A 72089-nucleotide genomic window follows, 5' to 3' on the forward strand; every position below is an offset into this window, starting at 1 on the left:
GTTTTTCATATAATTCAGATATAAATTAATCTTTTTTTTTAATACACGCGCCCTCAGCCACACACACCACAATAGGTACTGGAACTCATGATCTGTGTGTTGAAACTCTAGCTAGTCTTCCACCTAGGCATGATTAGAAACCATAAAATATAGTAATATAATAATTCACAATAATAAAGTGAAGAAAACTTTATAAATTCTTTGGAAATTTTATGAATTCAATACGAGACTAAACTTTTACACTAAGGGCTTGTTTGTTAATGATGAAAATTTTTACTTAATGTGAAATATCCGCGTTTAGTGTTGTTTGTTAACATCGAATGTGGAAAGTGCTCCGTGATTTTTGCTGCATTTTTTCAGTGACAGAGGTATGGTGAATTAAGAATTCACTCGGTTGTCTATTTTGAAAAAAATCTAAGATTGCCGTGAGTGACAATATTTTCTCCTTTGCGTAATACATGACCCCACTTTTAGTGTGTGACACTTCTTTGGGCTCACTATAATTTATGTGTTAGATCCACACCATGCATCAAAATATGAGGCACATCCAAAAGTTCAAGTTGACCACACCATAGAAAGCAATGGGAATAGAATGGCTACCTTTAAAACCTTCTTGGGGTCCACTATGAAGTTTATTCATCATCTAACCTCTTTGTAAGGTCACACAAACCCAGATCAAGAGAAAATACAAAAATTAGCTAATCAGAGCCTTTTGTGGCCCCAAGAAGTTTTCAATGTTATGCACCTAATTCCCACTGTTTATTGTAGTGCGGCCTACTTGAGCCTTATATCTTCTTAGTTTTTTGTCTTGTTCTCTAAAATGATATGGAAAAATAGATGGACAGTGTGGATAAAACATATACATTAAGGCATGTCCCAAAGAGCCCTCTGACAGGACCATCCATTTCTAACTAATCCCACACAATCCCCACAAGGATTTAGTGGAGCAGATTTGGTGAGACCCTAGATCCACTGAGGTCGGTGAGACTTCATTTGTACGATAAGGCCTTAAAATGAACATTCAAAATGGTTGGACGGTATGGATTTAAGGTGCACACATTACTTTGAGGCCCACCATCAGGGTTCCGCCCAAGTCGATGGATCTGAGGTCTCAGCTAATCCACTCCTAGATTTGGGGGTAGCGAATTGCGTGGTGAGCCATGCCGGGCCGCGAACTCAGCTAAGATGATGTAACCCTTACTATGGGCCCACCTTGATGTATGTATTTTATATCCACTTTATTCATCCATTTTTTCAAATCATTTTAAGGCATTACATAAAAAACTGAAGCAAATCCAAATATCATGTGGCCCGTGTCATAGGAAACAGTAGTGATTGACCATTAATGGGCCTCAAAAGTTATGGGTCATATGAGATTTGGATCATCCTCATTCTTGAGATCATTCCCTAAAATGATTTGAAAAAATAGATGGACGGCATGGATAAAATACATACATTATGATGGGGGCCACACAACTCTATCCAATAGCTAGGCACTACTGACATAGTCGGTACGCAATCCAAATCCATTGAGGTGTGTGGGACACCTGTAGGGCCCTCTGTGGTGTATGTCACTACACATGTTTTTCATTCATATTGAAAGCACGTTCTTAAGCATGATAAATAAATAAATGAAACAGATCCAAATCTTAGATGGACCATAGTATACAAAACTGTAGTAAATGACTATTAAAAAGTTCTCGTGAGCTACGAAAGTTTTATATTAAGATGATATTTGTGTGGTCTCTTAATCTAGGTTTTTTTGACTTCATCAACAGATTAGGTGTCACATAAACATTCTAATGAAAACCAAGAAGATTCTAATGGTATGGATTCAATCACGACTATTTTGGATGGGTAAATATGTGAAATTAGCACATTTCATACATTAGTTAACAAACATGTTATTCCAAATATTGATTATTAGTTTTTTGGCTTTAAATTCAGACATTAGATTTAGATTTTAAATTCAGACTTCATGTTTAGCAAACGGGCCTTAAAAAATAATTTTAAAAACCACTTTTAAAAAGAGAAAAAGAAAAAGAAAAAACCTTTTGATTCCTTTACTTCTGGAAATACCCAACATATGATTACATGGCCCGAATAACCAATAAATGCATAGATATGTAGAAGCTTGGCTGATAAAGTTAATGGGACCAAGTGGCCTACTATCTACTGGCGAAAGAAAAGGCAAGACGACAGCCTGACCTGACTAGACCTAATCTTTAGAAGGTCCAAAAACTGTACTGGACCAATTAAAAGTGGATTGGGTCCACCGGTACTCTGATGACCTGGCACTATAAAGGGCTGCAACCCTACCACCATCATGATTTCATCGTGAAGCGTGAGCTGATGATGATGGATTGTCGTGGTCGGGCCAGACGTATTTTCCCTGGCCATCTATGATGGGGTAGTGAGCTGCATGTTGAAATGATCCCCACCTTCCACCTGGTGGTCCCTACAATGAAAGGATGATTGTGCAGAACATACACCAAGGGAAACAATCCTAACCACCTGATTTTCCAGATGAGCATGGACCGACGATTTCAATGACGCCGATAAGATTCTTGGTGATTATGATACTCGCAGAGTTGATGGTACTCTGAATGACCTATTAGATGGACGGCTATGATTTTCAGTACATTCAGTCAGATGGGCCATCATGGATGAGCCATGCGGCGCGACTGATCTGACTCTGAATGCAGGGGAGCGGATTAGGTGTTACCCGGATAACACCTTAGTGGGTGTTACCTTACCGTGTGGGACCCACCTTGATTAATGTATTGTATATCCATGCCGCCCATCCATTTCTTCAGTTCATTTTAGGATGTTATTCTAAAAATTAAGCAGATCCAATTCTCCTGTGGACCACACCACTGAAAAAAGTGGTAAATGACCCTTTGAAATCTTTTTGTACGTTACAAAAGTTTTGTATCAAGTTAATCTTTGTATTTATCTTTAATCGTCTGATTGATCGACTTTATCAACAGGTTGGGGTTGGATAGAAAAATAAACATTACGAATCTTTTTACAATGGGCCCTGGGTAGTTTTTAATGGTGGGCATTCAATCACCACCGTTTACTGTGGTGTGGTCCACCTGAGAGTTGGATATTCTTTTGGGACCACCTCCTAACATAGGCTTGAAAAAGGGATAAACGGCATAGGTACACCTTCCAAGGCGGGTCGTTTCTGAGGTGTCCTAAAAGTACTCACCAGCTAGCGGCCTATTTTTTATAATGTACTTGGCCCACCAAATAAAATCCTGGTTTTTGCACGACCGTGGATTTCACGTCATTAGCCAACCAAAAATACTGAGGCTCTCGCAGTACTTCAGGGATAGTGTTGTCGTATTATCCTTCTGTTGTGGGACCTTTTTTAGATGAACGAGCTCGATCATCACGTGGTGGGCCACAAGGAGTGAGCTTCTACTTTTAGCATTTAGCTCCTTCTGGTGCAGACACACACCTTGTCTTTCTACTTCTGTGTGGGGCCTTCCATGAGGTGTATACAACATCCAATCCGTCCATCGAGTACGGCCCCTCATGTTCTACTCAGAACCCAAAAGTTAGTAGGATACAGAGCTCAGGTGGGTCACATCATGTAATATCGTGCCATTGACATTTAAAATCACGTGCGTTGGCCCACCTTAGATTCCGAATTACCTTATTTTGGAGGGTGCAGGCACCCTCATGGGGCTCATTTTTACGAATGGATTGGACAATTATATTCAAAACGCAGTGGCCCCCACATAATCCTGAAGGTTTTGATGATACCCGCCAAAATCCGATCTGTTGTGTAACCCACTTGTTTTTTGAATGAGGCTGATTTCTGGGACAAGATTTGAAATTAAAGAGGCGCACCTTATGGATGGATTGGATGTGGACCCTACATTGCAGTAGGCACCGTTCCGGGTACACCATGCCTTTATTCAGATCCGGACTGCTGATCAGGTGGGCCAACAGGTGGATCGGATATAAGTTGGAAGTTACAGCTGTTGTACGTCTCTGACCATCCAGATTTTGTTGAGTTTTGATGGTGGAATATGGACCATTGCTCTGACCGTTCCTGAAATTTTCAGGCCGCCTTTCTTCGTTCTGGCATATTGAATACTCATGCAATGGTCCACAATAACAACAGTCCCAAATATCTAACGTCTCTGCCACATGTACTATGAGACGGTGCTATAGGTTTAAAAAAGGTAGTTGTGGCCGGGGCTGTGTGGGGTCCACATAGATGTACGTTACAAATCCATTCCGTCCATTTGTTTTGAAAGAACACAATAGTCCAGGAATCTAAAAATCAGGAAGATTCAAAACTCAGGTGGGCTACACCAACGAAACAGAACCGAAACATCCACCGCTGAAACCTTCACGGGGCTGATCGTGACGTTTATATCCCAGCCAAACCATTCATAGGGTTTCCTGTGATATGATCCACTAGGTCTTTGGATATGCTTCAATTTTAGACTCAATTTCTTAAATTATATGGAAAACGGATGGACAGCGTGGATAGACCACATACATTCAAGGTGGGCCCAACTGAGTTTACTCAGTACGATAAAAGCCTACTGAGTAACACAGTACGCAATTAGATTTCCTGTTTCACGAGGACGCGGATTGCGCACTGAGTAACTAGCTTACTGAGTAAACTTTGTGAGATCCACCGTAGTTTACCTATTTGTTCTACACCGTTCATCCATTTTAAAAGTTAATTTAAGATCCATGTACCAAAACTAAATTATATCCAAAAATCAAAAAAACCAGACCACAGGAAATAGTGTGAATTGACTGACTATGATTGAAAATTTCTGAGGGGCTACCAAAGTTTTGGATAAGCTGATATTTTTTATTTTCCTTCATCCCAGTCTTTTTGTTCTTACGAACATGTTTGGTGACAAATAAATATCACTGTAGGCATTAGAAATATTTCAACGGTTTATTCCCGCTGTTTCCAGTGGTATGGTTCACTTGAGCTTCCTATATGCTTCAACTGTAGGCTCAACGTATAAAATTAGCTGAAATAAGGACGGATTTGGATAAACGGCATGCATTTAATACATTTAAGGTGGACCCGACTGAGTTTACTCAATACTATAAAAGCATGCGAAGTGACTCAGTACGCAATCCTATTTCGTTTTACATACCGAGTAAAGCAGTCGCGGATTCGCGGAGGCCCAACTTCGCTCTGGCGATTTTATCGAGGAAGAAGCCGCTGTCAAAGATTGAAAAGCCACTGGACCTAACATCCTTCTACCGGACGGGGATTGCCTATTTACGGTGCTATCAGCTTCCTGCACGGTGCTGTGGAACCTACCCTGATGCATCTTATATTATCCTATCCGTCATCTATTTTCCACTATCAGTTTTGGGCACGGGCTAAAAAAATTGAAAAGATTTAAAGCTAATATGTACCACACCATACAAAACAGTGATGATTAAATGGCCACCATTAAAAGCTTTCTAAGCAAATATACGTGCGCGTTCACTCCAACTGTTTTCTCATGGTTTGGTCTTACTTTAAAAATAAATGAATTGAGGAGATAAAACAGATATGTTATGTGGGGCCCACATAATAATGTCCAGTACGCAATAAGCAATTCTTGTCCCTTTGCACCATGTTTTAAGTGACAGCGGTGAGTAGCGCAATCAAATTCTACCAAGAATGTCGGTGGCAGTAAGATCACCGCATAATCCACATCTGTATTTATACTGGTAAAATTTCCCATCAGCTACACCAACTGTGGCTATATAAAAATTCCTCCAAAAACGTATATTCAGTCAGTGTGGTCATCGTACGTTATGGACTATACATATTTTTACCTATTCATTTCACCATGATTACTTCCACCCGCGTTACGGGTTTGATGAAAGAAAAATACTGTAATGGCCCTACATACAAACCTATAACAGGCCACACGAGTCCTATATCTTGCTGATTTTTTTTATTTTCAGCCCATAGATTTGTGGATGGAACGTGATTGGACGGAGTGGATTTTACATATTCAACCCGTGGGCGGAACACAGCTTGTGTGTTTTGCACGGATGCATGATTAGTGTGTTGATGTGTTGGACACTAATGTGATATACGCGGGTTATACCGATATTGCCCCTCTGAGTAGTGCATGGCCTTCAAAATGAAACAAATCTAAAGCTCTAAGTCAACTAACTACACATGATTGACCGCCCCAAAAGTTATGGATCAAACTGATTTTTGTGTTTTACTTCCATCGAGGTTCGAGTGACCTTATCAACAGCTCGGATGACAAATAAAAACTACAATGGTCTTAGACCTGTCGTGTGGTCCACTTGTGCTTCAGATTTCACTTCATATTTGAAGGCATGCCCTAAAATGAGGAGTAAAAACAGATGGACGGCATGGATATAAAGCACATATATTATGTTGGCCCATATACTGCCCAACATATCGAGATACCATTGACGGCTGGGGATGCTGTTGGCAACACCACCTAATCTTTGCGCGCTAACTAAAACAGGTGTTGGGCAGGATTCCGGTCCGGAGTTTTTCTCTGATAAAGTGTGACGGTGATACACAGGAAATAAGAAATTATGCACATGATGTAAAAGTAAATCAATTTCGACCACCCAAACAGCGTGCCCCATTTTGGATTGACAATTAAACAAACTTTACACTAGTTTAATTTATTAATTAGTAGATTGCTGACATTTACTGAGCAGTTGAGATGAAAAAGCCCAAAGTTCAAATTCAGCAAACAAGTGACCAAGGGGCGCGGATTGGATACCGCTCCTACCTGGACTTAGCCATAGAAGGACGGTGTGCCATCCCCTGTATATATATTTATTTTATCCAAGCTGTTCATTCATTTTGAAAGATTATTTTATTATATAAGCACAAAAAATAAGATCTAAGACTTAAGTGGACTACACTATACGCAAGCATGGGTGATAATGACCCCATTATTGTTGAAATCTTTCTGGGGTGCACAGCAATACTTTTTTTTCCATCCAACTAGTTCACAAGGTCAGCCAGACCTTGCCGAAGGAAAAATATAAATATGGGCTTCATCCAAAACTTCTGAGCCCCAGGTGTTTTTTGGTAGCTGAGATTCAATCCTCGTCGCTTCCGGTGGTGTGGTACACTTCACTCTTTGATCTGTCTTATTTTTAGAATCATCCCTTAAAATGATTTTCAAAATGAACGAAGGATGCAATGACAAAACATACATCACGGTGGGCCCAACGTAGCCCCTGACAGGACCGCTGTCTGTGGCCAGTTCCTGTTGGGGTTAGTACCCAATCCCCGCCCGTGTTCAAGAAACATAGGATGCATGTACAATTTCACATAGCTTCCCACAAATTAGGCAATTTCATTTTAAGTTAATTTATGCCATGTAAGTTGTAAACCATTTAGGAGCGCCTGCGTATCAACTACTACACCTTGCAGGAGTATCAAATGGTCGTACTCTTTTATTGTCAATGCTGATGCAGTTGGTGGCAATCATTTCAAGGAGTGGAAAAAAGTTAATATCATGATTGCTGACTGGTGGATGTGAAGCCTGCCATTATTCGTACCAGCCCATACATCTTTTATGAAATTTAAGATAGACTTTGATACTCTGGGAGCGGGTGATTCTCCATACACACGCACTTGGTAATTTTACACGTATCATATCAAAATCATACCGACAAGATCACGGGTCTCTGTATAGAGAGGTCATAAGTAGGAATCCCTGAAAATGAGAATAATGGCCTGTCTGGACAGTGATATTAAGTTGTATTAAGTGGGATTGCAATACTAATTCCACATTGAAATTCGAAATGACATGCTTGTAAGGAGTGTGAGATGGGATTAAAATTAACTTTGCTGGCTGGGAAAATATGTCTCGTATATGATGAATTTTTGCTTTATTGGGCTCAATCTAAATGCAATTTGAAAGTAAATCCTATAATTTACTTTTTAATATATATATATTTCAAATATAGTGTTAGAAAACATGAAATACCGCGTGAATTGAGAAGTCTTAGGCTGATTTTAAGCCTGTTCCGATTACCAAATACCAGCCTAGCATAGGGCCTGTTTGGCCGGGCGAATTCCATGGGATTAGGAGGGATGGGATGGATTTTAAGGTAATGATGGTGGTGTCAGTGGATTAGTTTAAGATCCATGAGATTCTTATATTCGGAACAAGTTCACTAGGTCTGTTTGGCACGCCTGACATATCCCGAGATTTTACCTTTCAATTTGTCCAACCAAGGGATGGGATCAATTTTAAAGTAACAGTGATGATGTCAGTGGATTGTTTTAAAATCCATGGGATTGCTTATATCCTGGGACAAGTTCACCGGGTCAGTTTGGCTTGTCATGCATATTCTGAGATATTGCGATCCTATCCCTCTTAATACCGTGGGATCGGTCTGGCCAAAGAGGCTCTAAAAATCACAGACTTGAGGGGTTTTTGGAGCATGGGATTAGATGAGTTTAAGTGGGATAGAATTACCAAAATATAATGATTACACTATGTCAGAGGGACTGTTGCCTTATCTTGCTACTGTGGATCGGCTACTCATCTTGCTGCTGTGGATCGATGTTGTGGGCCCCACCATGATGTATGTGTTTCATCCAAACTATCTACCCATTCTTTCACGTCATTTTTTGGTATGAGCCCAAAAATGAATTTGATTCAAATATCAAGTGGACCGCACAGCTGGCCCTAGGAGGTTTTTAATGGTGTAATTCAATCACTAACATTTCTCCGTGATGTGGTCCACCTAAGATTTATATCTACCTCATTTTTGGAATCAAGCCCTAAAATTATATTTTAAAATGGATGGATGGCATGGATGGAACACATACATGATAGTGGGGTTCACATAACACCAACTTCTAGCTACACGAAACCCAAGTAAGATTTAAAAAACCCCTGCCTGCTGCTTATTCCAAGAAAGGACTTCACAGCCCATACCCTTTGTGATTCCCAGGTAGACTTTAGAATGGTCCATTAAAACCTGCCCCAACCAAATTCCATTTAAACCCGTGCGCCAAACGTCCCCTCGCGGAAGTCTACTTTCCGTTCAAGCTGAGAAAACAAGTTAAATGGTCCGAATGTGACAAAGATGCATGCTAGTCCGGAATCAGAACAGTAAAAATAATCTAATTATGGGTCGATGACTCTTATACAGTGGGACCCACCATTTGAGCTGTTTGGTTTCTCTTAAAAAGCATGCACGTGTAGGTAGCCGTTCTTCCTTTTCATCCTCTTTATATATATATATATATATATATATATATATATATATATAAAATTTGAATTTTCAATTGACAAATACTTTGATACTCTAGCAGAGAGTGATGGATGATACACGGGCACTTATAAATTACTTAGAAATGGCATGAACCAAAAACCACGCTTGTTTGGTCAGCAGACTATCCGATTGGTGGACAAACGGTTAAAAACGAAAATATCCAACGGTCCTGTTTCAATGAACAATTGTTCAAGTATCATAGGTTAGGATTGTTCGACCAATCTCGTTTTGGGACCGTGACTTAGGGAGAGCAAGTACAACAATGCACAGTTTCTGTGTGCCTGCGTATCAAGTGTCATCCGTAGCCAGAGTATTAAACGACTCCCCATTTCAAGGGGAACTTAAAAGGCATGTACTCGTCTGTCCAGGCTCAACAGCTACGAAACAACTGGACGACTGACAACATTGAGCATTTGCACCTTTGGTTACCAAAAGCATAGACGCGGCTTCGGTGGATCCGAGACTGTGGGGCCCACCTTGATGTATGTGTTTTCTATCCACACCACCCATCCGTTGATCCAGCTAATTTTAGGGTACTATCCTAAAAATGATGCAGAACCATATCTCAGATGGAGCACACCGCAGGAAACAGTGATGACTGAAAACTTCTCGAGGGCCATAAAAATTATAGGTCAAGCTGATATTTGTGTTTTCCTTTCATCCATGTCTGTGTGCCCTTATTAACGGGTTGGATGGTAAATAGACATTACGGCGGATCCTAGGGAATTTTTAACGGTGAGCATTCATGCACCACTATTTGCTGTGGTGTGGTTTCATTTTTTGGGATAAATCTCCTAAAATGAGCTGGCAAAAATGGATGAAGGGCATGGATAGACCACGGTCTCCCCAGATCCACCGAAACCTGGTCCCAAAAGCATGTACAACTCCAATGTTAGTGGTCCCCAACCCATGTCTAAATCACAGCCGTACACTCACCCTGCGGTGATGATTTCGTGTGGCAATTCATGGCACAGCTGCCAACGTGGTTCTTGTTTCGTACTCAGGATACTCATTAGGTGGGGCCCACCCCGGACATAAACCTGGTCAAGAAACAATGACGTGCACTCGTCAAGTGAGCCACTTGAGATGTTGATTGTCTGTCCTCTGTCCGTTTCTGCGATTAGCCTATTACATACGTGCCGCCCACCTGATTAGTTTGCTCGCCTAATTTTTGTGATCGGCCATATATACATTGTCCCACACGGCAGCGTCGAAGCTTGTTATTTAAATCACCGCTCCCATCTATCTAAAATGTACTTTCGGTAAAATCAACGGCTCACATTATTTGCACGATGAAATCTACCGTGTCCCACTTGAAAGAATGACCACGAAAAGGAATTGAACAATCTTTCATGCATATTTTAGATCTCATTAATTTGTATGTTATTGATTTCTACGGTCATTAAGTGGCCAATTCATTGAAAGGACCGGACAATTCCAGGAGGTCGTTTCAGGGTCCCAGTCAATCGCATTAAAGACCTGAGCGCGGCTTGCGTCTTACCCCCGCCCGTCTCCGGCCGGGAACGGGTATTAGCTTTGAGTGGCCGCCGTTATGTATGAATGTTTCTTATCCACACCGTTCATCCATTTTTTTCGTATCATTTTAGGGTGCACGCGGAAAAATGGGGCAGATCTAAGGGCCCAGAAGTTTTGAATGGAGCTGATATTCGTGTTTTCTCCTCACGCAGGTCTATGTAACTTTATTAATAGGTTGGATGGGAAATAAACATCACGGTGGGCCTTAGAAAAGCATCAACGGTGAGATTCATTATCACCGCTGCTTCCTATGGTGTGGTCCACTTGAGTGCTGTATATACCTATTTTTTATTTTTTTTTTGCTTTTCCCCACATCAGCTGTATAGCTGGTGTATTGACTTCCACATGTTCTGTGGGTCTGATCACAAGGTATGTGTTATATCCAAACTCTCCATCCATTTGGCGAGCCCATCTTAAGGCTTCAGACAGAAAATAAGCAAATATAACTATCAAGTGGACCACACTGCAAAAAGCAATGGGAGATTGAATGTCTACCATTGAAACCCCTTTTAGGGTCACATAAGTTTTCGATCAATATGAAATTTGTTTTTCTCTTCGTTTAGGTCTTTGTGACCTTATCAATCGATTGGATGGAAAATAAACGTTATAGTAGGCCCCACGAATTTTAACAGTGAAAATCATTATCTTCGTTGCTACTTGTTATGTGGTCTAGATGATCTTTAGATATGATTCATTTTTTGCACACTGCTATAAAATGATCTCTAAAAATAGATGAATGGTATAGATATAATAAATACATCACTGTGGGGCTATGTACCTTTGATCTCCTTTGAACCGTTCGTACAACTAAGACTTCGAGGAGTGTCAGTGCTTGTCTTCGTACGACATGTACTTACAACAACTATATGGCTGGTGTGTGGTACAGTAGCCAATTCGCTTCCAAAGATGTGGATAAAAACTGTACATAACCAGGCCACTCAAAGCTCCTGCCTATTCCCAGCTGCAGACGCGAGGGGTAGGAGTAGAGTTGGGCATCAGACCGAGTTGGATCGGATTAAGCCCGACTCGATACAAACCAATATCTCAATGGCCTGACCCGAACTCAATCCAATCCGGACCAAGTCCGGGTCAACTGACTTGAACCAATCTGAAATGGACATGGCCTGATCAGATCCGAGTCTGACTCGGTCAGAAAAACCGAGTCGGATTGGATTGGGCACAGTTTGGATCGGTACTGGGCCCACCATTGGAAGGGATTAAACTGAGGTGCACCCATGCATGTTTACCACGAGGCACTGGATGAGTCACCACAACTTAGACATCGTGATTGACTATCACCTCATTCGCGGGGATAGATGCAATTGGTAAACGAACCGTACCCACCCGGCACACAATAGACTCCAAAAGGATAATCACACTAACCTGCGCACATTCGTTTCCACGCCCTGGATTCCTAACTCCCCTACCAAAAACGCCTTTCGGCCTCGATTATCGGAGGAAAATAAAACAATATTTGAAAAAAAAATATCCAAAGAAAGCGGCTCTCACCAATCTTCCAAATGTTGCTGTTGGTGAAGAGATACATGAGCATACAGTCCTGATGCTGAAGCTCTAATTGTAAGAAGAGAGGGCCCTCTGCAGCTCCTTGTCATCGATGAATCCACCATATGGAAGTAGGCTATGAGGCATGAATAAATTTGAGCAGACTCTTCCTAACTAGCAGAACAAGATCCAAAGGAACAGAAGCCCCGATTGGGGATTTAGGGTTCGGCGCGACGAGCGTTCGGGTGCGGATAGGGGAGGGTAAAAACATAAAAGACTATATATATATATATATATATATATATATATATATATATATATATATATATATATATATATATATATATATATATATAAGGGTAAAATAGTAAATACATACTTACTAATAGATCCGATCCGGATCGGATCGGATCAGATCGGGTCCAATCCGAACTCGATTGGAAAATTTGTCGGATTTGAATGGCCCTAACCGATCCGCACCGATCCAGGCCGTCGGATCAGGTTGGATCCACCGGATCGGGTCAGAAATGCACAGCTTTAGGTAGGGCGCAATCCGCGTAAGGAGGTGTGTGTCGCAGAGTATTAGATGGGATTAGGTGGGATAGAATTGAACTTGGTCCCACGCGGGGTTCAGGTAGATTTTAAAATCCACTACACATGTGGGCCCCACATTGATGAATGCGTTTATCCATGCCGTCCATCCACACACACACACACTTGACATTCTTGTTATATACAACATCCTTTGTGAATTTGGTTCTACCAAGTGGGATTTTGCTTAATCCGGTGTTTTTCCATTTCTGTAGAAAGAATTTTATCCCAAACATAAAATCAAATGGCTAAAATACCATGGTATTTCCTTACATGTAATCATTGTGCAATAACAATGTTAATCCCATCTAATACAATTCAATACCATTTTATTCCATGTACCAAACACGCCCTAAAGAACATGATAAAAACATGTACATTTGTTGATGCAAGCCAAGCACCTGCACATGAGACCCTGACTAGAGAAGGGGACCATTCGATACCAAAGTCAGGCTAGGAATCTGGGTTTGATAGTGTCGAGGGTTTTGGGTGAGATATTTTGCATACTTTTTTGTGTAGATGAGTCCTCTATTTATAGTATGTGTAGGACAGGGTAATTTGTGATCTTAGGCATGATCTCAGCCGTTACATGAGATGTGCGCGAGTAGTGAATGTTGACAATTACCCTAGAATCATGCGGCAGACGGTTTTACGCAAGTGATGGGTGTTGACGGTTACCCTAGAATCATGCGTATGAGAGGAAGGTTGGCCACCCGACTAACAAGGTAGGTCGACATGACTTAAATTGGTGCATCATAAGTCGGGACGACCCAGACCTCTGATTTTGCTCAGAGTTGGAAGCCCGACGTAAACCTATATATGAGTAATTCGAAGAGTCTATCGGGACTCAAGAATAAGTTAAAGGCTACAGAAATTGGGCATCATATGAACCTTCTTTATAAAGGGAAGGCCATCGCTTTGTTCAACATATGTGGACGAGCTTCCTTATATTCTTGAACGTCGTCCCACACGTCTCTAACATGCTGACATCTCATTAGCTCGACCACCATGGACGGTTGGGACCGACCCGAACTAAGTCCTCTATTGTTTATGCTGAAGTCGAGCTGAGCTAGTCGGTCGGTTGGTCAGTGATTGCTACGAGCAACTCAGAGCTTTTATACTGGTCGGCACTAGTTGAGCTCTCGTTTGCCTGGGTTGTTGACTTCTCTGAGCAAAGGGGATGTATCTGTCTTCCTGACAGTTCCTTCCGTTTTCGATGAGCTCTTCTTCGACTTCGCCGAGCTGATCAATCCCCTAAGTCTATTTTGACCAGGCGCTCTAGGGCAATCCTTGTGAGATACGTAGATGAGAGCTCGGAAGCGCATACCGCCGAGGACCATGCTTGGGGGTGTGAAGTCTAGCCTCTTTGAGTGAGATGGTACGAGATCATACGTTTGTCAGCCCGAGCCGACCTTGAAGGTGGTCGGACCATATTTATCCACAACAACATTAATATAGAATTAGAAGGCTTTCCAGATCATTTCCAAACCGTTGGATGAATACCTTCTTATTTTATCCTGGCCATTGATGTAAATTGACTATCATATTCCTAACTCATGCCCACACAAGATGGCTCCTCATTTCAAAAAGCAGTAAGCTTTTAACTTCTTTCCAATACAGATCTTTTGCCTTCCATTCTCTTCCGTCCCAACACCTGGTTGGCAACCTGATTGGATCACTTGCCAAATTAATCTGTTCATGTGGCTCATATGGTGCACACATGGAGTTGAGAATACACTCATTTCCCACCGTCAAGAAATGGTTGGAGTGAATCTAACACATTCTTTGAAATTGAATTTGAAAACATATTTTAGAACATTTTGGAGTTCTGTCAGAAGTGCATGTGTTAAAATATTGAAAGCATATACATGTGCACCAATCCAACATGTGTGCACTTGGGTACAAGGTTCTTGTTTGGTGGCCTCTGTCGTCCTTATAACTCACTTCTCATCTCATTGCCTTTCGTACCCAGTTTTCACTGTGATATATATACACACACACACACACACATTTAAATATATTCATACCTTCCTTTAGAACAAGCTATACTCATTATTATTTTGTTTATCTCTAATAACATTAGCTCCTAGCTTATCATATTTTGAGGATGGATCATCTTTATTTTCTTACATTTCTACTCGTAAATAAGTTGGACAAGCTCTAGATAAGTAGTTTGTATCAACACAATTTCTGACTACAAATCTTTACTTAAATCAAATACCTCATAATCACTCATTAGGTGGTAGTTTGTCATCCCATAACAAAGGGTTTGTTTGGATGCAAATAATGCTATGTCAAAACAAGCTGTGTATTCCAGCATAGGTTATCCCAAACATGTTAGCAAGATTAGTTATTTTATTTCTTGTTTATTAAAATACCTTTTAATAAAGAGTAAATATGTACGATTACACATGTTAGGAGCTTAATTTGAATGGTAGTATATATAAAATTTATAGTGCAATGTATACATCAACACATATAATACATGTTGGACACTTGGAGATTAATAATAACACATGTACAAAGATAAGACTCTTCTGTAAATCTTGATACATGTAGCATAATTCATGTTCATGCCTATATTGACAAGTGGTATATATTAGGCACTTAAATAATGTTGGTAGGAAAAATGTACATGTTGGGTGTGGTTCAATATAGGTAGGCACGGACACAAATCTGGACTGGAATGGTCTAGTTTATATAGGCACCGGGGAGTGGACCATTGTTAGGTGGCCGTCAATGGTTCAGAACATTTGAAAAATGTTTCTAATCGTTGATCATTAATTTCAACCGTTTTCGGTCATCAGATCAAAAGATCTAATCATTGGATCATCATGGCCCATCCGTTTTCGGACCACCGTGGCTTTTAAGGCTACTAGCCGTTTTTGAAAACAAAGTGCGCCAAGTGGCGCCACTACAACCACACTACCCTCTCTTGTAGTGCACGTGTTAAAGTAAGTACTTGAACATATCAATTTCTAAAGCTCTAAGAAAGATACTATACACACCTTTGCATATAAACCCCAAATCTACTTTTATCATTTCCGATGTGAGACAAAACACACATCATACTTTTTCATTTGAAATTTCCAAAACATTTTGACGGCAAAACTAAAATCTCAAAAATTTTGAATATTTGATTTTTTTTCAAAATACCATAAATTTAAACATTTGACATATGCACATGAAACATTGTGCCTCTCACTCTCCTTGAGCTAAGAGTTTTTTCTTTTTTCTTTTTCGCTCACACACCACAATGGGTACTTGAACCTACGACCTTAGTATTGAAACTCCCGTGAGTCTACCACTAAGCCATGAGCAAGGACCTAGGAGCAAGTTATGCTCATTATTGTTCCAACTTTCTACAAAACATGTAATGTTTTCTAATGATAATCTTCATGTTGTGATCGTGGATTCCAATGGAGTGGCCCACATGAGTGGAGCAGCCTTAGTTTATCTTAAGGTGATCATCTATGGTGGGGATTACTGTTCTCGCAGGTATTAATGTCTTATTCCACTAGCATGTCGGCAGGAAAAGATGGCACACTACTGCAAGATGTTGTATCGTACACATATGTGATTGGGTATCTTATTCCATGTAGTAGGATTAGAGATAATGGAGAATTGCTCTCCTATGAGCAGGATCGCATTCATGCAGTCCGATTAAGGTGTGCTCCACCCTAATGTGTTTCTTCCATATAGCCAACCATCAAATGTGTTAAAAAATAATAAAATAAAAAGCCTGATCCATGATTCAGATGGGCCACATTGAGAGAGGGACAACGACTGTTGATTTTTTTCAGGGGCCATCATGCTGTATATGTTACATCTACCCCTATCATTAAATGGGTCACAACATTTTAAGCCTAGTGCCCAAAAATCAGGTCTATCTGTGTTTCATGTGGACCATGGCGAGGGAAACAGTTGGAAAGGTGGTGTTCTCCTGTTGATTATTTCCATATGTGGTGGCCATCCTGATTACCGATGGACCTGGTTTTTGGGTCTCATGCGTAACTTTTTGAGATGCATCTGATGGTTGTCTTGGATGTGAGAAACACATCACAGTGGGGCCCATCATAATCAGACAGTCTGATTGCTGGCAGGTGAGGTTTTCGTCACGCGTTTTTGACTACTCATTTTCTTAATTACTAAAATTAAGGGCCGCGTACTCCACATAATGCTTTGAAAAAAGAGTAATAGAATAATGAATAAATTGGCTGACGAACCCTGCTACTGTTGTTATTTATCAATATCTTAGGTAGGCCACATGCTAGGGAAAAAACATGTAAGGCTTTATTTTAGGGAAATGAGTTTTGAACCCTTGTTTTTGCATCAAGAAGTATTTTTCATGTTACAAACTATATATAGTCCTAAAACTCGGTGATTAACTTAAAACTCGTCCTAGTCAACTCATCTTGACTACAAACTGAGTCAGTCATTGTGGTTCAGACTTGGCACGACACGTTGAGTCAGCTCAAGTAAAGTTATTATGATTCAAATCCACAGCCTCAACTAAGCTTCATAACAGCATTTACCAACAGATCACTCACTGGTTACAGGTTTTAAATTGCATATTTCCATATGCATAATGTTTTAAGTATCTCTTATTAGTGTATTTAAATTCCTAATTCGTTATTAAATATGGATTTGTGCCCAGACGACTTTTCGAGTGATCTGAGTTTAGTTTTTAAATTATATTAGACGTGGTATCTCAGAATCAGATTATGAATATTCTTACAGAAACTTCAACGACGGATAGGTATATATTCTTTTCTCGTTGGCAAATTACTGTCAATTTGAGGGGTGATAAACACTAATAATTAACTTTCCTTATTTATATACGTTGATTTATATATATATATATATATATATATATTATCATGTGATCAAACACAAAATATTTCTCTGTAATCAAATGTAGAAAAATGTTTTGTTTTTTTTTTTTTGTTTCTTTTTATCTTTTTTAGTGTAAGTTGGCTCAGGTAGCCTTATCGAAAACATGTTTTATTACTAATTAAATGAATACAATAATAAGTTTCATTAACGTGCAAGGTTTAAAGTAATGTCTCTCCATAAATAATATGGCTGTATGAGCCCTTTTCTGCTAGAAAAGACTCGATGAAGGGCAATATTGTCAGACATTGATGCGGAATAGCCAAATGATCTTTTGTAATGCTGGGCGATATTGTAAGACTTTTATGCGGAATAGCCAAATGATCTTCTGTGATGAAGGACGGTATTGTAAGACTTTGATGTGGAATAGCCAAAGAATCTTCTGTGCTGATGGGCGGTGCTGATTAAGACGTCATCGCTGCAGATAAGATGTTGAGGTCTTCCTCTCCTTATACCTTTTAGAGAAGTTGTGATGGGACTGTAACATGGTGTTCGATTAGGGACCCAACTTAGTTTTATAGTTACATAAAGCATAAGAGTTTAAAACTCATCAAAACTCCTCTCTTTATCGCTCCATATGAATTTAACAATCTAAGTTCCTATAAAACATATGTTTGTATGTATCATAGTTGTAGCACTTTACCTCTTACATGAATTTCTGAATATATCACAACTTAGTGGGGGCCACTGGTATATCCAATCACATTATCTAACCCTTAGAACAATTAAGACCGTTCATCAATAAGGCCCACCTTATAGAATTCTTACACGTACGGCCCCATTTCAGTGGTGACCTAGAACCATAACTGATTTTCAATCACTCCTTGTTACGAGTACTGAGAATCATATTGTAAGGTTTTTTATTATAAAAGTTCCATATGATGCAACTGGATTCCAAGATGACCTAATGACTTATGGACGGTGGGTGATGAGTAATAATCAACATGGCCCACCCAAAAGAAAACAAAACAGGTGACGTTACAGCGTGTGGCCCCACCATATATGGACACGAACCGGGACCATTTCAACCTGCGGGAATCCAGTGGTGATGTGCATGGCTACTGTTACATGTAGAGTAAGTTAGCGTAGCCCACTACTCTATATTTAATTCAAGATAACGCAGTTCAAGGGCCATATTCAAGCGATTACATCACCCATTCACCTTTTTTTTTCTTTAAATTCAAACCTTTTCAAATGCTTCGGTGGCACGGCATTTTATCGATATACATGGAAATATTCTCTTTCTAAGTGTTTGACTTTATTAAAGAAAGTAGGCATGAAAGCAAAACAGACCCATGAACTGCAGACCATGGGATCCTTACTAGAGTGCACTTGAATATTGCTTTGGTGGGTGCGAAGGTGGGCCTACGTATGGTCACGTTTGGATCGTTGATAGGAGTGGCCTGGATATGATCATCACAAAGTTCTTGTCCATGTTGCTTGCCCTGATGGATGATGGTGATTATCTGATCAGGGTCGTCGGTGATCATAGGTGGGCCCCACAGAAATTTGCCGCATAGGAAGAATTCTTGGTGGATCGGTGGACGAGTATTACGCGTTTAAAGGGAGACTCGTGCGGAGAATTTGATTTTAGTCAACGGCCAAAAAAACCACGGTTACACGTGAAGAAAGGAAAGGTAAAATCAGCCAAGTTGCATTTGTCTTCGGAGATGTGGTAAGTATGCATGTGAATCTAAACCGTCCAAATCGTGAGCCTCAATGTGGATGGAACATTACCTAAATACCGTACATATTATTTGATCTTATGCATTCAAAATTTCAATGTGAAATGGACGGTTATTATGAACTGGTCACGGGTCCAAGTTTAGCCGGTGAAATCAGACGTTTAGAACATCCAAATCAATTTGATTTTCAAGGCTACGCTCAACTCATAATAGACCCACAATTTAGAGGGTCCATGATCACCATTATGCCACGAGTATGGTGGATGAGATGCAAAATGCAAGTGACCTGGGCATGCATGATAGAACCCGGACCTCACGAAAATGCAACGGTGGGCTTTCACGAGAAACACGAGTTCGTGTTGCTTCCGCCACGCATCAGGATCCAACTTGAGTCGGCACCAGGTGGAATATATCCATTACGGTCGCGGATTCGGTGGATCCCCAGATTCACCGACGTGGGTGAATCCCAGGCCCACCATGATCTATGTTCCTTACATCCACTACGTCCATCCGTTTTGAAATTTTATTTTAGGACTTGGTACCAAAAATGAAGCTGATATAAATATCAAGTGGACCACACTAAATGAAATAGTGGTGATTGACCATTAAAAACTCCTCGTGGGCTATAAGAATTTTGGATCAAGCTGATATTTGTGTGGTCCCTTCATTCAGGTATTTTTCTACCTTATCAACAGATTGGATGTAAAATAAGCATTCCGGTGGCCCCCCAAGAAATTTTTAATAGTCATTATTCAATCACCCCTGTTTCCTTTGGTGCGGTACAGATGAGCTTTGCATCTATTTCAGCTTTTGTATCATGCCCTATAATGATCTTAAAAACATATGGACGGCGTGGATTTTAGAAAAATACATCAAGGTGGGCCCCACAGTCAGGGATCCACCGACCTCGGTAGATCACCTAAGCGGCCCCACGCTTGACGGGCCAGCGGATGATTTTGACCGTCACTAACATTAAAAAGAGATTTTCAATTGCTCGCATTCAACTCGAAAAGTCAAAAGCTAGGAGCATTACTAAGGCTTGATCATGGTAAAATAAATGATTTATCATAGAAACAAGAATATGAACGGTTCAGATCATCACATGTGCCCCAGTGGGTGGTGACACGCTGGCCAGTGAGTCGCGCATACATGAGGGAGGGCTTTTTTTTTTTGTTTTTTTAACACACACACCCCACACACTCACGCTGGTGGAATTTCACACCTATGGGTACTCGAACCCTTGACCGGGAGTTGAAACTCCTGAGAGTCTACCACCCGAGGAAGAGTAAGGACCCTCCGTGGGGGAGGGCTTACGAATCTGCGATCCAATACAACGGTTGTATGAAAGCATACGACATACCAGAGGAGAAGATGGATCTGTCCTGCACACCTGGTGGGCTCTACTACAGTTCTATCAAATTTCAAAACTCACGCCGATCAGACAATCAACGGCCTAATATTATCAGTTAAAGATTATTTTATTTGCACCGTCCATTTTAAGGCCACGAATCAGATATCTAGGATTTAATCACTGTGTAATTTCTGAAACGTTGTCCATCCATGTTAGGTCCCACAGGTTGGTCGGTCCTAATCTACCTTACCCCACTGCCATGCGTGCGGGTAGGTTGTAGCGAAGTTCCCACACATGTATAATATTATATCATTTACCCTTCAAGTTGGTGAGATCTCACCCGTCAAAACAAAAATTAACGGTTGAAAGATAGGTTTGGTCCTTTTCTAAAAAGAAATTGAATCTAAATTGGTGGGGCCCACAAGTCTTCAGCCTACAACGATGACAAAATTGCGAAGTGACGTATGGTCTTGGGCTCCAGTCACTTAAAACCTATACTGTCCACACATAGGCTAGTGGCCATTGCTATTTCAGTCGAGCAATGGTTGCTGGCTCATTACCTCCCAAGGGGCCCACATATCCCATCTCATCCACTCATGCCATAGTGGTTGGGAATTGACAACCGCTAAGAATCTATTCCAGAATTATATGATCCGCTACAATTGCGATATGGTCAGTTTGTTAGGTTTTACCAGTGGGGCCCATGAACAGGATGATACTAACCGTCCAATTTCTGCCTGCAAATAGATGGTCAAGAAGAGACATATCAACGGTTCACATTTAGGATTGCTCGGGGCATATTCGATCGTGTTGGGACCGATAAACGAACGGTCGATCACTGGGCGATGGGCCCCACCTGCGAATAATGAAGGCGTGAGTATACCGTGCATATCCTCCGGCTGAGATCTATAGGGTGCATGGTTTGATATTTTATCATATAGTTTGGAAACAAACGGACAAGCAACAACACCTGCATCACACCATAGAGTGTAGGCCAACGGTCACCATCGGATCTCAATCTGAAAGCGATAACACCTATGGGCTCACTACTGTCCAGAAATCCTGACGTTGGTGGACCCCACACATCATGGTAGGTTATCACTGTTACGCCAGGATTCGACGGTCCATAATGATACTCCCATAACCTTCTTATCTTTGGCCGTTACTGAGAAATTTTAGGAGATTGTGTACTGAGTAACTCAGTACGGTAAGCGTACTGAGTAAACTCCGTGGGCCCAGTGTCATTTATACATTATATCCACTCCGTCCATCTCTTTTAACACATAATTTTAGGATTTTATCCAAAAAATGGAGTATATACAAACCTCAAATGGACACACCACCGGAAACAGTGTGAATTGAACATCTACCGTTGAAAATTTCTTGGGGACAACAGAAGTTTTAGATCAAGCTGATATTTGTGTGTTCCCTTCATCCATGTCTTTATTATCTTATGAACAGGTTGGATGACAAATAAACATCACTGGGGACCTTAGAAAGTTTTCAATGGTTGAAATCAATATTTCCACTTTTTCCAGTGGTTTGGTCCACTTGAGCTTTGTATATGTATCAATTTTGGGTTAAACCCATAAAATGATCTTGAAAAACGAATGGACGGGGTGGATAAACCACACACATTCGCGATGGGTCCAACTGAGTTTACTCAGTACGATAAGAGCGTACTGAGTAACTCAGTACGCAATCCGATTCCGACTGGGATCTTCTGCAAACCTGTTTTACACAGGGCGTAGAACACCCAATTTTGTAGGGTCCACCATGATGTGTATGCGAAATCCACTCCGTCTGTAAGGTTCTATCATTGATGTTAGGTCCTAAAACTAAACCTCGGCTAAATCCACAACTCATATGGACCACATTGCATGATGCCAACAATAGGTGTGGGTGTGGGACCACATGGTGTGTATCTTCCATCAAACCCGTTAATCGTGTGTAACTAACAGGATGAAAAGATAGAAATATCAGCAATATTTAAATAAAAAAATCAGCAAGCAACACCATGTGAACTTAGCAGCTTTGAGAGTAATTTTATATTCTTCCCATGGGTGTGGCCCGTGTGAGATTTTAATCAGGTATATTTTCTCTATCTATCATCCAATGAATGGCTCTCAAATAATGGACGGAGTGGATTTTACATATACAAACATGGTGGACCCCACGTAGCTTGGTTGTTTTAAACGTTGCGTAAAACAGAGGTGTTGCGTACGACTCCGGTCTCTATTACGCAGCCCACATCACATGACACGTGGCATGCATATGTAGCAATTGGTGTTGTTGATATGGTCACCATGCCCTGCTCTAACTGTAAGGGGATCTTCTTGTGGTAGCCACCTGATTGGTGTCCTGTAAAAAGCAGCGGTTTAGATGCAACAGTCCACGTTCAACCAGCAAAACTCATAATAAATGAAGGCTGTCTAATCTCTGCAAGTGCTAGCCATAGCCTGTTAAAGTTTATTGGTTAATCTCGATGGGTCCCTTTACTTAGTCATCATTAAATTCAGTTTTTTTTTTTTCGGTCCATGAGATAAATAGAGTTGTAACTACCTATAAATTAATAAACCTTTGCTTTTAGCCTCGCCTAGAAAATGTATTCTAGGATATAAAAAATGTTTAGATTTTTTTTTAATTCATATGCCTTGACATTTTATTTCTTTTACCTTCTGCCTGATGACGTGGGGATAGACTTGATGAGATCGAGGATAACTACTTCGAAGCTTCCCTAGATTCCTTACATAGGCCTTTTGATTTCACGGAAAAGAAAGCAAGAAGAATGGAAATAAATTCTAATAAATTTATAATTTATTTAATGAATGAAAATAACAAATTTACAAGATATGAATACCAAGCATTTAAAGAGAAATTAGAAGCAAATTATAACTAACTATAAATAATAGACTTATTATTTATAAACGATTGTGGTCGTGAGGTCTTCTAGTGCGTAAGGTTTTCGGCCAAAAATAGTAAATGTCCTGTTTGGCTTCACCCCGATTGTGGTTTTGCGAGGTTCTCATCTGCCTTGTGAGGGACTCTTACAGAATCCATGTCAAACCGTTAGGTAAAGTCACTCTCACACGTGTACGAGATGCACGAAGCGTTTGTGATTAGTCCACCACATGATCTATTGACACATGCCTACATAACAACATGCTCACCACATATATTTAGAACAAGACACAAGCTAAATGACGTGTTTCTTTCTCATCGCAAGTGTCTTCTGTCCCAAGTGCAAAAGGTGGGACGTTTGCCACGTGTTGTGTTTGGCTCGTGTTCCTCAACCTGTTATTATCTGAGCGAAGTGACTCAGGTCACTTTGGACTCTTTAGGAAATGGTACGAACCATGATAAGTGAAGATGGCGTGTGGCCATCTCAACACCACGATCGTTGTGGCTTCCCACCGCAGATGTTTACAGGAATTTGGCTTGGCAATAGTGGGTGTGCTGATAAAGATCTCTCAATGTCGCTATGTTTATGATGTAGAACGGGGCATAAATGCATTGTTACAATTGGACCAACATAAGCTTAAATAGAGGCAATAGTAGTCTATCAAAATTGGGCTGAGTGGCATGACACAACGAAGCTCTCCATGAATACAGTTTGAAAATATTCATTATAAGCCAGGAGAATTTATTGATTGTTTGAAATATGAATCATAAATTGACCATAACTTTTGAGTAATATATATAGATATATATATATATTACAGAATGCATGACATATTAATCGTCTTGTTCAAAATTTTGGTTTTCAATTTTTTTTTTTTTTTTTTATAGTAATTTCGATTTTCATTGTATCTTGGTACTTTTAAAGTTTTTAATTTTTTATATTTTTAAAAATTACTTATAATCATGTTAGACTCTCACAATAAATCTCATCTAAGCTTTGTATTTTAAATAATTTAGATTGTAGAAGAGTTTTACTATTTTCAATAACCTTTAATAAGGATTAGAATTTTGCTATTTAAGTAATTTTGAATTAAAATTTTATTTTATTTTTATTAGTAGTGTAATTGAGAAATCATAAACATTACGTATTATTTAATAAAATATTTAATTTTTATATTCTTATTATTTCTTGTAGATTCAAAGTTTTAATCATTTTGAGAAGATAGTGATCTCCCTATTTTACTTGTACACGTTCTTCGTGACATCAACCCGTTAATTTAATAGCCAGTCGAACAGATGAACCTTCCAAGATATTTATATATCTGTCTCGTGATGTAGCATATAATTCTTTTACTATTATTGAATTAATTGTCGTAATCTTCCCTCTTTCAGTTGTCACAACCTTGGACAATTTCAAGGACGGACGAATGGATGAACGGATGGACGGATGGATTGAAAAGCATAAACTACTCTCACATGCTATGGAAATCCCAGGCAATTTCAACGTTTAATGGATGGATGACAGCCACCGCTTCTAAGTCAATCATCCCAATTATCTGTCTCGACTCCCAATCATTTCAATTCGTTGCAGTAGTACAGGCTTTGGCCTGATCTGATCATCTGGACCACCCTCACAAACTGGGTTTGAATTTAATCAAGAAGAAATGATGCAGACTAATGATGTGCCCAGTAATTTGGATTCAAGACTAGGTGTGGCAATGGCCAAGGCGGCCTGCCCGCCCCAGCCAGCCTGACCAGGATTTGAACTGGGCTTGGACCTACTAGCTTTGCCCATTGGCTAAGCTGGGCCTGGGGCATCCACTGTGGACTCAGGTCATTTTAGTTAGACTGGACGAATAGAACTGGGCGTCCAGTCGAGTCGGACCAAGTTATGCCTGACCCAACTCCATCCGGTTTTGAAATAGGCCTGATCCGAACACAACTCGACTCGGTGCCGAGTAGAGCATGCGTGACCCGATCGAGTTCGGGTCTGGCCTGGACTACTCTGGACTGAGCTCAACCCGATCACAAGTACTGAGTTGGGTCGGGTGCAACAGATATCCACGAGCTGAAATCTCAACTCAAAACCTAGGTGTACTTGCTAGAATTGCAGCCTCTCCATCAGCTGCATGGCATCTCAGATTTGAAACGTAAAATCTGAGTTTTTTTTATTTTATAGCATATGTGTAGGAGTCTAGTTAGTACCAAGTTGGATTTTGGGTAAAGTCAAATCAAGTTACCAGGTGAGCTGAACTCGACTCGATTTGAGTTTGGATTGGACGAAATCTACTTGGTTCGGATCGACTCACTCACTCGATTCATATCGAGTCAGGTCTGAATGAGTTGGATGAGTCAAGTTTGCCGAGTCGAGTCATCCCGTGCCCAGCTCTATACATACATGTGTTATATTTTATAAATATATCCATTTCCTGATTAGGTAACAAATGCATTTTGAAGGCAGACCATTGGTTTCCTTCCTCTCATTGTCTATTTCTTTTTTGCATGTGTGGCCAACTAGATCAACGGATGGATTTAAAGTCACTAAGTCCGAAAAACCTCTCATGGGCCACCCTACAATCATCACACTGATCAGATAAATATCAACCATTTGATCAATGGCTTTTAATATTGGGGTATCAAGATTAATTGTTTACACGAAATAGATCCAATCAACAATTTGATTCATCTATTTGTTAGGGCCCATCATGGGTGGCATCTGACCCTAAAGATTCACTTTTGTTAGACAACCATAGCCATCCCAACGGTGTATTTTTTGCAAGGTAGCCCTTGAAACCTGTAAGCAGTGCGCTGGAGTATCTCTCTTATACATATTATTTATATTCAATTATTAATATGTAAACTAACTTATAATCAGTTACTAATAATAATTCGTTCTTTTTTAATTGGTAGAATTATAAAACAATTGGAGGTGGGATCCATTGCCAGGATGGAGAATCAGCTAATTCTACAATACTTTGCATGTGGGACCTACTATGGTGGGTACAATATATATTCCCTCCAACTTGTCTAAAAGGGTGGTTTAGGCCTATTCAACAATTAGAAGGACCACCAATTGAATTATAATATCTTTAGGTGGTTGTCCATTATTTTATATGGTGTGGCCCACCCAATAAGAAGAATCAGTGATGGGAGCCATTGATTTTTTAATTTTTTTTTGTTGCTCTTAATTCATCCATGGATAGTGATGACGCTATTATCTTGTGATTACTCTTTAATGATGATCCTCACCTTCGATTTTTAGAGATGAAGGCAAGCAACTGAAATTTTTATCTTCGTTGCTCTTAATTCATCAAATGTACAGTAATGAAGCTATCATACCGTAATTACTTTTTGATGATGATCCTCACCTTGGATTTTTAGAGTACAAGCCATTGGTAATTTCTTTTCGTTGCTGTTAATTCATCTCAGGATAGTGATGAAGGTATTACCACGTAATTATAGTTGAATGCTAGCAATTGAAATTTTCTTTTCTTTGCTCCTAATTCATCCATGGATTGTTCTGGCAACAACCATCATTTTTAGTTTTTATTTTTAGATTGTTGTTGTTGTTGTTACATCCAAACGTTTATTCTACAACAAAAACAACCAGATTTCAATGTTGAGATGTACCCTGACCAAACGTTTATTTACATCTTCGGTGGTTGAAAATGGTTGAAAATAGGCATAGAACATATGTTCAAAAAAATGGATAAAAATAATGGGTAGGATTGTCTAATGGGTGAGATTTTTCTAAAAATAAGCCATCTGTGATAGAGAAAACTAAATGGACGGTCAAGATGGATATGCAAACCTGCTGGTTTACTGTGGGGAGAGTACTCTAGCTTAGTAATCCTTGGGCTGGTTTTCATTCATGTTAGGACCGAGGGTGGGAGAAGGCCGAGGACCATCCTTATGTTAGTACCGATGATGGGAAAGGCCCGGGACCCAACTGATCACGGAACCAACCAACCATCCATGGACCAGAGAGGATGGGCCATGTTAAAAATTGCGCCAGCAGACGGGATGATCCTAGCGATCTAATCATTGATTGCAGATGGACGGTTTAAAGGGGAAAAGATCAATGGTAATTAAGTAACAGATGAAATTCCATTAATTGGACGGCTGTGATTATGATCTTAAAATGACCTTTTCGCACTCTGAATTTTCCTAAACCATCCCTTGACAAGGTGGGCCACACATAGGCAAGACATTTAAAAGAATGATGGCCTAAGGTCTCACATGCATGTATTGCCTAACTGATGATGAGTGTACGGCATATCAGCAGAGAATAAAACACATCTATAGATGAGGTTGGGCCACTGGTTAGGCTCAAATGACTAAGCCCAACCCCAACTTGAAATTGATTGGCCCATACATGACAGGCCCAAACATGGCCCAAAGGCCCAACTAATAGGTCGAAGCTCGCTGGGCTGGGTGGGCCACACCTAACAACATCTGATCAATCTCAATGTTTTATTGCTAGTGTTTTTCATATAAAATCCACTCCGTCCATCAGGTGACCCTTGTTGTGTGTTTACTGTACATGCTAAAAAAAACTCACGTGGACCGTAGGGAAAATGTAAAATAATGTCTAAAACACTAAATTCAGGTGGTGAGCCCACCTGAGTTTTGGATGCGTTGGGAGTGTCAGTTCCCTGCTGAGGTGCAGTTGATGAACGGCTTAGATGGAATATACGCCCCATGGTGAACCCCACACAAACATATACCCCATTTTACCCCGTGTAGTCTGCCGGAGCTGTCCATAGGGAAGATTTCTCGCTCCAAGGTCTATCGTGATGGAGTGGATTTCACAAATAGAACACAGTGGGCCCACAAAGCTCATGTGTTGCCCCCGTGTACAACATGCGTTCCAAAGGAGGCAGGTCTGTTTGGTAGGCCATATGGAATTGCATTTAGTCAGCTGCAAATTCTATTCAATATTCAATGTTTGGAAGCAACAGGAAAAGTTAGATTAATTCTAGTATCATGTGGGCCTTATTTTATCCATGCTGTCTATTCATATGTGTTCTTTGTGTGTGACAATTAACTTGCATGTGTGTATATGTGACCGACATTAGTTATGAAATATGGTCAACTGATTAAAGTTTTATAGTCCAAACACAGGCCTCACTTACTGCAGTGTATTTCTGAGATATGGAATAAGATGGTCCAAATACCTTAGCATCATGGAATTATTGAGCAATAATGAGTAATTCCTTAATTCCATCTAATTAATGCAATTTCATATCATTTAATCCCCTGGATTTATCAGGTCAGGGTAACAGCTTAGTGGGTGAGTCTGTGACCCATGGGGTTGACCTTGATGTATGTGTTTTGAGTTGGGATCTTCTGTTATCTGTTCAACAGGGATTTCCTGTTACCCTAATCCTCATTGGTCCACGTCATCACTCACTTAAAAAAAAAAAATCAAAATAAAGCTTCGGACGCCAAACCATTAGGGTAACAGGAAATCCCTGTTGACCAGATAACAGAGGATCGGGACTCATTGTGTTGTATATCCCCTTATATCTATCACTTGTTTCCGCTCAATTTAAAAATGGTACCAAAAATAAAGTAAATCTAAATCTCAAATGAAGCACATCACAGAAAACAATATTGATCGAACACCCACCATTAAAAAATTTCCATGGCTCACTTAATAGAGGAAAACATAAATAACGTAAATATCAAATTGATCCAAAACTTTTGTTGCCCATCGGAAGTTTTTAATTTTCAATGACCATTGTTTCCTGTGGTGTGGTCCACTTAATATTTAGATCTACTTCATTTTTTGGAACATGACCTAAAAAGAGCTTGAAAAACTGATGGACGGAGTGGATATCACAAACTGATATGTTACCCTGGACTCACCTAATCCGCAACCCTGTATTGGTGGGCCAGGCATTGTTTTTTAAGTGAAAATAATATCTAAATGGATAACTAACACATCTTCGCTCCCATTCTCCTCACAGAACCATCCAATATCCCTTCTTCCCGCCATCTCCACCGTCAAAGCCATGAAAGTCCAAGTCAGGCTCACTTCCGTCTTTCCATCAAATTCTCCAATTCTCCTCTCAACACTCCCATCTCTCCTCTCGCCCAACCCAATCAGATTCTTTTCCAGATCTCCTTCCATTTCAAGGAGACTCCTTTTGAAATGCAGCTCAAAAGAGGGAGGAAGCGATAGCGTAAGAGATCTTCTGTCGGGCATGGTCGACGAGAGAGTAGAGGAGCTGCTGAGCAGAGAGGAGAACAAGGTTCTGTTAGATGGATTGGAGAAAGCCTCTCAGAGAGTGGAGATTGCAAGGAGCGAGCTGGAATCCATCAAAAGACAGGAAATCGAAGCTACCAAGATGAAGGATTACGTCCGCAAGCTTGAAAGCAGGACGTCCGAGGTTGGTCAATCCCCTCCCTCCACTTTTGAATTCGGATCCTGTTCTTGCAATTATCAATTTTTAGGGGTTTTTTTAAAAATTTTAAAAAAAAATTTTAAATTTTTTTTTTTATAGAATAGGGATTGATCTTCATGTGAAGTTCTGGGTTTGCAATTGAATTGAGCACATGGCTCAGATGGTCCATCATCTGGACCGTACATCATGTGGGTCCCACTGTGGATGGACCACTATCCCGATATCACATCAGTTGGACAATCCTACCCATTAAATGCTGGCTGTTGCCAGCATTCTTTTCTCACATCCATTTTTATATTGCCAGTCAGATGGTTAAAATGTCTGGTCAGTGAGATTCTTCTACCTCGGTTGATCTCATCTGGACCCACATAATGAACAGTCCGGAATTGGATCATGGACCTTTATGCCGTGTGCCCGATTTGAGTGCGATGCACCAGACTTACGAACGAAACCATTGTGATGCACTTAGGTTAGAATTAGATTATCTCCTTCCTATGCACCTAAAATGCAATATGTGCTATACTGCTATAGCTGGTGTACATGTTCCTGACATCATGACGGTTTGTTACTCGGAAGAAGGAAAGCCCATGCAATGGAGCTTAAGGCATGGAGAAGAGAACTGCCAGGTTGATGGAAACCGAAGAGACACAACTTATTGCATTTGGGTTTTTCTTTTTGGAAGAAACCTGGGAACGAAGCTTTAAGATAGAAATTTACTATTCAAGCGACACTGCTGTTAGCTTGTTAACTTCAAATTGCAATTGCCTTACTCTTCAGACATGATTAAAACTCTGGAACCAACCCAGCGGTTTCAATTGAGCGTGTTCACCTCATTCTAGGCCTCAAAAAGTTTTTGTAGCAGAGGAATTACATGGTCCATGACCTGGCGACATGCATAGCATACTCAGGTTTTATTCAAATGGAGAGACCTTGTACAGTGATCCAAACCATTGGTTTGATGTGGTCCACGGTGGATGGATCATGCCTGAATATGACCTACATTGGAAGATTCTTTCGAGTAATCACCAATGTTGAGCCCTTTGAGACAATCCCTTTATCTCATAGCCCAGGCCCCACATCACATGGGTTAGAACCTCGGCCGAACCCCCCTTGCGAGCCCCACATCACATGGGTTAGAACCTCAGCCGAACCCCCCTCACGAGCCCCACATCACATGGGTACTTCCACCTCACAGGAGCCACCTGCCTCACACGAGCCACCTGCCTCAAACGGGCTACCCACCCCGGGTGTGCCCCTGTATCCCATGAGCCACCCCACTCGAGCCCGGTGTGAAAATGCCCCTGCATTACTGCCCCACCTCAGTCATGCCAAAAGGTGCCTTTTCATTGGTCCATGTCAGGGATTACAGGGATTCCTAAACCATTGGGCACACTTTTACAAACTGAAAATTTGAGCTGCAGGTAATGTAAAATAATTCCTTCTTTCAAAATTGCACATCCTTTCATTGCGAATACAAATTCAACATTTTCCCAATGTTTTGTGTCGGGCTGTCAGCCATCATCATCTCAAGTAGTACAAGTTTAATCCTCTCATGGGTTTCCCATTCCCTCACTAGTGATTTGGATGGAAAAAAAATGGGAAAATGCTAGCTGATTTGGTCTAGGTTCCATATTCATCTCCGCCCCAAACACCAGGCGTGTTAAGCTTGTGGAGCCTCACCAACCATGTTTTGATAATAACCAAAGAACTACCTTAAACGTAATATCTCAAGTCAATCAAGATCTTGCTTCTTCTGCAACTGGGAGCTCTTAACCTATGAGAGACCTGCAAGCCCCCCAATTCTTTTAGAGAGATGCATTCTTTTTTTATGGCTCTGATCTCTTTGGGCTTGTTTGTTAACGCTGAATTTTTGCACTTAACGCGGAATTTGGAAAATGTTCCATGTTTAGTGGTGTTTGTTAACGCGGAAGAAGGAAAGCGCTCAACCATTTTATGCCAAAATTTTTCCGTGATGGGAGTTTAGCTTAATGGGGAATCAAGAATGCACTCCACGATTTTTATTTTTTTAAATCCAAAATTGTCCTTTGTGACAAAGATTTTCTCCCTTGCGTTATACACATCCCAACTTTTAACATGGGGCACTTTTCTGAGCCTACCATGATTTATGTATTAGATCCACACCGTCTATCAACTTTTTTATATCATTCTAAAGCATGATCCAAAAAAAGATGCACATCCAAAGTTCAAGTCAACCACACCACATAAAGTAGTGGGACAGGAATGACTACCATTAAAACCTTCCTGATGTCCACCGTGAAGCTTATTTGCCATTAAATCTCTTTATAAGGTCACACAGACTTGGATGAAGGAAAAACACAAAAATCAACTTGATCAGAGCCTTATGTGGCCTTAAGAAGTTTTCAATGATAGGCACCCAATTCCCACAGTTTCTTGTAGTGTGGCCCACTTAAGCCTTATATTTGCCTTGTTTTTTGTTTTAATTTATAAAATAATATGAAAAAATGAATGAACGGTATGGATAAAACATATATATCATGGTAGGCCCCACAAAGCCCTTAATTGTCCATATTGAGGTAGAACTTGGTGGGGTAGTACGCAATCCCCTCCCAGATTTGGGGTGCGAATTATGTGCAAATGCCTTTTGCAGGAAGTTCCTACGCTAAAATCTTAGGTGGAGCCCACCGTTATGTTTGTGATAAATCTAATATGTCCATCCGTGTTTTGAGATCATTTTAGGACTCGAGACAAAAAATGAGGAGGATACAAGTCTTAAGTCGGGCCGCACTAAAGGAAAAGGTGGGTAGGAAAATTCCTATCGTTGAAACCTCCCCGGGGTCGATAGTGATGTTTACATGCCATCAATACGGTTCATAATGTCATTCCTAGTGAGATGAACTCAAACCACAAATATTAGCATGATTGAAAACTTTTGTGGCCCCACGAATATTTTAATTATGGGTGTCCAATCCTCACATTTTCGGCTCATTTGAGTATTGGATATGGCTCATTTTTAGCACCGTGTCCTAAAATGATCTCACAAAACGGATGGATGGGGTGGATTTCACACAAACATCACAGTGAGCCTCACCTAGATTTCTAGTGGTAGACTTCCTGGGAAAGGCTTTTCCATGAAATTTGGCTCACACCTGGGGCTTACTATGATATATGTGACTACATCCATACCGTCCATCTATATTGAAAGCTTATTTTAGGGCATAATCCAAAAAATAAATTAGCTTCAAATCTTAGATGGACTTTTGTATAGGAAACAATGGTGAATGACCATTTAAAAATTCTTTTGGGCCACAAAAGCTTTGGATCATGTTGATATTTGTATCATCTCTTCATCTAGCTGTTTGTGATCTTTTCAATAGGTCGGATGATAAATAAACATTCCAGTGAAATTCACGGAGTTTTTAAAGTAAGGGATTCAATCACAATTGTTTCATATGGGTCAAATTAATATATTTCAGATATTTCAGACGTTAATTTTCCGACTTCAGATTCAGATTTCAGATTCAGACTTTAGATTCAGACTTCGGATTTCAGATTTAACAAATGGGCCCTTAGTGTCCTTAACACCAATGAGACAGCTGCATGCATGAGCATGATAGCTGTGCCTTTGTCGGAGTATATTTTATAGACTCCTCAAATCTCTACCCTCACACTATGAGGAAATTCAGGACTACCATGTGCCAGCAGATGTACAAAAACTGCCAATATTGCTATTGCACTTATTATGATTATGTAAAAAAATGAGAAGTGTTTACTAATTTACCTACTTAAGGTACATGTACAATGACAGCTGATCATCCTTCTCTCTTCTTTTTAGCTACTTCATATGTGAACTGTGAAGATCCTGATTCATCGATGCCATGATTGTCATTTGGTGGGCTTATTTATGATATCTGTTTTGTTATTCCTTCAAGATTGCAGAATGCCAAAGGGAATTATTAGAAGCGAGAGCAATGGTTGAAGAAGCTGAACTCTCTCTCTCAGGCAGCTCTGGAGATGATTTGAAGGAGAATGAAACTGAAGACTTAGACAAGGACATGGAGAGGTTGGAGTCCGTAAAAGCAGCATCAGTTTCTGCCCTAGTGGGAACACTTGCAGGGCTCCCCATTTCCTTCTCTCAAGCAACCAGTAGCACCCAGCTAATACTCCACTTAGCAGTCATCTTCATTAGCTGTGCTCTGTTTGGAGTTACTTTCCGTTATACCATAAGAAGAGACTTGGACAATATTCAGCTTAAAACTGGGACATCTGCAGCTTTTGCTTTCACTAAAGGTATTTCTTTTTTCCCTTCTTTTCATTTTTTCTTCCTAATTCTCGTAAGTCATAACCATAGTTTGAAAGCTAGTTAAGTTGACCCAACTTACAAATATTGAGTCAAGGCATCTTTCTGACTCCAATGACCATGCAGGTGATTTTACCAATTTAAATGGACAAAAAGGTTTATTTTGGATCATTTTCTTTAATATATAACATAGGCTATTTTTCTGCTTAGTTTTGATATTTAGTATCATGCATAAACATTCCTTTCAGTTTTCACTACGTTTATATTTTAAATTATAATCTTTTAAGTACCGACTCGTGTTTTCAAGTAAACCCAACAGGTTGGACGTCATGCTGAGTTGGGTTCCGATCTATGGTCATAGTAAGATAATAGATTTTCAACCATTTTAATCGGTCAAGAGAACCTCTCTTTTTTCTGGTGAGTTGAGTTGAAAAAGAAATGCATTGCTTGAAAATGCAGGCCTTGCTGAATTGGAGGCAGGACAGCCCTTAGAATTCACCAGCGGGAGCATCCTATCACATGCTGTTGATGGAGCACTGGATGTATCCGAGAATCTTTTTATCTTTATTTTTGCTTCTATTAGCCTTGACTATTGCTTTAAGATGAGGCTGTTGAGTCCTTTCCCTATCAGAAAATTGGTATCACAGTCCAATTTGAGGTAAGGAATTGTTATTCCGGAGGCAGCGTATACCTTTTAAGTTATACAATTCAGTCCCAATTCAAGATCACCATTTGTATTAAATATTTGGTAACAGATGTTCTTGGTAACTGTAGAACTTCAATTTTACATTGTAGTTATAGCCAAAATTTCCTCTCTTTTTTTCCCCAATGTGGCGACTGTTACTTCTACGTTTTAGGACTAAATAATATGCGCATACATTGAAAGTTTTAGGTAGTGTTTTGGCCTCTAATTGTCCAGGTATTTTACGAGATGTTGCTCATTCTTTACAATTTTTTAAAGTTGACATTTGAGTCACAGTTGCAGGAGGCAGGAACAGAATTCTTCTAGAGTAGAATTTCTGAAATTATGGAGGCATTCATGCAAACCTGACCCTACTTTTAGCAGTCCCAAAATTGCTTTTGTCCAAACATGCCCTTAGATTTTATTTTATTTTTCCCTTTTCCCTCGTTTGAATATTGCACCATTAGATTCTGATTAGAGGATCAAGGTAGTTCTATCTTTCAAACTCGGGGATGGCATCGTTAGTCGAGCAAGTTTTTCCTTGAGGCCAGCATGGTTAGCTCATGTTTTTCATGGTATGGGAATGTGTTGTATGCAGAACTAAGTTGCCGAGACCAAACTAGTGATTATGTCACCTAATTTGGTCTTGCTAGCCTTCCATGGTCTGCACTTTATTAATTGCTAGCCTTCCATGGTCTTCTTCTTCTTCTTCTTCTTTTTCTTTTCCCTTTTTTATTTTTATTTTTATTTTGGATGCATAGAATTCAGCAATGTGTTTGTCTAGTATTGAATGCATCACATGAACTCAATGTATAAAAATTGTCTTTAATGCATGCTTTAGTGCACTTGTACCTAAGGTAACACATTTTATTGGAAATGTGCTTTAGTATGATTACATCATGTTATTGAGTAAAATTGTTAATAGATCATTAATTCCAGCACATTATTCTCTTCTCATTATCTATCATTTCTAATAATGATGTGTATGTTGGGGCTTTGTTACTCTTACTGAATGTAAAATGGAGACACATTTTGGAAGACGAGATTTGTTAGTAGAAATCTAATTTTTGGATCTGTGCGTATCCGTGCATGTGTAAATGTACTGTCCGCCCAGTTGGGGAACATACAAAATTTATAGAGTTTCCACGTCATATTCATTGCTATCCCTGGTGTTTGCAAATGGTGATTTATCCATTTATCAACTCTCTCTTTTTCATTATAGCTTTTCTTTTGAGAGTGCAGATTGGCACTTCAAATTGTGGTACAATTTTAAGTAGATGCACTGGCCCTATATTTGAAACATTTCTTGGGCCATGGCAGCTTTGTTTGGCTATTGCCTTCATGCTGATAAATTAATATTGTAACAACCCATTTTTTTGTGGGAACTAACCCTACCGTCCGCTTGCGTGTGGCCCAGCTGATCCTGAGTTTTGTTCAGCCTCATCTTTTTTGCCTTATATCTTCTCTTGGCCAGACTAAGATGATGGACGGAGTAGATTTATGTCATCGTTAGTAGGACCTACCACATCAAAAAATTAAACATTTTTAAAATATAAATAAAAATATCTTCCGCATGCCGACTAAACCACTTTTCCATTCTTCCTTCCTTTTCATACGGTAATGGGCGCCGAACCCTCCCACTAAAAGAAACCGTCCCATAATCCTCACTCTTCCATTCCATTACGCACCCCTTTATAAAAAAAAAAAAAAAAAAATTTAAAAAAAAAAAAGAAAAAAGAAAAAAAGAGAGAGAAACGAATGAATCAGTTAAATCAAAAATAGAGAGAGGGAGAGAGGGAGCTCTATAGATCAAGAGAGAGATTAAAGCGGAGGCGGATCATCAGACTTTTAAGGTAGGTGATCTTATCTTGAGGTTTATCATTTTCAGTTAATTATTATGCTTATTTATTTCAAAGTTTTGATAGGAATATTATTGTCAGTTGATTATTATGTAAGAAATCTTACTCATTTATGAATTTTTATTTTATATATTTTTGATATTTAATGTTGAAATAAATTATATATATATATATAAATAAATAAATAAAATAAATTTACAGGATAAAATAACAATTTATCTAAGTTTATATTTTAATTTAAAAATTCTATATATAAAAAATATTTCTTAATATTAAAATTAAAATGAATTATTCCTAAATTTTAAAATTCATTTATATAAAGGTAAATTATTAAAAATAGAATATGTTCGGATTAAGTTATGAATTTTTAAGTCAGATGTAATATAGTATATCAGATAGATTTTATTATTTTATATCAGAATTGTTGAATTTAACATAGAATTATTTTTAGAAAAAAATAGAATTAATAACTTAAATTAAATTGTAAATTTTAAGCCTTGTTTAATATATGTACTTAATTTCATAAGTAATAATTAATTTAATTAAATTAATCTAGATCAAGTGAAATTTCAGATATTAAAATGATTTGTTAATTTAATTTAAAGTAAAGGGGTTAAAATTAAATTGTTAACAAGCAGTTAAATTAAAATTTTAATTTTTTATAGAGTTTGAGAATTAATATTAATTATACTAATTGGGAATTAAAAATTATTATTATTATTGTTGTTGTTGTTGTTGTAAGAATTAAATTAATGTAAATCTAAATTTAAAGTGACTTTGAAAGCTTTAAAAATAATTAATTATAATTCAAAATTTTAATTATTTGGTGAGTATTATGAACTCTAACTTGTATGATTTCTTAAATTAATTAAGTCGAAATTTAATATGATATTAATTTAAACTTCTAACTATTATTCTAATTTAAACTGTAGTTTAAGTTATAAAAATAAAATAATAATAATTTAAATATAAGGTACAACTAAACTTTTATAAATTAATAAATAGGAATTTAAATTTCGAATGAAATAAATTATTTACATTGCAAGTAAGTAAATAAATTTTGAATAAAATAAATTATTTACATTGCAAGTAAAAATTTGATTTATTAAATTATTATCTATTTATTCTTGTTGATTTTAGAATTGTTCATGTTATTAATGCTTCTCTATTAATTATTTAATTGTAAGAAAAATATATAGTGTATCAGTAAGTAGAGCAATCGTGTCCCTTAGGTGAAAGACCCTAAAGCTAACAAGTAGGGCAATCGTGTCCCTTGGGTGAGAGACCCTAAAGCCAGCAAGTATGGCAATTGTGTCCCTTGGGTGAAAGACCCTAAAACCCACTGGATCCTTTGGAGTCTCTTTTGTGTACAGTGTATGAGTACAATTGTGTGTGCGGACATAAGTCAGAGGTACAACTGGAGCAGTAGTCTGGCCAGCTAACGTATAAATGGGTCCATCACCATGAGGTATCAGTGCGTGGGTATTACTGCAACGTGACTATCCACTTGGGTACGGTGTTGTAAGAAATGATATAATTTTATGAGAATTCATGGAAATATTACATGCATCGCATTTTCACAATTCTGTTGTTAAATTTCATTATCTGTATTCTATTTTCCTTCATTGTTATAAAATTGATATTATCTGAACATATTAAATTTTGGGTAAGAAATGACCCTACTGGGCTGTTATGCTCATCCTACTAAAAAAAAATGCACCGGTGCAGAGCTGGAATACTACTAGCAGGCAGGCCTCTACTATTAATTTTATTTTTCTAGAAAATTAGGTTTAATTTACATTCAATTCAGTTTTTGTTATTTAGGTTTAGTTTATATTCTAAATTTCGATGTAGAAGAAAATATATTAAGAGATTTGAATTTAATAAACATTTCAGCAGTAATTTCTTTTAGATGACGTTGAATATTTATTAAATTTAATTGAATCACGTGGATTGTAATAAATATCATTATATTATAACTCACGAACCTTATGATTCGGGTCTCGAATACCTTATTAAGGTACCTAAATTTCGGAGCGTGACAGTTTAGTATCAGAGACAGGTTTAGATTAAAAATAATGGACCTAGGGTTGTCTTTAAAATTAGTGACCCAAGCATAAATCCCTTTACTTTTATGATAGGAAAAATAGAAATATAAACTTAAAGATCATTGCATTATATTGACATCAGATTTGATCATATTTAGGCTTGACATTGAACTAATAACCCAAATTTGGACTCTAAGGAATTTTTAAGAATTTTTAACATACTACGTTAAATTTGATAGCAATAGTAAGCTGAAAGCACTTAACTTACAAAAGTCATAACTAATTAATTAAAACTCCTTTTAAGTTGATTCAAAATTTCAGTCGTAGATTAACAAGTATAGTTTCAGTAAAAAATAATTCAAAAATATAAATCTAGATTTATCCTTTACCAATATTAAATTATGTGTATACTAGTAAAAAATCGTTTGTTTCTGGACAGACCTAATTATCCGAATTTTAGAATTTTATGTACACTTTGTATTAGGCTGAAATTTTATAGAATTATAGTAGGCTCATATATGTTTCGTTATAAAAAATTTTAGATCAATCTGACACTTATAAGTGTCAGAAACATTAGCGGGAATAGTATCCTAAGAATCTGAATTTTCTACACTACAACCTCGATACATGTCACTGCCTGAAATTCTCTTAATCTTCATGTGTTAGTCTTTTAGATCATCAAATCTTTCTTGCAATCCAATAAATTTTTATGCTCCTAGAGACCTTAAATAGTATGCACTCTATTAATGATACTTAGAATTCAATTTAGTTACTACAACCTACATTGGTTGTCACACAATAAGTTTAAATTAATCGTAGATTATGGCGGATCAAAACATTGATGTTGGAGCCACATCAAGAGCTCCTGGTCCTAATGCCACTGAAAACAGGTCACTTATGAGTGGAATTATTAGGGTCATAGGTGATCTTACGGCTCTTGTGGGCTATCAGATAAGACGGACTCAAGCATAAGGTCAAACTCAAACTGTTCACGTAGCTAACGAAGGGATAAGAACTTTATTGGAAAGGTTCAAAAGATAGGCCGCCTGTATTTAAGGGTGGGCCTGACCTATCTGAGGCCGAGGTGTGGAAGAAACAGATTGATAAGATATTCACGGTTATGAAGTGCGATGAATACCAGAAAAGAGAATTGGCTATTTACATGTTAGAAGGGGAGGCGGATCATTAGTGGAACTCAATTGTTAGGATGAACCCGAAAGTTGAACCTGGACCTGGGCCCAATTTTGTGAGAAGTTTGATGATAAATATTTTCCTTTGTATGTGAAAAATCAAAAGGCAGGAGAATTCATGAAATTGGAGTAGGGTGATATGTCGGTGCGCCAGTATGATGCTAAGTTCACAGAGCTATCGCGATTTGCAACTTTTCTGGTGTCTGATGAAACCCGTAAGGCACAAAATTTTGAGGAATGTCTGAGAGCCTCTATTCGTAACTGATTAGCCCCTTTCATACAGAAGACCTATGCTGAAGTGTTGGAGTGTGCCTTAGCAGTGGAGAAAGACATCAACGAATATTGGAAGAATCGTGATCAGATGAGGGACGTAAAGAGTGGTGCTAGAACTGCTACACATATATATCCAGCCCAGCAAGATGCAGCTAAGAGACAGAGAACAACATCGACATCGATGGCCAAACCGACGACAGCACTTCCTGCACGACGATTTTCAAGATTTTGCTATATTTGTGGACTCGAGAGCCACACTTCTCGTTTTTGTTCCAGACCACAGCGCACTCAATATCCATAAAGGCCAAGACCTTCGCATCAGTCTTTCAGGCCTCCCCAGCATCAGGCGCCGCCGTCTTTGTCACAACGATCTCCACTACATCTTTCCGCCTCACAGCCATTCTCGAGACCACCTCAGCCATATCTACAGAGGTCGCTACAGTCGTACCCGAGGCCATCACAGCAAAGACCTTCATCCGTATATCAGAGACCACCTCAGCAGCCGCCGCCACAGGTTAGACCTCGGCAGTACCAGCAGTCAAGGTAGGTAGTTCAGGCACCACGACCACAAGCTCAAGGCCGAGTCTACGCCCCAGTACAGTCTACAGTCAGGAGACGACACAGTGCAGCCGTACGAGAACTTGGCGCAACAATACGAGGGCACAATTCAAAGTTATGATGTTCCAGTACAGTCTGAGGATGGAGTGACCCAGACTTATGATGATGCCGCACCCTTATATGAGGATCCAGCACTACCAACAGATGACATTATTCAGCCTGACATCGAGGCTAGCAGCGATGTAGTCGAAGGTACTATCGTCATTTATTCATCCTTAGCTAGAGCGTTATTTGACTCTGGAGCATCGCATTCATTTATTTCTTACTGCCTTTCATGCTCGCTTGGGTTATCTCCTACTCCCTTAGATAAAAAGTTAACAGTAGCAAACCCCCTTGGTAATTCAGTGGACCTAAGTCAGATTTGTAAATCCTGTCCGATCATGATCGAGAACGTAAATTTACCAACTAATCTTATAGTTATGCCGATGCGAGATTACGATATTATATTGGGGATGGATTGGTTATCTTTATATCGAGCAAAAAATGATTGTTTTCGGAAGATGGTCATATTAAATATTGATGGGCGAGCACTGTTACAATTCCACGAGACGCAAAGAAAGGGAGCACTGGTTAGTTTGTCAGCCATTTCGGAAGTTGAACTCAAGGAGTATAACAAATTTCGATTGTTAATGAATTTCCAGAAGTATTTCAAGATATCCCTATATTACTGCCAAAGAGAGATGTTGATTTCACAATCGATCTGGTACCTGAGACTGCACCAATCTCTAAAGCACTATACCGTATGACACCTGTTGAATTGAGAGAATTAAGGGAACAACTTCAGCAGCTCCAAGACCAAGGCTTCGTTAGGGCTAGTACGTCGTCATGGGTTGCATCTGTATTATTTGTAAGAAAGAAGGATGGGTCTTTGAGGCTATACATAGATTACCGTCAACTTAATAAGGCGACTATCAAGAACAAGTACCCACTGCCAAGGATAAATGATTTATTCGATCAGCTGAAGGGATCTAAATATTTTTCAAAGATAGACCTACGGTCTGGATATCATCAGTTGAGGATTAGAGATAAAGATGTACCCAAGACTGCCTTTAGGACTCGGTACGATCATTATGAATTTCTAGTGATGCCCTTCGGACTAACGAACGCTTCAGCAGTATTTATGGACCTCATGAACAGGGTCTTCAAACCGTATTTGGATTGATTCGTGATAGTGTTCATAGATAATATTTTAATTTACTCCAAGACGCAAGTGGATCATGCGGAACACCTTCGAATAGCTCTTCAGACTCTAAATTAAGGACAATCAATTGTATGCTAAAGCTTTAAAATGTGACTTTTGGGAGAGTGAAGTAAAGTTTTTGGGGCACGTGGTATCGGAAAAAGGAGTATCGGTAGATCCATCGAAAGTCGAAGCAGTGTTAAATTGGGAGCAGCCCACTAATGTGACGGAAGTGCGCAGTTTTCTCGGATTAGCTAGTTATTATAAAAGGTTTATTGAGGGATTCTCTAAGTTAGCAAGGCTATTGACTAACTTGACCAAGAAGGGCACTTCTTTTAAAAGGAATGAAAATTGCGAGCAGGCTTTCTCTAAATTGAAGAAGCGATTAATAGAAGCCCAGTACTTTCGTTACTAGCCGAAGGGGAAAGATTTGTAGTATATACTGATGCATCTTGTTAAGGGTTGGGATGCATACTGATGCAAAGTGGTAAAGCAATAGTATTCGCGTCAAGGCAGTTGAAATCTTATGAGCAGAATTATTCCACTCACGACTTAGAGCTTGCAGCTGTAGTGTTTACCTTAAAATTTTGGAGGCATTATCTTTATGGTGAGCAATTTGAACTATACTCAGATCACAAGAGTTTAAAGTATTTTTTTTTATCAAAATGACTTAAATATGCGGTAGAGAAGATGGATGGAATTCTTGAAGGATTATCATTTCGACATATGCTATCATCCAGGTAAGGCGAATGTCGTAGCCCACGCGTTAAGCAGGAAGACGCGCAATCTAGTGGCGAGTTTAATGATTAAAGAATGGGAAATGCCTGATATAGTTAAAGATTTTGAAGTCAGACTACGTATCGATAAACCTTAGGTTTATATCGGTAATTTAGTAGTGCAACCCACTTTGGTTAGTAATTTCTTAATTATTCATTTACATTAGCCATTTAATTCTTATATTAGGATGTAGTTATTCAGAATTTTCTTTTCTAGATGCGACGAATAATAGAAGTGCAGAAGAATGATGCATGGCTACAAGAGAAAATATCAGAAGAAGCGGGAAAGGACAACTCATAGTGGCGAGTAGGCTCTGATGGTGGGGTCAGATTTCAAGAGAAGTTATGTATTCCAGACATATCTGAATTAAAGCAAAAAGTCTTAGATGAGGTGCACTGTACAAAATTCACCATCCACCCAGGAGGAACTAAGATGTACCGTGATGTACGACGTCAATATTGGTGGAGTAATATGAAGAGGGAGATAGGCAACTACGTTGAAAGGTGTTTTACTTGTCAGCAGGTTAAAGCGGAGCATAAAAAACCGCCGGGACTTCTACAAACGTTACAGGTCACAGAGTGGAAGTGGGAACACATATCGATAGATTTTATTGTTAGACTACCGAAAACAAGTCGTCATCATGATGCGATATGGGTGACTGTGGATATGCTAACAAAGTCAGCACACTTCCTTCTTATACGTATTTCTTCATCCCTAGACGAGTTAAGCAAATAGTATATTAAAGAGATCGTTAGGCTTCACGGCATTCCTATGTCCATAGTATCCGATCGAGACCCCAGGTTTACATCACGCTTTTGGAAGAGTCTTCAGAAGGCATTGGGAACGACACTAAACTACGACACGGCTTTTTATCCGCAGATTGACGGACAAACGGAGCGGGTAAATTAAATTCTCAAAGACATGCTTCACAGCTACATTCTTAACTTTAAAGGAAATTGGGACGATCACCTCTATTTAGTAGAATTCCCCTACAACAATAGTTTCCAGTCCAGTATTGGCATGGTGTCATTCGAAGCTTTATACGGAAGACCCTGTAGATCACCAAGTTGTTGGACCGAAGTGGGTGAAAGAACATTATTGGGACCGGAACTAGTGCAAGAAACATCCGAGAAGATTGTCGTCATCAAAGAACATCTACATACTGCTCAGAGTCGCCAGAAGAGCTATGCCAACAATCGCCGAAAGAACTTAGAGTTCGCCATATGAGACCATATGTTTCTAAAGGTATCCCCGATGAAAGGAGTTATGCGATTTGGGAAGAAAGAAAAATTGGCACCACGCTCCATTAAACCATTCGAGATCTTGCAGAGAGTAGGCCTCATAGCATACAGACTAGCCTTACCTCCTCAACTTTTTGGCGTCCACGATGTATTTCATGTATCTATGCTTCGGAAGTACGAGAGAGATAAATCGCATATCATTGACTGGGAGCCGTTGGAAATTCGGGAGGACATTTCATACATAGAACAACCGATTCGCATCCTCGACAGGAAGGAGCAAGTACTTCGGAAAAGATCAATACCACTCGTGAAAGTTCAGTGGGGGCATCATGGCGAGGACGAAGCTTCGTGGGAGCGAGAGGATGAAATCCGAGAGAAGTACCCTCATCTTTTCATATGATAGGTATGTTAAATTTTGGGGATGAAATTTTTATTAAGGGGGGTAGAATGTAACAACCCATTTTTTTTGTGGAAACTAACCCCACCGTCCGCTTGCGTGTGGCCCACCTGAATTTTGGATCAGCCTCATTTTTTTTTGCCTTATATCTTCTCTTGGCCAGACCAAGATGATGGACGGAGTAGATTTATGTCATCGTTAGTAGGACCCACCACATCTAAAAATTAAAAAATTTTAAAATATAAATAAAAATATCTTCCGCATGCCGACTAAACCACTTCTCCATTCTTCCTTCCTTTTCGTACAGTAATGGGCACCGAACCCTCCCACTAAAAGAAACTGTCTCATAATCCCCACTCTTCCATTTCATTACGCACCCCTTTATTATTAAAAAAAAAAAAAAAACAAGAAGAAAAAAACGAAGGAATCAATCAAATCAAAAATAGAGAGAGAGAGAGAGAGAGCTCTATAGACCAAAAGAGAGATTAAAGCGGAGCCGGATCATCAGACTTTTAAGGCAGGTGATCTTATCTTGAGGTTTATCATTTTCAATTAATTATTATGCTTATTTATTCCAAAATTTTGATAGGAATATTATTCTCAGTTGATTATTATATAGGAAATCTTACTCATTTATGAATTTCTATTTTATATATTTCTGATATTTAATGTTGAAATAAATTATGTGTGTGTGTGTGTGTGTGTGTGTGTGTAAATAAATAAAATAAATTTACAGAATAAAATAACAATTTATCTAAGTTTATATTTTAATTTAGAAATTCTATATATAAAAAATATTTGTTAATATTAAAATTAAAATGAATTATTCCTAAATTTTAAAATTCATTTATATAAAGGTAAATTATTAAAAATAGAATATGTTCAGATTAAGTTATGAGTTTTTAAGTCAAATGTAATATAGTATATGCAGATAGATTTTATTATTTTATATCAGAATTGTTGAATTTAACTCAGAATTATTTTTAGAAAAAAATAGAATTAATAACTTAAATTAAATTGTAAATTTTAAGCCTTGTTTAATATATATACTTAATTTCATGAGTGATAATTAATTTAATTAAATTAATCTAGATCAAGTGAAATTTCAGATATTAAAATGATTTGTTAAGTTAATTTAAAGTGAAGGGGTTAAAATTAAATTGTTAACAAGTAGTTAAATGAAAATTTTAATTTTTTATAGAGTTTGAGAATTAATATTAATTATACTAATTTGGAATTAAAAATTATTATTATTATTGTTGTTATTGTTGTTGTAAGAATTAAATGAATGTAAATCTAAATTTAAGGTGACTTTGAAGGCTTTAAAAAAAATTAATTATAATTCAAAATTTTAATTATTTGGTGAGTATTATGAACTCTGACTTGTATGATTTCTTAAATTAATTAAGTCAAAATTTAATATGATATTAATTCAAACTTCTAACTATTATTCTAATTTAAACTCTAATTTAAGTTATAAAAATAAAATAATAATAATTTAAATATAAGGTACAACTAAACTTTTATAAATTAATAAATAGGAATTTAAATTTTGAATAAAATAAATTATTTACATTGCAAGTGGAAATTTGATTTATTAAATTATTATCTATTTATTTTTATTGATTTTAGAATTATTCATGTTATTAATGCTTCTCTATTGATTATTTAATTGTGAGAAAAATATATAGTTGTATCAGCAAGTAGGGTAATCGTGTCCCTTGAGTGAAAGACCCTAAAGCTAGCAAGTAGGGCAATTGTGTCCCTTGGGTGAGAGACCCTGAAGCCAGCAAGTAGGGCAATTGTGTCCCTTAAGTAAAAGACCCTAGAACCCACTGGATCCTTTGGAATCTCCTTTGTATACGGCGTATGAGTACAATTATGTGTGCGGACATACGTCAAAGGTACAACTGGAGCAGTAGTTTAGCCAGCTAACGTATAAATGGGTCTATTACCATGAGGTATCAGTGTGTAGGCGTTAATGTAACGTGACCATCCACTTGGGTACGGTATTGTAAGAAATGATATAATTATTATGAGAATTCATAGAAATATTACATGCATCGCATTTTCACAATTCTGTTGTTAAATTTCATTATCTGTATTCTATTTTTCTTCATTGTTATAAAATTGATATTATCTGAACATGTTAAATTTTGGATAAGAAATGACCCTACTGGGCTATTATGCTCATCCTACTATGCTCATCCTACTAAAAAAAATGCACAGGTGCAGAATTGGAATACTACAAGCAGGCAGGCCTCTACTATTAATTTTATTTTTCTAGAAAATTAGGTTTAGTTTACATTTAATTCAGTTTTTGTTATTTAGATTTAGTTTATATTCCAAATTTCGATGTAGAAGAAAATATATCAAGAGAGTTGAATTTAATAAACATTTTAGCTATATTTCTTTTAGATAACGTTGAATATTTATTGAATTTAATTGAATCATGTAAATTATAATAAATATCATTATATTATAACTCACCAACCTTGGGATTCGGGTCCTGAATACCTTATTCAAGTACCCGAATTTCGGGGCATAACAAATATAGTGGAATTCAAGTCCATGTCATCTTTCCCAAATCAGTATTTACAATGATTACTACCCTGATCAGCATTATTCTTTATTGCTTATGAGTTTGTCAGTCAGGAAGCTATTCATGCACTCAAAGACATTAACTGGTGGATCACCTTGCAAAGCTGTTTGCGTGTTTCTTCTCCTTGGAGAAACCCATCTTGGCAGCCAATAGCCAAAAAGAACAAGTCAATATTGAACTCAATGTCAATTTTTATTTTTATTTTTGGCATGCTTCCTAGGGCCCTGTCGTAGTTTTAGCCTGCTTTTGCTAACAAACATTAGCCATTCCCAAAAAGGAAGAAAAAGGAGACAGTTGTTGAAGTTGCTGGATTGTTGAGGTGAATGGGGCTCGAATTAGGCATTTAGGAGCAAAGGAAAATGTATTGAAAGCAGGTCCTGCACCATCGGCAGGATACCCAATATAGCTTTCAGCCATTCTTCCCTTAGAACCAGTGGTTTGATCTATGATCAAAATAGTACCGACTTATCCATTTAATAGGGCAATTGCTAACCAAATGAATATGGCCCAAAAATGATGGATGCAAAATGAGTGCTCTATCAATTGGCGCTTGGCCATATGGATTTTTTTCACATTTAAGGCCTTCTCGTGCTATGTGAATTGCACCTGTCTTTAAACAAAACAGGCCTAATAATTGTTTTTATACTAATTAGCAATAATGTCTAATAAAAGGTTGTAAATTAATATCTGAAGATGAAATCTACACCTGCTAAACCACTAACACAAAATGAGCTACTCGTACAGCTTTTAAACCAGCAAGCAACAAATCAATAGCTGCATCTCGAACTTGAGCAGCAGCCACCAGCTAAATTTCACTTGACATCACATCATCCTCACAATCAAACAACTCTGAGTCCTCATCATCCATAAACTCTCTCCTCTCCAATCTCCCAAAAGAAGACACGAACATTAGCTTCTGAGCCCTGTCGATGTTGCTCTTCAATCGACCATTTGAGCAAATTGAGCTAAAAAATGAGCGGTTCAACTTCAGTCTATTTGTTGTAGCTTGAAGAAAAATCAGCCTTGCTGCCACCTTTCTCAGCACCTTGAACTCGCTTAGATAAGTTTCCCAGACCAACCTACTCCCACGTGGGTTCACTACTCTCATCTTTCCTGTAATTGGGTCTCTTTCTTTTGCCTGAACTGCTTGTGCATAGATAGGTTCCAGACCCTCCGTTCTCCATTTCATCAACTCCATTAAAGCAATGGGAGCTTCCTCTTTCTGGGTCAACCTTGTTATTATTTTTACCACATCTTTTTCTTGCTCAGAGGTGAGGCATTTGAAAGGCGGCAGATATTTCCCACTGCTATCTTCAACCAGATAAAGAGGATCCAGAACAAAACTCGCTGACCATGCTTGGTGATAGTTCTTCAAGAATCTCCTGTTCACCAACTCCATCACTGGTTCTTCTGCAATGGAGAAGCCGTTGCACCACCTCCTGATTCTGCTCCTTACTTCTTCCCATAAGGGAAGGCACTGGCCTAAACAGGGCCTCTCTTCATCAATCTCCCGGACCATTGTTTTCAATAGCTTTGTTAGAGAAATAACAGACTCTAATTCCTCCCAGAATTTCAAATCTTGAATTGCATCAGATATTTCTGGGCTGGGCGGGTTTCCTGATAGGGTGTCACCAGTGATAGTCTGCCTCAATGTATTTGACAATCGGGCAATGTTTTCAACGGCAGGGATGGCGGCAGCAGGGTGGGGAATGAAATGATCCGAGTGGAGGTTGATGTAGATGTTTGTGGCACAAATCTGGCGAGAATTGAGAAATTGGGTGATTTTGTAACAGATGGAGGCAATGGAGTTGAACAAAGGGAGCTTTTTGAAGAAGTCTTTGAGAAGCTTGCGGAGCGCGTTTGATTGACATGTGAGGTTCACCATCCAATGGTGATGGAGCTCCAATTCACGTAGTGCTACAGAGTTAGTGTTGTCAGTATCAGCGATGATTCCAGCACACCGGAAAACGTCACCACCTGAAATTTCTTCTATTGTCGACCACAACACTTCTTTGATATAATCTGAAGGAGCGTTGCTGGCTCCGAGGATCAGTACCTTGTGGAAGAGACTGCTTCTGTTGGGAAGGTTCAACATAACATTGACGAAAGTGTCAACTCCCAACGAGTTCAGACTCTCCTTTCTCTTCTTCCACCCATCGGTTGACAGCTGAAAAAACATGGTATCTCTGAGTTTATTTTCTGTTTCAAACTTTGCCTCAGCATATTTGGACTCAAGTCTTTTGCCGGAGATGTATGCTTTATTCACAGACGGAAGACCGAGGTGGTGAAGGAAAGCTTTGAATTTTGGGTGATCAAGGCAGGAGAAAGAAACGGATCCACATGAATCATAGAACCAATCTGCGAGCAGATCAAATGCTGTTTTTATTTGAGCTTCAGTCAGATGGGATCCAGTTGGGCTTGGGAGCATTGTCACGCTGGAGCAAGGTGGGGCGATCATGGCAAGTGGCGGAAGCAGGGCTGGCAAGGCGAAGTGGTTGTACTTTCTGAATTTGGGCATGGCACCATTGGAGTTGGTATCAGCGCTCCAGGCTCCATTGTTGAAGTTGGGGCAGGTGCCGCGTTTGAGGTGCTCCGTAGCAGTTCTAGAAGGGTTGGAAGCAGAAAATAAAGCGCTGCAAAGGCCACACCGGAGCTTGATTGCTTTAGCTGTGCCTGTGTCTTGGTTTTGGAAGAGGATGGGCTCAAGGTGGGACCAGTACCAAGCCCCTTTGCCTTTGATAGCCCTCGTCCGAACTGTCACTAGCCCATCATACCTTTTCTGTAAATTCTTCGAGAACATTTCGTCTTCTTGAGCATGGCATGTCGCCGCCATGTCGCCTGATTCACTTTGTCTCCTCTTGCTGCTAATTCTACTGCTTCTAGGGCTGAAACTCCAGTCATTTAATCATCTTTGCAAGAAAGGAATTTGGTGCTTCTTGGCTCACTTGAGGAGAAAGATATCGTCTTTCACCTGCCTTTTGGAGCGAGTGCTGCATTTTCTAACATGATTTTGATCAGAAGTTGGATATCAATTGAATCAATAAACAATTATTAGAACTCATTAATCATGATCAACACTTTAAAATGAAGCAATGGTTTGGTTGAACACTTGTGCTGATAAAAACTAAAAGGGAGAGAGGAAAGAAATGAGCCTTCTCTATGCATGCATTTGGATACATAAATTTAATTTTAGTAGCTAGTCTAGTAAAAATTGGAATTTACCAAATTGCAGACCTTCCCTAGTATACAAATTAAGGGACTCTGCTCCAAATAGCAACTGCGTTACTTTCAAGCAGAACTTGAGTGGAACATCACTGCAATCTGAGGGCTACCTGCTCATCGTGAATACTGATTACTCCACAACAACATTGATTTTCCCAATATTTCACTTGATTGAACTGAATATTCGCAATTCAGTTCGCTTAGGCACCCAAATGCAGCCTAAAGAAGTGATGATTTTGAAACACTAATGAGAGGAATAATTAGAAAACATCACAAAAATATCATACGCAATCCTGGTAAAACACCCGAATCAGTAAAAATAAAACAACCATCAGATGCATAATATATAATGTATTTTTTAGCTATGAATCGATACCAAAAAAGAAAACACTTATTACAACAGAAAACCCACCGTCGGAACTATTCTAATTATCAGTAAAACCCCAACTCGCGGCGGCGGCAACATCTAAGACCATCGACGAAAGCCATTTGAAGCTGGTGATGAAATTTAGAAGAGTTGTAAACCAAAAGAGGGAAGTTACTTACCCTTTTGACCTGGAAAGGTATTAATAGAGAAGATGACGAGGGTAATGATGATTTGGGTGTGTGGATTTACAGCATGTGAGGCAGTGAAAAGGAAGTGGTTAGCAGCTTTTGATTAGAGGAGGGGGGAAAAAAAGTTGGAAGGGGTGATTGTGGTGGTGGGCCTGCTACGTGGTGGGAGTGGTTGGGGTGACAAAAGGAGTTGAAATGGACAAACAACAGTATCATTGCATAATCGGGTGTGAGTGTGATTGGCAGATTGGGTGTTGGTTTATTTCTAGGAAATTAGTTGGTATGTGTGGATGTTGGTGAATTATTGTCACTCTCTCTCTCTCTCTCTCTCTCTCTCTCTCTCTCTCTCTCTTATCCATTGATTTGTGTATGCTTGCACCATGTACCATGCCTGAGTTTATACCTTTATAGTGCATGCATGTGTAATACCTTGTGGATATGTTCTTATAGCGAAGTTTTTAAGTATTGTTCGGAACAGGTACAGGTACTTATTGCCTGATATGAACCGGTTTCGCCCATAAACGACATGGTTGTGTATCAGCCCGACATAGGGTGATATGATCCGGTTATGGTGGTGACCAAAATAGTTGACCCGAACTCTTTTTTTTCAATCCCTTTTTGTCGTATGCACACTTCCATTTTTGTTCATGCATTCTGCCATCATGCATGTCATATCCGGAAGCAGATTGCGTACTGAGTTAAACTCTGTGAGTTCCATTGTGGATGTATGTGTATTATCCACACTGTCCATCCGTTTTTCCAGATCATTTTAGATATAAACCAAAAATCGAAGCATATTCAAAGCTGGAGTGGAACACACCACAGGAATCGGTGGGGATAATGACGTCACACTGACATGGATGAACGGAAAACACAAATATGAGCTTGATCCAAAACTTCTATAGCCTCCAAGAAGTTTTCAACGGTAAGCGTTCAATTCATACTTTTTTCTAGGATGTGGTCCACTTGGAACTTTGGATATTCTTCAATTTTGACCTTTAATCTAAAATGAGCTGGAAAAACAGATGGACGGCGTGGATAAGACACATACATCCTCTGGGCCCCACAGAGTTTACTCAATACGCCAGAGGGTACATGCTATTGAGTTATCCAGTACGAAATCCGTTTCCGTGGACCGTGATAACTCCGGTTATTCTTTCATGGTGCACGTGTATTGATGTATGTGTTCTCTCACGCGCATGCATGATGATTGATGATGGTAAATGTCCCTCTATAATATGAAGGGTGGGGGTATTTTGGGAATGAATGGTTCAGATGCTTATTTATGGGTGGACTTTTGCATGTGATGGGCGAGGGCATTTTGGGGTTTAAATACTTACAGGGAGCTGCAATCAGGTTCTAAGACATGGACGAGTCTGATGTGGCTCATCTGAGTCAGTTGCAAATGGCTAATTGTTGGACAGACAGAAAAATGGGCGGTCAGTAAAAAGGTGCAACGGTCTAAATTTCATGTACACGTGTGGCTCAAAAAATAATTGTACTCCCCTGACTTTTAGTATATGGCGTGTCCACAGTGCACACTGACACTACCTGATGAATGGCCTGGATCTTTGACACCATCACCAGTCTCTGTCATACATCTCACCTCAGATGAGGAGCCATCATTGGATCACGACCCTAAAATTCATAATCCAGCCGGAAAACAACCCGGGCCCACCATCCACAGTCGGATCATCATGTGACATGGACTGCAAATCTGCCATCTAATGATGCAGGCATAAAATAAACGGTTCAAAATTGCTAAATAGAGCAGAAATTTTGCAATGTAGCATGTCAAGGCAAGAAAGGTATAACAATCTATTAATTAGGGTTATTTTGGGAATAAAGGTATTGTTGTGAATTGAATTCCTAGCTTAATATGGAAATATCTTACATTAATGGGAGATGATGCAATGCTCTCAGAGCATTATCAATTAGTGCTTCTAGCTGCATCAGAAACAACACCAATTGGACAATCCCAACCATCAGATCAATAGCCTATTAATATGGAAGGTCCAGATCATTTATGAAAAATAGGTCTGCTAAAAAGTTTAACCTTCCAGCCCTTGGCTATGGATACAGATGGCTATATAAAGAAGCCCTATATATGAATAATAAGATCATCTTCTCATTATGGTTTTCGTATTGTAGCCCACGAAATGCGTGCTGAACATGGTAGACGGTCTGGATTGATCAGATGGAATTTTCAAATCTAACGTAGCTAAATTCGATAGTTATTTTATGTGACATGTTCCATTTATGAGTGCTTGTGTATCAAGCGTCCACCACAGCCGGAGTATCAAATGACTCTCTATTTCAGAACATACATTCACCCATGCATATGCCATGCATGGTGGAAAATGACAAGCGCGAATCATTTGGGTCAATCTTCTGAGGGACCTGCACCGTACATGGACCCACCCTTATTGATGAGAGTAGTTGATTAGCTGGGCCACACCATGGATGTGCGAGGTCGTATCAACGGGACGATCTCAACAGTTCAATTAATGGACTTTGCCCCTTGGCGAGAATTATGGCACTTTTTTAAATTTTAACCATCCAATGATGGTTACTCATGGGGCCCACCTCTTCAATTGATGGAATTTTCACTGTGCCGTCTCCCCACCGACTGAGCGAATCCTATCACGAAGATTGTCCCCGAAAGAGTACTTTTGAATATTATTTCTTTTCTAAACCGTCCATTTGATTATCACCATTTCAACAGTCAGGATTGCCTGATCAGTGTAATTTTGTAGAATTTACTCTATCCATTATCACACCTGCAGTTTTGATGGTCTAGATTGCCGCTCATGTATGCCATGTCATAAGGAGGATGAGACGCTGCTAGTTAGTACTTTGTGGCAAACGCACATTGCTCTGACAATCTTTTTCCCCTCCACCTTCTGGATTCCCAAAATAATCTGCATGCATGACGCCAGCTGAGGTCAGGCTGTCTCAAGCATCTACCAAGATTGAGTAAAGGACAAAAATACCCTTGGAATTTTAATTGTGGTAACCGATCTACATGATGAGATTATTAGGGTTAGGTAAGTTTTCGTGGATGGCTGTATCTGTGACCATCATATGAACACATGGATGCATGATGTTGCACGTGAAATATAGGAGAGTGGAGTGCACTACATTCGTGAAGGTGATGATTAAAGAGATGGTGCTGATTATTTTACTTTAAGAGGAATGATCCGATTCGAGGCTTTTGGTACGATTAATATATGTTAGGCCCGTCCATTTCAATGAGGTTGATCCGATTATCAATTGGCCATTTCCACCTGGTGGGACCCCCATGTGGGTCCTAAGTAATTGCTTTGATTGGACAGTTTTTTGTCTGATTGCGTGGTGGGCCACCACGTAGATCATAAGTAATTGCTTTGATTGGACGATCTTAGGTCCTATTATCAACAGGGCATGTCCACCTGGATCACAAGTAATTGCTTTGATTGGATGATCTTGATCATTTGATTGAGAAAATTTGGAGATAGATTTGAGGTTTACTGCCTCTGTTTTTCAGTCCATTTTAAGAATCTTGATAGGAGGATATGATGGTCTGATCAAGTGGGGTTGAGTCCAATTTTGGTTGGGTTGGACCCCACCTGTTTACTAAATGGGTCACATTTGTAGTCCGTCCCAATTCACAGCCCAATACTCTCTGGCCCAACTAAATTAAAATTGACTATGCCTAGGGGTGCACACAGTTCGGTTTGGTCTAGTTCTCGGATGAAATCGGAACCAAACCGTTCGCAACTGTTTGAGAAAACTAGAACCGGAGCCGGACTGTTTGTACCATATAACCAAATTGGAATCAGATCATAAAAAAGCAATGTGATTCCATTCCAGTTCGGTTTTACAGTTTTGGGTTTTTTATAATCTAGCCCAATTGTATGATTTGTTTTTTATAATCTAGCCCAAATGCATGAATTTTTTTATAATCCAACCTAAGCTCCTTCATTTAAAAATTTCACAGTGAGTAATCTTGTCATGGTTTGTTTTTATGACCATTTCATGTTCTCAAAATAATTTTGCTGCCAATGTCTATTTGTGTTGTGATCCATTTGATGAATGGTCTAGTTGTTTATGTTTTTTTTTTTTTTGTTTAAATATTTATTGACCAAAGGGTCCGGTTCCAAGGTTCAGTTTTACAGTCTGGTTCATGGTACAACTCGGTTTTACATAACCCCAAATTGAGAACCAAACCAAACTAACTGATTTTTTAATTTTCGAAACCGGTGCACTTTAGAACCAGACCAAACCGTATGGTTTGGTCGGTTCTAATCCGGTTTACTGGTTCTACCGGTTTTGTGTGCACCCCTAATTATATGCCTGAGCCTAACCTGCCTTGACCCTATCATTCATTTGTAATTGGGTGTGCTCAACTGACCTCGCCCAACCCACCTCAACTCAAGTTTAAGAATGAAATTTGAGACAGTCAGCATGCTGTGACTAATCAGGCGGATGCATTCTTACCTAAATAAATCGTCTATGATTTCTATTTTACTTTACCTTGGATTTTGAGTTGGTAATCTAGCCCAACTTATGAATTACTTATGTGGGCAGATTAGGAAAGATAGGGTTCAACTCAACCCCTACCGCAACACATCTTATGTGGGCAGATTAGGAAAGATAGGGTTCAACTCAACCCCTACCGCAACACATCGGCTCAAACCCATCTCAAAATCAGGTCGGGCCACTTTAAAATAAAAGTTGGCTAATCTTAAAGATAGAATATCTAATCAACAGCAACGGATCCAATATATTCCTTTGTGAAAGAGATCTTCTCTATCTTGCCTAGTGAGTTTGTCTCCTTTGATTTGTTGATTGTAAACGAGCTTAATCCCCCTTTTGACGGGTAAATAAATTCTACTTTTTAAAATAAAAAATATCTGGTCAGTTGGTCAGGCCGACCCAAGTTACCATCACACTTATAATCAATGCAACTTTACATGCCATGGTCAATTGAAAGGGGCACCCACGGGTTGGTTTATCCAGACTAAAGGTATGAGTATGACACATGCAACACATGTAGAGGGAAAAAACAAAGAAGCGAAAGGGACTATGGAAAAAGTAGGGAGTAGTATAATTAAATTTGAAGAATTGAAATTACCAAACAGTAGTTTGGAGATGGAGATACGACAATCTGAATTAAAATTCATACTTGATTGAGAGTAGTAAGTAGAACAATAATCTTCCACATCTTACACTCTTTGAGAAGTATAATTAGAACACTGTATGTAATACAACTGGAGCATATCACCCTTACACAAATTTAGACTAATCACAACTTTAAGAGAGCCATCGGTACATAACATCCAACCCTTAGCTAAATTTAAACTGTTGATCAATTAAGCTGATCTTATAGAATTCTTATAAGATTTAGATGTAACATGGGTTGCGTGCTAAAAGAAAGAAAAGGGTTTCAAAAGTAAGCAACCCTAGTGCATATTTCTAAAGGTTGTGGCTCACTTAATCTTTTTAAGCCGACATCCTAACATGCGGTTGAAACATACATACAGTTTGAATGTCTGAATGTCACAGAAGCCCCACGAAGCCTCTGTCACAAAATTTCCTAATGCTATGCTATCATGCAAGATACACTCAAAAGGAAGAGACATGGAAGTAGGCTAATCTCTTCAACCCAAAAACTACATGTGAGCGCCTCTCCCACAAGTAGTACACTCATTCATCAGGCAGAGAAGATTGCTAAGATTTTGTGATCCGCTGCTGAACCTATCCTAATTCCAACAGCCTGGACGGAAAACTTGTCTAAAGCCACTCGCTTTATAATGGTACAAATGGGCGTCGGCTGTCCAGATGTCCCATCCATAGCTGGTGTATCGTATTATGATGCATGTCAATTTTCTTACTTTAATCATTTAGAGCAGTGTTACCTGTGATAATCACCTATAATTATTCAATTAAAAAAAAAAAAAAAAGTAACTCCTGGTTATCACAAGGGAAGCCTAAATGTCTTCTCACAGCAGTGATGGATGGTGGAAGGTTACGATGGAAATTATTACTGTCTTTTCATCATAGAGCCTTAATATTCAGGTCGGTGAAAAAAAAAAAGGTTCCATGCACTCCCTTTGTCAGGGTAAATGTTGCCAAATGTATGGCTATCAGGACAATTGATCTAGTGGGCCACCACTTGTATAAACGATTTTAACCCAAAAATCAAGGGGATAGCAGCGGTAGCCATGGTAGGAATGATATTAAAAAAAGAACGGTTAAAAAAGTCTACACTCAACTAGGAAACCCACAACAATTAGATGGTCAGAGTTCAACTTCAATATTCCAACCATGGCCCATCCAGATGGTGACCCATATTTTCAACGGTCCTGATCATAAGAAATTTCTTCCGGCAAGTTTACATGATGTGGGAAGAGCATTCATCATACATGCATATTAGCGTTCCTCTTCATGGTTCTGCTCTTCTTAAGGGGTTTTGGCTTAAGTAGAAAGAACCATTTGAAAAAATCTCTTAATTAATATCATCACTAATGTTTTGAGGGGCCTATTTATTTTACCACTTTCCTTCTAATCTCAGTAACGGCGGTTAGCTTATTTCTAAAAATGCACAAAAAAAAAAAAAAAACTAGTAACTATGGACAATGATCTAGATCATTTCAAAATATGTGGACAGCAATCGAGACCATTCCATGTTAAGTTGTTAGTGATTTGGATTGTTCAAAAGTAGATGAACAGCTATTTACACGGTTCAAATGCATCCGAATAATTACTCTTATTATTTCAAGACAATGGATAGTTATCTAAACTGTTCCAAAGTAAGTGAACAGAAATCCAAACTAATTTTTTCCATAAATGCATGCATGGCTGCATCTTATCGATATTTTCATCAGTTTTACAAATAAGCTAACCACGATATTTGAATTTGATGAAAAGTGGTAAAATCTTACGTGTCGGTGGTAACTGGTGACATCTAAAGAAAACTTGTTGGGGGTGGTTCTGTCTAGTCTAATTAAGCTAAAAAAAAGGACGCATTTCATAAAAGTACCTCCTCTTTTATTTTTTTTCCTTTTTATTTTTATTATTTCTTTTCAGGCAAATGAATCCAGAGGTGGAAGGATTGAGAAAGAGCACAAGTGCTTGCTACATTCAAGGTAAAAGTGGCTTGCTTAAGCACATGATTACATGCATGTATGGCCCATGATTCTGTGGCTCAAACCCTTCATTTTATGGGCATCGTTTTCGATAGGAAATGACATGTAAAATCACTTAGATTGGAAGATCCAAATTCTTGGGCTGTACATTTCCATGGATTAGTCTTTTGTGGTTTGTTTTTAAGCTTTTGTCTTTCTCAGCCTTGCTCTTTGGTCCTCTCCACCATTTAAAATTTGGGCGTGTTTGGACGCATGGATTAGGTGGGAGTAGAGTGGAGTACGTGGGATAGGATTTTGAAATCCCACCTCATCCTCTTGCAGTTCTGTTTGGGCGGCGCAATATTGACGATGGATAGGAGTGGGATTTTGGCTTCGGGAGAGGATTCGATGGATTGCGAATCCCATCGACTGGAGGAGGTCAGTTTGGAGCCGGACGAACCGACTCTGTTTACACACGTTGTGCAGTAAAGGGAGTATCCACACCGTACATTTTGACTTCATGGGAAGGGTTGTGACTCCCTTTTGGATCCGATCACCACCAAGATCGCATAATGGCCCACCAAAGTCGGTTTTCACCGACGTAGCGACTTGCGCAATTTCTTGCGCTGTGCTGATGGTGGGGCCCATGATTGATGTCTTCAGGGAAATCCACTCCGTCCACTGAATGCACGTCGAAAAACTACTCAGAAATGTTTGGTTTCGGATTGAATTCAGTGTAGCCCACAGAATCTTTTACTCCACCGTCCGTCTTGCGTTTGACGGTGGAAATCGTGTCTGCCTGTGCGTGGGAGGATAAGGTTTCCATGGGTATGGTCGGCCCCACCTCCTGGACGCATTGGACAATTCCGATCATCGAACCGTGCATGATGGTGGCCCATTACACGTCCCAGCAGGACCCAATGCGAACGCTAACGCTTTTGAAATCCCATCCCCTCCGCCCGTCCAAACACGGCAGTAGATGGGCGATGGATATAGCAATCTAGTGGGATTGCATGTAATCCACTGACAAACCCATTTATGATATGGGAAGCCATACAATCCATCCTAATACAACTCACTCCCACCTAATCCGCGTGTCCAAACAAGCCCTTAGTGTATTGGATGATGTGTCATCCATAAAAAATATCTAACTCACCAATGACCCAAAGCGGACCCATGTGAACCTGACCCATTTATTACATGGGTCGGGTTCACGTTGAGTCTTGATTTGTTTTAGAAATCACAATTGCCATCTCACACAAATAATGTCCACAATTGAGCTTGTACACATGATGTTCCAAAACATTTAATTGGTGGTGGCCATCAATTTTAATAACAAAGAATAAGGGCTTGTTTGGGACCATGGATTTGGAACCCCCGGATTCAGAACCCCTTGGATTTGGGATCCTCCCATGTGTTTGGCACCCTGGAGTGTGAATCAACTTTAATCCAAAAATATCCATGCATGGTATATTTATGGGGTTCAAATTTAATTACTAAATCAACTTTAATATGTCTAATTACTGAGATATGTAATTTTTGACACTATGGTTGTGATAAGCCCACTGAAATATATGCTTTGCCTAAAAATGATGAAATTCCAAGTCTCGGGTGGGTGGACCGCAAGCACAAGATCATGTCTCTGTGACTAACCAACAATTTTTAATCATTGATTAATATGGACAATGTTTGGACCGTGCTGGACAATGTTTGGACCGTGCTAATTTACATAGACAATGTTTGGACGGTGTTGATCATCATTAGTGGGCCATGTGTCTAATAGAATGATAGTGTACAGTGAGACACATGTCAGCCTGCAACTATTGAAATGATTTTAGGTGTAACCCAAGCTCTCACGGTGGATTGCAAACCCACTCAAAGAGGGGATTAGAAACCCCCAGTTACTTTATTCGCCAAACAACCAAGGGGATTTGAAACCCCCTCCAATCCCCGGTGCCAAACGACCCTTAAAACAATCAGCAATCCAAATTCAATGGTAAAATAAGAGTAGTGAGATTTTTTGTATACTCTCCCACAACATGGCCCCACAATTTTCCCACTACATTTTCTCAGGTCTAGGTGTGGTGTGGATTTGGGTAAGGGCTATTCTAGTATGATCCAAAATGGATTCATTTAAAAACTAGGTCAAGTCGAGTCAAACGGAGTTTGAGATGACTTAGACCCAACTCATTCGGTAAACACAAACCTGCCTCATAGGTCTAAATTTTGAAACCCAACTAAATTAATTGTTGGGTCAGGTCCAATAACCCTTGAATCAAATCAACCCTTTGGCTAATATGCTATGTTGGAAGGCCGTGCCAAGGCCTAAAATTTAAGCATGATCGGGCTAAACCCATATCATGTCTGTCAGGTGACAAGAGGACATTAATCTTGGCTTCTTTTTTTTTTTTTTCTTTTTTTTAATGTAGAGCAGGTCACGGTCATTTTCATGTCCAAAATGAACCAGAGAAGGATCGATCGGAGGCGGAAGTGATCAGGATCATCACAACCCTAAAAAAGTCATATCTCGCAAACCTGAATGAGTTATTCGACGTATCATATGTGATTTTGATATAAAAGAAGCTACTTTAGCCACCTAACCCTGCTACACCAGGTTATCCATGCTGAATCTGCGAGATTCCATCAAATCAACGGTCGAAAATCCTTTTTAATTTCATTTTTACTATTTATAGTAAGTTTTAGTTCAATCATAACTCTTGATCCATTGAGCTTTAGTAGTCATCCCCAACATGAAAACTGCTTAGAAATTTTAGGAGAATAACATGGTTAGGTCAAATTAGACACTTACTATTTTTGGCCGAAAACTATGAAGTCTAAGTAGAAAATAGAAATCATGACCATCTATAAATAATAAGTTTACTATTTATAGTAAGTTTTTTGGGAGTTCGAGTTTGATACTTCTTCCTATGTTTGGCATCACCATTAACTAGATTGTAAATTCGTTTTTATTATTTATCAATTAATTTTCAAATTTCTTATATATATTTTTTTTCTTATTCTTTCTCGTGGATTCGAGCAATCTCTATCAGGAGTCCAGAGAAGCTCCATGTATTTGGAGTAATTATCCCCTTGAAGAAGACAGTGATAGACCTCACCACATCTATCCCTACCCCTGCGTCACTTTTTAACACTTCACATGGGTCCATAGAAAACTGTAGTGCAAACATGGTTAGAAGACCCAGCTACCGGGGTTGACTTGTTCAGTCGTGATTGAGTCAAGACTAGAGTTGTACATGAGTCGAGTCGAGCCGAGTATTGCCCAGCTCGTGCTCGGCTCGCACTGCCCGAGTCTCAGCTCGTACTCGGCTCGGCTCGGCTCGGCTCGGGCATCGAGCATGGATGCCCTACTCGTGCTCTACTTGTTCGAGTTTAAGACGAGTTCGAGCAGATATCGAGCTGAGTCGAGTCTGAGTTTTCGAGTTGAGTTTGAGTTTGAGTTCGAGTCCGAATTTGAGCCAAATTCAAGCAGAGTTTTCGAGCCGAGTAACGAGTTACAAGTTCGAGCTTTGAGTCGAGTTCGAGTTATAAATTAAGATTCATTTGAATTTCAATTCGATTGTCAATTGGAATTCGAAGTTGAACAAAGCAATAAAATATATAAAATGCATAATTTATTATTAAAAAACTTCGATAATTATATATTTACATTGTTCAAAATGACAATTTATAACTAATAACCTCCATAAGAAGAGTATCTTCTTGTATTGTTATCTAATCCATTGGAACGATTGGAGTTAGGGTATTCTTGTTTTGGGTATATATACCCCCAGTCGAGTACGAGTCGAGTACCGAAATGAGTACCGAGTCGAGTACGAGTCGAGTATTGCCTAGCTTGTACTCTGCTCGATATCCATTCGAGTATCAAAAGTCAGCTCGTGCTTGGCTCAAACTCATTTCGAGCCGAGTCGAGTCGAGCCAATAACCGAGCTTACTCTACTCGTGTACAACTCTAGTCAGGACCCTCCGAGTTGAGAGCTAAATGAGGCCGACTTGCCTGGGTTAGGTATGACTAAGGGGGATCTATAGCAATGAATTAGATCAGGTCCCACTGAGTTCAAGTTGACTCGGGTGAGTCACATCTGACTTATCTGCATCTTAGAATAAAGAAGGCGAAATAAACCATAGGTTTGGTTTAACATCTTTTGATCTAGAAGATTTCTAGGGAGTCAAGCATCCATGACTAGTCCTATGGTCCCATTAATGTACGGTTTGGATTGTTCAAGCATGACTATAACACTGTGGACGCCACCAAGTAATAGATTTGTGGTTGAGGGAACCTATAATTCCTCTATAAGAAAAGGGCTCTTCTTCAGTGTCCATTGGCCCCATAGTACTCTCTAAAATCAAATTAGCCGGATGACCTTAACCATCTGGCAATTTAATTTTGACCATTGACCATTTTCTTTTTAGCCATCAGCATTATGGCCGTGAATGAGATGGTTAGGAGGGCCTTATCAGTGGGATCTCTGGGGCATGGCCTGTTTGGTTTGCGGGATTAAATGACATGGAATTAACATTATTATTGCACAATGTTTGCATGTCTTGAAATGACATGAATTAGATGAAATTAACACTATTATTGCATAATGTTTGCATGTCTTGAAATAACATGATATTTTGATGGTCCAATCCTACTTTTGGGATCAAATTATTTCTTTGGAAAAAATATAGTATTAAGTGAAGCCTATGTTTGGTGGACGATGAAATTGCAATCATCAAACTAGATTTCATGGCTGATGTTGACCACCTATATGCATATGCAATTCGAATGTCACATGTAAAGGATGTATATGAATGGATGGCATGGATAAATCACATACATTAATGTAGTGCTCATATATGTAATGGATTTCAAAATCCACTAGAAATCATGCAATACCTACTAGTGACATTGGATGATATTATTAATGGATTGATCCAATCCTTTGCGGCGTATTCAAATGCCAAATGGAATGTGTATGGGACCAAATGCAAATCCATACCACATAATTCCACTTAATACCATGTACCAAATATACCCAAATCTTCCAAGCAATTTTACCTTGAGTTTGCTCCACCTGCAGATAACCCAATCTTCCATTGTCCAGTTTTTACTGAAGTTATGTTAATGAGGAAAAAAATAAAGATAATAGAGAAATGGTTATTTTCTCACTTGATGTGTTAATTATTGGCAAGAGACTCAGTACCTCTAGGGGAGGGGAGATAATTTGCATCCAAGTCATGGTTGCAGTCCTAATGTGTATGGACTGTATTAAAAACATTCCTTTGTTAAGTCTAATAAGGAATGGGCCACAGTCTAAAAATAACACTATCCGGACAATGTTAACCCTTTATTCAATGGCATAAAAACGGACTAAAAATGAACACTATTGAGGTATTTAGTTAGTAAGTTACTTTAAATAAGCTACTTATACCACAAGTACTCAATGGACAAAATACATTTGATAAACAACATACTCATCCGTCGAAAGGTAGAAAAGCATGTTTGGTTTATGACATTACAACTAATTATCACCCAAGTCTGTTTGATCTCCCTCACAAGTCACATCCACCATCCGTCATGTGGGGCCAACCTTTGATGTGGGTCGTTCATTGTATATGCCCCACCTTTGATGTGGGTAGCCTATCATGAAGGGCCTACCTTGGATGTCGGCCATTTATCACTAGAGGCAGACCTTTAATGTGTGCCATTCATTATGTAGGGCCCATTTTTTATGGTGGTCATCCATCATGTGGGGCCCACTGTCAATGTTATTGTCCATTACGTGGGGCCCACCTTCAATATCCACTGACATCATGTGGGCCCCATCTCTGATGTGGATTGTCAATCATTTGAGCCCTGCCTTAGATATGGGCCACATATCATTAGGATCGACCTTTGATGTGAATCATCTATCATGTGGGGCCCACCTTAATGTGGATAATCCATTTGTGGGGTCCACCATTATTAATTACCGATCATGTGAAGTCCACGTTTGATATGGACTATCCATTGTGTGGACCCTAAATTCAATGTGAGTTGCCCATCATGAGAGGATCACCTTGGATGTGTGCCATTTATTATTAGGGACCGACCTTTGATGTGGACCGTCCATCCTATGTGGCCACCTCAATTTGGCTCATCCATCATGTGGGGCCTAGCTTGGATGTCTACCTGCCCATAATGTGGAGCCCACCTTTGATATGGACCACCCATCATGTAGGCCCCACCTTTGAAGCGGGTCATCCGTCATACCAACTTGCTTTAGATGCAGGCTATTTATCGTTACGGGCCAACCTTTGATGTACATCATCCATTATGTGGGCCGGCACTATTATGAGGTAATCCATGGGGCTCACCTCTAAAGTGGTTTGTACATCGTGTGAGCCCTACCTTTGATGTGGATAGTTCTTCATAAGTTACCTTTATAACTATGCTTACCAAACTAACTTTAGTGAAAAAAGTAACTTAATTACTGCATAAGTTAAAAAGTAACTTATTTAGTGGTACCCAAGGAGGCCCTGCAACATAAAAAATCAATGGTGGTTCACACACGCTGAGGGAGTAAGGTTGGTTGGACTAACTAAAGCAATTATTCATTGGTGGCCCATCAATTGGTTTGGATTGTCTTACACATGCGCCACATGTGTTTAAGGATATTAACGGTTTTGGAGCGGCGTCATCCAGCACCTCAAAAGGTAGGCCGTGGGCCTCAATCCTAGCTAGGACTTGAAACTTATTTCACCGCTCGAAAAATAAATGCGCAACGATTTAGATCCGGTCTAGCAACGTCAAGGATGCACTCAAGCCTTGTAAAGTGGGTCTATTGTTATCATTGTCGGTGCTATCGACCTAATTTTCAGGTTCATGGGCTAGGCTGAAGTTCAAACCAAACAGGGATGCAAGTAGGGCGGGTTGGGTTAGGTTAAGGGTCACCACGACCCCAATCTAACCTTAAGAGGAGTCGGCCCAAAGCCCAACACAGTCGAAGGCTCAACTCGCACTATCCAACCTTAAATTCATTCTAAGTAATTGATACTCAACCTTATCGAAATTCAAGTTGAATTAAGTTAAATCGAATTAACATCTGCAACTAATAAACTAATATATTTAATCATTAATAATATCATTAAAATAATACATATAACAATCAAAATAAATTCTACATAAACCAATAAAATTAAAGAAATGGAGGAAGTTAATGCCACATATATTAAATCGGGTGCCCTGTATAGCTTTAATATTTGCTAACATAAAATAAGTTGTAGACAATTCCATCCTTTCTAATATAGTGGATATTTAACAAATAACCCTTAATATAAAAGAGTAGAACACACGTAGGACATCCTAACAGAGATAACATTTCATAGATCCGTGTTGATGATCAACAATAATTGTAGCCTGTTGATCATGCAAGTCAAACTTGTATGAACTCTATTTTCTATTTAAGCTATGATTATACATTTATATTATATATATATTAGCCATAACACTTGTATATGTACTACATATATGAGACTAGGCTTTGCATCGCATGGGTACTGCATCACACAGACACCCGCCTTACACGAGTCGGGCCCGCCTCACACGGGCCACTGACCCCGAGTGTGTCCCCGCATCCCACGGGCTACCCCACTTAAGCCCAATGTGAAAATGCATTGCATTACAACCTCAACCCAACACAACACGACCCAAAGTTTTGACGCAGGGATGAACATGATGAGGATAACTACTCCGAATCCACGGAGCTTCTCTGGACTCCTCACAGAGACTTCTCGAATCCACGAGGAAAGAAAGCAGAAAATAGAAATAAATTCTAATAAATTCGAAATTAATTAATTGATGAATAAAAATGAGTTCACAACCCTTTAAATAGGGATACCAAGCAATGGGAAAGAAATCAGAATCAAACTACAACTCAAACTCTTAGAATCCGCAACTTACTATAAATAGTAAACTTACTATTTATAGACGGTCGTGATGTCTACTAGTGCGTAAGGTTTTCGACCAAAAATAGTAAGTGTCCTATTTGGCTTCACCAAACCGTTCTCCTAATTATTCTAAGCTCTTTTCACGTTGGGCGCAACTCCTAAAGCCCAACAGATGAAGAGTTATAATCAAACTAAAACTTACTATTTATAGCAAAATCGAAATTAAAACAAGGAAACGACCGTCGATACAGGGGTTTTTTATAATTCCGAACTGCATAACTTGACATACCGGGGTTGGTTGGCTTCAGTAGCTCGTTCTACCCCAAAATCATATAATTTACATCAGATAACTCATTCCGGATTGCAAGAAACGCCCGGTTTAAGGTTCGATAGTCTGGATCACTTCTGTCGTCGACCGGGTCTTTTCTGATCCATCTTGGCCATGTAACTGTCCGCGACCTGCTCTACATCAGTCTCCTCCACTTCAAAAGAACTTGTCCTCGAGTTCTCGTCATGCTCTGATTCATGAAACTCGGTCAGGTCCGCGACATTGAAAGTCCGTGAGATTGCCATATCATCTGGAAGATCAACAACATAAGCGTTGTCATTGATCTTTCGGATGATTGGGATGGGTCCAATCTTCTTATTTTTCAACTTGTTGTATGTCCCGGTTGGAAATCTCTCTTTGCGCAGATGGACCATAACGCGGTTGCCCACCTCGAAAACTTTTTGTCATCGATGCTTGTCCGCTTGTTCCTTGTACTTCTCATTTGAGGCATGTAGCTTGGTCTGCACTTCCGCATGGATGCTCATGATCTTGTTTGCCAGATGTTCTGCTGTCATGCTCGTGCCTGGGTGCTTGGGTAGAGGGATCAAGTCAAGTGTGTGGCGAGGCACTCGCCCGTAGATAATCTGGAACGGTGATCTCCCTGTTAAGCGGTTCACCATGTTGTTGAATGCAAACTCTACTTGAGACAAGGATAAATCCCACTGCTTCAGTTTTTCTCCTGAAATACAGCGAAGGAGGTTTCCCAACGTACGATTCACAACTTCGGTCTGCCCATTAGTCTGTGGGTGGTAAGCACTTGAATTGAAGTCGTGTATCGAATCGATTCCATAAAGTTCACCAAAAGTGGCTAATGAACTTCATGTCACGATCAAAAGTAATGGTCTTGGGGACCCCGTGTAACCGTACGACTTCCCTGAAAAATAAATTCGCCACGTGTGTTGCATCGAGGGTCTTCTTGCATGGGATAAAGTGCATCATCTTTGAGAAACGATCTACCACCACGAACACCGAATCCATCCCGCGTTGTGTTCGTGGGAGACCAAGCACGAAGTCCATTGATAAATCCTCCCAAGGACCGTCAGGCACAGGTAACGGGGTGTAGAGGCCCGTATTTTAAGATTGTCCCTTAGAGGTCTGACAAACATGACAACGTTATACGGCTTTTCCCACATCGCATACTAACTGCGGCCAGTAATACCGCTCTTCCACAAGAGCTCGCGTCTTGTCTCGCCTTAGGTGTTCACCGAGGCCACTTCCATGTAGCTCCTGAATAATCTGCTCCCTCAGAGAGCTTTGGGGGATGCACAATCGATTCCCTTTGAAGAGAAAATCGTCCTGTATATGAAGGTCGCTGGGGTGACCTTCTTGGCACTTCATCCAAGAATCTTTGAAGTCCTCATCATCGGCATATAGCTCCCTGAGACAGTCGAAGCCGACTACCTTGTTGCTCATCGTAACTAGTAGTGATGCACGACGGCTAAGTGCATCAGTCACCTTGTTCTGCTGCCCTGACTTGTGCTTCAGAACGAACGTAAATTCCTGTAAAAACGCAACCCATTTAGCATGCACACGATTCACGTTAGTTTGACTATTAATAAACTTTAATGTTTGATGATCAGTGTACAAAACAAACTCTCTTTGAATCAGATAATGACGCTTATGTCGCAGCGCCTGAACAATTGCGTACAACTCAAGCTCATAAGTCGACCACTTCTTTCGGGCTTCGCTGAGCTTCTCGCTGTAGAAGGCTACCGGCCTGCCTTCCTGTGATAATACTCCTCCAATTTCGACGTATGAAGCGTCACACTCAACCTCAAACAATTTATCGAAATTAGGAAGCACCAAGACTGGTGTTGTAGACAAACGATGTTTAATCTCATGAAAGCTCTTGTCAGCTTTATTGGTCCACTGGAACAGTCATTTTTTCATGCAATCTGTTATAGGCGCGACTATGGTGCTAAAATCTTGCACAAATCGACGATAGAAATTCGCCAACCCGTGAAAACTCCTCACCTCATAAATGTTTGTCGGGATCAACCATTCCCTAATATCTCGCACATTTTCATCGTCCACACGAATGCCTATGGACGTTACAACAAATCCTAGAAACAACAGGCTGCCAGTTAAAAAACTACACTTCTTCAAGTTGAGGTACAACTTATTAATTTGTAGGACCTGTAGCACCTGCCTGAGATGTTTCCTGTGCTTCACCTCATCCTGGCTATATATCAATATGTCATTAAAATATACTACCACAAATCGGCCAGTGAATGGTTTTAGAACTTGATTCATCAAACGCATAAAAATACTTGGTGCATTCGATAGGCCGAAGGGCATGACCAGCCACTCATATAACCCTTCTTTGGTCTTGAATGTCGTTTTTCACTCATCACCGGGTCGAATACGAATCTGATGGTACCCACTCCTTAGATCTAGTTTAGAGAACACCTTGGCCCCTTCTAATATATCGAGCATGTCGTCCAACTGTGGTATTGGGAACCGATATTTGATTGTAATTTTGTTGATTGCCCGGCTGTCGACACACATGCGCTAGCTTCCATCTTTTTTTAGCGTTAATAATGCTGGTACGACACATGGGCTCATGCTCTCTCTCAAGAGACCCTTACGGATCAATTCCTCAACTTACCCCTGAAGTATCTCACACTCCTTCGGACTTATCCGATAATAAGGGCGATTGGACAGGCTAGCCCTAGGGATGAGGTCTATGTGATGTTGGATGTCCCTCATGGGGGGCAATTTATCAGGTAAATCCTCAGGCCAGACTTCTTTAAATTCGTTTAGAAACAGTCTTAAACTTGGAAGGATGTTTGAGGGTTCCTCTTCCTCGCCCTTCACCACTACGGCGTATACCTTGCTAGTTTCCTTGGATTCCTCTATGAAATTCCGAATGGTCAAGAGGGAACTCCCCTCCACTTTAGAGGCTTTAGGGTGGTTCTCTGGTGCCATAGGGGCAGAGATTATTTTTTGATTATCCGTGAGGAATACGTAGACATTATCTCGTCCCCGATGGGTCGCATCATGGTCTGACTGCCAGGGTCGACCGAGTAACATATGACAAGCTTCCATATCGACCACGTCACAAAGTATTTGATCCTTATAATTTTTGCCAATTGAAAACGAGATTATGCATTATTCAGTTACCTTGGTCTCATTCACTTTTTTTATCCAGCCAATTGAGTATGGGGAAGGATGTTTCATCGTTGGTAGCCGCAACTTGTCCACCATCACTCTCAAGACGATGTTCTCGCTACTACCACTGTTTATGATCATATCACAGACCTTTCCGTTGACGGTGCACCGAGTACGAAATATATTGTGTCGCTGTGGATGTAATTCCTTTCATGGGGCATACAATAATCGCCTCACAATTAGAAATTCACCACGATCCTCGCCCATCATTTCATCACCACCTGCTATTTCTTCAGTGGTTTATTCATGTTCATCAAAGCGATGGTCTTCTTCTGCAGCCTCATCTTCAGTGCCCCATTCGTTTATAGTCAAGTGTGCTACGGGACGTTAAGGACAAATATTTGATAAGTGGCCTGGATGGCCACAGCAGTAACAATTGTTCAACCTTGGCCAAGTATAAGGATTTGAAATCCTACTCGGACCCGCTGTTGTGGGTGCTGCGCATTGAGGTCTGAATGAGCCGCTCCCCGTATCACGGTTTGCAGTTGTAAGAAGTTGAGGTGGCGGATCTTTTTCTCATGGCAGCACTGGATCCTGCATGGGACCCGTCATGGGGGGTCGATTTGAAGGATATGGACAAGCAGGAGCTCTTACAAGTTGTGTTTTTACCCTACCCGCTAATTGAACTGCTTCATCCACGGTCCCGACTGAGTACATCTGAACTCGGTCTTGAATTGTCGGTCGCAACCCACTTATAAATCGTGCCACCTTTTGTGACTCAGATTCTGACAGATCGTTTCGTGTAGCCGACCGTTGGAATTCTTCAGTGTAATCTGTAACAGTTCGATTTCCTTGTCTGCAATTTTGATATTGCTGGAATAATATCTGCTCATAATCACTGGGGAGAAATCGTGATCGAAGAAGACATCTCATCCGTGGCCATGATGAGATGGGCGCCTTGTTCAGAGTTGTAATTGTTCCCACCATGCAGAAGCACCGGATTTTAATTTAAACGCTACCAATTTTACCCTTTTATGATCTGGCACGTCCATGTAATCAAAATATCTCTCTACTTCGGCTAGCCAATCGAGAAAATCTTATATACGTAATAAACTGTTAAAACTAGAAAGTTCAGCCTTACCTCGATAGTCTCTTTCAGCACGATCTAGATGATCACCTCCATGGATTGGTCGTCGAGCAAAACCTTCATTAAGGTTCTCATCGCTAGAACTTGAATCATCTAGTGTAGCCCTACGGTTTGCCACTAGTAGTGCTATAGAAAAATCGAGGTTGCGTCGTACAGCAACCATGGGTGGTGGAGCAACCAAAGGTGGTGGAGCACCACCTAGGGCTCGGGGCAGAAGTAGCGCATCCGCAAGATAGTCGAGAGTTGCCTGCAACTCTTGCATGGTCAACTGACTTTCTCAGTGGAAAGCTTCCATTCTTTTCGAAAGATAACGAATCACTGAATCACCGTCCACAGGATTTTGATTCATACCTTCGTTGTTTGCCATCAGCCCAAGGAGAATCCTCGCTTTGATTCCAATTGACGCAGGGATGAACGTGATAAGGATAACTACTCCGAATCCACGGAGCTTCTCTGGACTCCTCACAGAGACTTCTCGAATCCACAAGGAAAAAAAGCAGAAAATAGAAATAAATTCTAATAAATTCGAAATTGATTAATTGATAAATAAAAACGAGTTCACAAGCCTTTAAATAGGGGTACCAAGCAATGAGAAAGAAATCAGAATCAAATTACAACTCAAACTCTTAGAATCCGCGACTTACTATAAATAGTAAACTTACTATTTATAGACGGTCGTGATGTCTACTAGTGCTCAAGGTTTTCGGCCAAAAATAGTAAGTGTCCTATTTGGCTTCACCAAACCATTCTCCTAATTATTCTAAGCTCTTTTCACGTTGGGTGCAACTCCTAAAGCCCGACGGATGAAGAGTTATAATCAACCTAAAACTTACTATTTATAGTAAAAACGAAATTAAAACAGGGAAACGACCGTCGATCCAGGGATTTTTCGCAATTCGGGACTGCGCAACCTAGCATAGCGAGGTTGGTTGGCTTCAGTAGCTCGTTCTACCCCAAAATCATATATTTTACGTCAGATAACTCATTCCGGATTGCAAGATACGCCTGGTTTAAGGTTCGATGGTCTGGATCACTTCTGTCGTCAACCGGGCCTTTTCTGATCCATCTTGGCCATGTAACTGTCCGCGACCTGCTCTACATCAAGTTTGGGTTAGGCCAATTGGATCAATCAATCCAGCCCAAGTTGCACCATAATGAGAAAAAAAAAAAAGGATGGGCTGAGGACCAATCATAACCCAGCCTAACTAGGCCCATTGACCCAAAGTCCTTCTTACTAGCCTTACGCAAGCTTGCACAAGACGACGTTTTCTAGCTCCTCAACGGCGTGGAAGACATGCCAGATTGAGCTTGCCATCTTGTCCAAAATAATGCTTGGACCTTCTGCCTAAAAAATCAAGCAGTTTTACTCGAGTAGGCCTTAATGCAT

The 72089-nt window shown here is 39.5% G+C and overlaps 1 protein-coding gene across 1 annotated transcript; it reads left to right on the forward strand.

Moving 5' to 3' along the window:
* Positions 1 to 29682: 29682 nt before the first annotated feature.
* LOC131232755 (uncharacterized) lies at positions 29683 to 50206 on the forward strand. The gene is made up of 4 exons (XM_058229229.1): positions 29683 to 30137; positions 34064 to 34421; positions 34891 to 35089; positions 48985 to 50206. Exons 1-4 carry the CDS (start codon positions 29760 to 29762, stop codon positions 49160 to 49162), a joined length of 1113 nt encoding a protein of 370 aa, XP_058085212.1. The 5' UTR covers positions 29683 to 29759; the 3' UTR covers positions 49163 to 50206.
* Positions 50207 to 72089: the final 21883 nt, after the last annotated feature.

The sequence above is a fragment of the Magnolia sinica genome, chromosome 18 (assembly GCF_029962835.1).
Source record: "Magnolia sinica isolate HGM2019 chromosome 18, MsV1, whole genome shotgun sequence".
Taxonomy (NCBI): domain Eukaryota; kingdom Viridiplantae; phylum Streptophyta; class Magnoliopsida; order Magnoliales; family Magnoliaceae; genus Magnolia; species Magnolia sinica.

Excerpts from the sequence above, each read along its gene's own strand:
- LOC131232755 (XM_058229229.1), top strand. The coding sequence starts at position 29,760 with ATGAAAGTCCAAGTCAGGCTCACTTCCGTCTTTCCATCAAATTCTCCA. Across the intron at positions 34,422-34,890 it reads AGCTTTTGCTTTCACTAAAG|GCCTTGCTGAATTGGAGGCA; the intron begins GTATTTCTTTTT and ends TTGAAAATGCAG. Across the intron at positions 35,090-48,984 it reads GTATCACAGTCCAATTTGAG|GGATGGCGGCAGCAGGGTGG; the intron begins GTAAGGAATTGT and ends TTTCAACGGCAG.